General features: G+C 44.8%; 3 protein-coding genes across 3 annotated transcripts; 2 read left to right on the top strand and 1 right to left on the bottom strand.

The window, feature by feature from the left end:
• The first annotated feature begins 3,804 nt into the window (after positions 1-3,804).
• Positions 3,805-5,358, top strand: LOC114661043 (hemoglobin subunit epsilon-like). Its single transcript, XM_028814143.2, has 3 exons — positions 3,805-3,957; positions 4,350-4,572; positions 5,006-5,358. The coding sequence occupies exons 1-3, from the start codon at positions 3,866-3,868 to the stop codon at positions 5,132-5,134; spliced, it is 444 nt and encodes a 147-aa protein (XP_028669976.1). The 5' UTR covers positions 3,805-3,865; the 3' UTR covers positions 5,135-5,358.
• A 34,392-nt stretch (positions 5,359-39,750) lies between these two features.
• LOC114661044 (hemoglobin subunit epsilon-like) lies at positions 39,751-40,877 on the top strand. The gene is made up of 3 exons (XM_028814145.2): positions 39,751-39,902; positions 40,160-40,382; positions 40,598-40,877. The coding sequence occupies exons 1-3, from the start codon at positions 39,811-39,813 to the stop codon at positions 40,724-40,726; spliced, it is 444 nt and encodes a 147-aa protein (XP_028669978.1). The 5' UTR covers positions 39,751-39,810; the 3' UTR covers positions 40,727-40,877.
• Positions 40,878-53,592: 12,715 nt separating this feature from the next.
• Positions 53,593-71,922, bottom strand: LOC114661045 (cytoglobin-1-like). Its single transcript, XM_028814146.2, has 3 exons — positions 71,653-71,922; positions 67,303-67,534; positions 53,593-54,457 (listed from the first exon to the last, which is right to left on the bottom strand). Exons 1-3 carry the CDS (start codon positions 71,748-71,750, stop codon positions 54,314-54,316), a joined length of 474 nt encoding a protein of 157 aa, XP_028669979.1. The 5' UTR covers positions 71,751-71,922; the 3' UTR covers positions 53,593-54,313.
• Positions 71,923-72,089: the final 167 nt, after the last annotated feature.

A 72,089-nucleotide genomic window follows, 5' to 3' on the forward strand; every position in this document is an offset into this window, starting at 1 on the left:
CTGCCCTCAGATCTGCCCCTAGTAGATTGTTTATATGCCATACATTTCTTACAGTTGTTTTTCATTATTAGTTGTTGTTGTTATTTATTTATTATTATCCAACCCGTTATATCCTATCTACAGGGTCACGGGGGTCTGCTGGAGCCAATCCCAGCCAACACAGGGCGCAAGGCAGGAAACAAACCCCAGGAAGGGCGCCAGCCCACCACAGTTTTTCATTATTATCTCTTTCAAATTATTATTGTCGATTCACTGACCTATTATTAATTTATTTATTTAGAGTATCGTGTAGCTCTTTACTTGTCCTGCACTTGTCCTGCACTTGTGTTATTTCATGTCACTGTATGCTGCAATGCGGCGTATAGGTGATATGACATTAAAGCCACCTGACTTGATTTGACTCAAAATGGTTTCAGGCCAGTGGAGCCCACTTAAGCAGGACTTCAAGCCACTGGAGGCTAAGAAGATAAATACAACGGGGCTGAACATAAAGCTGAGTTTGTGGCTGGCATAATAAAAGACTCTGAGGTCCTGTAAATGGCTTCTGTCTGGCTAAGGCAATATAATGAAGAGTCACATTCATCATGCCAGGGGCTGTCAGTAACAGAAACGTCCAGAAGGCCATGTCCAACAAACAGATTAAATGGCATCACTGCCAGGGTACTTTGGCATAATAAGAGGCTCAACTCGAGTGGATGCCACTCAAACAAAAAATAAAAAAAATACTTGGTTAAAGGCTCAAGACAACCAGTAAAATAAAGGGCATCATGCCAACTTAATAAATAGTTCCAGACTGGTAGAAGGCAGGAGGACACTGGGGTTTCTTTGGGTCATAATAAAGTGAGAGTGCACTGATGATGCCAAGTCTGTGGGCACCAGGATTATAAATGACTTCAGACCAGTGGATAATTTCAGGCTAAGGACGACCAGTAAAACCAGTGGCTTTAAGCCAATCATGAAATAACGTCAGGCCGAGGCAATTAACAGATGGCTTCAGGCTGTGATAGTGAATGGCTGCAGGCCAGGAAAAGTCAAAAAGATCAATGGCGTCAGGCCGGTGCATCAGTTAATGGCCACTGAAATGAAAGACTTCAAGCCAGCGGAGTCCAGGAAAGGTAAAACTAACGGCTATTTGATGACTAATGGCTACCAACCAGTTAAGGGAGGGCCTCTGAACCCTTTTGGTGCCGTGACCCACTTATTCCACCAATGTATGTGACTTTTTGACCCACCAAACTGGGAGTCCCCTCTCAGCAAATCAGGTGCCATTGTCAGACTGGAGAAAGGGGGTTACCCCTTGGTGAATGGAGCGCAATCGTTTATGATGTACTTATTTATCGAAGGCGAATTACAACATTTACAATACAGTTGGTTCCATTTCTTTTGGTTTTCCAGGTGGAGCACAGGCAGGTGAAGTGACTTCCTCAGGGTCACACTGGTGTCAGTAGTGGGATTTGAACCCACAACCTCAGGGTTTGAAGTCTAAAGCCTTCACCACTACACCATACCACCTGCAGTCATTAAAGTGGAAGGGCGATCGCCATGACTCAGTACAACCCACCACCAACCAACTAACGACTTGCACAACAGCAACTCGTGGCCCACCAATGGCAGCACACGACCCAAAAGTGCGTTGTGTCCTGGTGGTTAGCAATCAAGAAGTACAGTAAACGGCGATGGGTCAGCAGAGGCCAGTGTAATAAATGACTTGGGGTCTGTAGACCCCCAATATAATATGCTGCCTTTGACCAGTTTAGGAGAGCTAAAACTACCCTGCATTCCAGAGGAGACCATAACAGTAAATGGCGTCAGGCTGATGGAGGTTTGTAAAAGAAATGGCTTCATACCAGTGGACGCCACTATAATAAATGGCCGCAGAATACTGGAGGTCAGCAGAGTTAAAGAGATTCAGGACACTAAAGGAGAACGTAACATAGAACGTCATGCCAAAGGAGACCAATAAAATGAAGGGCATCGCGCCAGGCAAAAATGTCATAAACAGCTTTAGGCCAGTGGAGGCCAGTACACTGTATGGCAGCAGGTCGGTGGGTGCCAGTGTAATAAAAGGCTTTGGGCCACTGGAGCAAATTGACACGTGGCATCGGGCCATTACTGTCAATGGCTTCAAGCTGAAGGACATTAGAAATGGCCACCGAAACAAAGACTTCAAGCCAATAATAACAAACAGAGTTAAGCCTGCGGGCACCGGTGTTCTAAACGGCCTTAGGCCAGTGGATCAGGCTAAGCTGGACCAGTAAGATCAATGGTCAACCCAGGCCAGCATAATAAAATACGTCATGCCAGTGGAAGCTGGTAAAATGAATGGCGTCAGGCACTGGAAATTATTAAGTCGGTAAAATAAATGGTTTCAAGGCAGTGGAGGCCAGTGTTATAAATACCTTGGGGTCTACAGATCCCAATACAGTACACTGCCTCTGACCAGTACTGCCCAGTTAAAATAAATATCCCACATTCCAGTGGAGGCCTTTAAAGTAAATGTCAACTTGTTAAACAAATGGCTTCATACCAGTGGACCCCAGTATGATAAATGGCTTCAGAATACTGGAGTTAAAGAGATTCAGGACACTGGAGGAGAACGTAACACAGGACGTCATGTCAAAGGAGAGCAATAAAAGAAATGGGCAAAAGTGTAACTAATAGCTTTAGGCCAGTGGAGGCCAGCAGGCTGAATGACTTCAGGTTGGCGGATGCCAGCGTAATAAAAGGATTTAAGCCAGTGGAGCACACATTGGTTGCAGAACGGAGGACATCAGAAATATTAAATGGCGTCCGGCCAGTGAGTCCATTAAGGCCAATGGAATAAAAGACTTCAAGCCACTGGAGGCTGAGAACAGTTCAATAAATGGCTTTGAGGCTCTTTGTTAATTGGTGGCTGCAAGTCAGTTGAGAACAGTACAGTAAATTGTCATGGGTCACTAAAGTCACTAAAATACGTGACTTCAAGGCAGTGGAGGCCAGGGTAATAAACGACTTGGGGGTCTGTGGACCCCATTATAATATGCTACCATTGACCAGCTTAGGACAGTTATAAAACATCCTGGAGGCCTAATGTCAGCATTTAAAAGAAATGCCTTCATACCAGTAGACACCAGTATAATAAAAGGCCTCACAACACTGGAAACCAGCATATTTAAGAGATTCACAACACCGACAGGGGAGCGTGACACAGGGTTTCATGCCAGAGGAGACCAATAACATGAAGGGTATCACTGCAGGCCAAAAAATGTAATAAACAGCTTTAGGCCAGTGGGGGGCCAGCAGGCTGAATGGCTTCAGGTGGGTGGAGGCTGGCATAATTAAAAGGCTTTGGGCAAATTAAAATACGCGGAGGCTAGTAAAATAAATAAGAAAAGGCCTCAGAGAATTGAACACCAGTATAATTAAACAATTTAGGCCACTTCTGTTCATTAATAATAATAATAATAATAATACTGCGGTGGGCTGGCGCCGTGCCCAGGGTTTGTTTCCTGCCTTGCACCCTGTGTTGGCTGAGATTGGCTCCAGCAGACCCCCATGACCCTGTAGTTAGGATATAGTAATAAATAATAATAATAATAATACAAGGCTTCAGACCTATGGATACCAGTTCAACCAGTGCATGTTCCCATTCATTGACTTTTGCCCTTCAGTAAACTCCTGATAGCTGACCACCTCTGGTGCCCATTGGTGTGTGCTGAGGCGAGGCCTCCAATGGGGGGCTGGCCGGTCTGCTGTGAAGGGTCAGCTGTGGGTGGGGTTCTCCAGCCACTGTATAAAAACCCCAGCAGCTGAGCAGTCCACACTGCAGTCTTCTGCTTGGTGCTCCTCATCTCTTGAGAACAAACAGCCTTCAGCCTCTCCAAAAATGGTGCACTGGACCAAAGCAGAACGTGAGATCATCACTTCCACCTGGGCAAAAGTGAATCAGGAGGAAGCTGGACAAGAGGCCCTGGCCAGGTTAATGTTTGCAGCTTTACTTTGATAATAAATATTATGCCAATACTTGAAGTGGATAGAAATATAATGTTATTTCCATTACTATTATGATTATTGAAATACATATCAGAAATAAAAATATAAAATTAAAAAAAAATTCCTTTTAAACGCAATGAGAAAGTCAAAGTATACATTCTTAGTTCTTTCTGTTTTGGTTGCTTCATTAAACTCATTGCTCTTCTGTGTGTGTCTGCATGCTTGTGCTTATCTGGTGCCCCTCTGGTAAAAGAGCCCAGAGGGGCTTATCAGGTGAAGTCCTGCTTGTGTGATGTCATCGGTGTTTTGAGTGACTCGTCCCTTCCCTCCATGTGTCTCTCCGGCTAACTGAAGGTGCATTTTCTCCTCTTCTTTAGGATGCTGTACGTTTACCCCTGGACCCAGAGGTACTTTGCATCTTTCGGGAACCTCTCCTCTCCTACCGCCATCGCTGGTAACCCCAAGGTCCGCGCCCACGGCAAGAAGGTGATGGCCGCCCTGGGAGAGGCAGTCCACCACATGGATGACATTAAAGCCACCTACAAGGACCTGAGCAAGCTGCACTCTGAGACGCTGCAGGTGGACCCCGAAAACTTCCAAGTAAGTGGTCGTCTCTGAGTAGCTTTGAATTTTCACCTTACAGGCAGCGACCCCCTTAAGTTTCTGGTGGTCCTTTCCAAGAATTTCATTAGCCCTACGTTGTTTGACGTAGACAACTTTTCACTTTCTAAGCTTTGGGTGCCTTGTAAATTGTGATTAGCACTTTAGGACCCCTTTTTGTTAGTCAGACCCTGCAATGTAACGAGGCTTTGTTTGGAATTTATGAGATTTGCAAAGCATCTGTTTGTCACTTGCTGCCACCTGATCAGACCTCAACTGCACTTCTGGGTTACCGGGGCGTGGAGCCTATCCTGGCAGCACTGGGTGCAAGCCTTAATTAAGGACATTTCTTATTTTGTATTCTATATAGTGACTTTCATTGTCCTGTTTTCCACGACTAATCTCCACTCTCCCCTTCTCTTTTCCTTTGCAGCTTCTCGGAGGGAGTCTGATTGTCGTCTTAGCCAAAACCTTCGGCCAGGAGTTCACCCCTGATGTCCAGGCGGCCTTCCAGAAGCTGGTCTGTGTGGTCAACGCCGCCCTCAGCAAGCAGTACTACTGATGGCTGCCTTCGTTGCAGGTGGTCCTGGGCATCCCGACCCCGCAAAACATCACCACTCCACGGGACGAGGCTTCTGACAAGTCACTTAATCAAATGATTCTGTTTTAAACACTCTGTAAATATGAAAGCCTGTCACTGGGTGTTGCCCGATGTGATCCTTCTTTTAATTTTGTATATTTTTTGTATGAATTTGAGAACTTAATAAACATCATTAAAGCACTGAATTTCTTTTGTCTTTAAATATTAAAAGGTATGTGAGGCTGTCCTGCCCCACTCTCGCTGCTGCACCTCAGGCCTTTACTTCAAAAATCGTCATTTGCCCAATAGCTTCTGTATTTATGATTACCTGCTATAAATTAAAAATATAATAAAAGCCTTACAACTGAAAAGCTAAGATTTGCTAAACTGGTTTTGCCCTCCCTCACATGCATACATAGCAAACAATAAGTCAATGTGATCAGAAATATACAACTCACAATGTGAGAAAAACGTAAAAGCTTTCTGTTTTATAGTGCCTTTCATGGGTGGCGGAGTCCCACTTGGATCCACTGTCCTGGGTTCAAATCATACACTCAGTCTTTGCCCGTGCAGAACTGGCACACACTCTCCCTGTGCCCACACAGATGTTTCTCCAGGTGCTCAAGTTGTTCCGCCCGCACCCCAAAGATGTGTGCATTACTGAACAGCTGCTTCCTGATTGGCTCCTGGATGAGTGAGTGGGCTCTGCGTTAGGACCGCTGCCCCCTCCTGGGCTGTTTCCTTCGCTGCACCCAGAAGTGAATGGAGAAAGCAGGTTAGAGAGCGTCATGTGAATGTCATGGGTCTCCAAAATAGTACTAGGGTCTTGCACCGTGTTAGCCATTATGGGTGTAATGAGACCCCAAGTAAAATGGCTAATGGCCTGAGTTGCCTCGAAAGCTTGCATATTGTAATCTTTTTAGTTAGCCAGTAAAAAGTGTCATTTTGCTTGGGGTCTTGGACGCAAAGCCACTCACTTCAAAGTCCATCCATCCATCCATTATCCATCCCGCTATATCCTAACTACAGGGTCACGGGGGTCTGCTGGAGCCAATCCCAGCCAACATAGAGAGCAAGGCAGGAAATAAACCCTGGGCAGGGTGCCAGCCCACCGCAGGGCACACACACACACCAAGCGCACACTAGGACCAATTTAGAATCGCCAATGCACCTAACCTGCACGTCTTTGGACTGTGAGAGGAAGCCCACGCAGACACAGGGAGAACATGCAAACTCCACGCTGGAAGTGTGGAAGCGAACCCGGGTCTCCTTACTGTGAGGCAGCAGCGCTACCACCGCGCCACCCATAATTAGCTTAGATTAATTTTTATGCATTTTATTAGTATGATTATTAGTATGATGAAATAAAATTATAAAGCACAGGGTAGGAATTTTTCATATGAGGACGGAACGTTTATAGTTTATCATTAACTTAACACGGGGAGAACATGCAAACTTCACGCAGGGAGGACCCGGGAAGCAAATCTGGGTCTCCTAACTGCGAGGCAGCAGCACTACCCACTGCGCCACCGTGTCTTTTTGACAATTTGACTGCAGCATTTCTTATTTTAAATCAACATTCGACACCCGGGTCTTGGATGGGCTGGCAAAGGCTGGTGAATCTTGGAAAAAGCAGAACACCAAGTAAATTGTCAAAGTCCAAGTTAGTTGTTGTGTACACATACAGCACATTTGACTCCTCGATGTTCATCCTCTTCTTGGGTCCCAGGATGGCACTGATTTTCTAATTTAGGTCCTCAGATTAAATATTTTAAGATCCCCCACCCTAATCCAAGTCTGAGTCACAAGTGGCCAAAGCCTACTTTCAGCGCATAATAACATTTGGGACAAAGAGTCCATTTCTCCTTGAGTTCCTCTTCTGTGCCACAATTCTGACATTGTGATTAAAGTGCCCATGGCAGCCTTTCATTTCAGGTGATTTGCAGACACCCCACTTTTTCTACATGGTTCCCCCCATTTCAGGGCACCATAATGTTTGGCGTCACAGGTGTTTGTGACTCCTCAGGTAGGTTTCATGGCTTCCTAAGATACCTTGGCTTGCTTTTACCTTTTGGAGTAAACAGGAGGACAACAGCTGGACAAGTAGTCATTTGGAGGCTGAAAAATGAGAGTAAAACCATTGGAGACATCAAGGAAAACCTTAGGATGACCAAAATCAACTGTCTGGAATGTCATGAAGAAGAAAGAACACACTCGTGGGCTCAGTAATTACAAAGGGACTGGCGGGCCAAGGAAGACCTCCACTGATGAGGACAGAAGAACAGTGACATAGCTGGGGGGGGGGCAAGGGGGGGACATCTGTCCCTGGGCGCAGCATCCAGGGGGCGCCAAATTGATGTTCCCCATTGCATTATGGCAAACAGGAGGGGGCGCGAAATCTTCAGTAGTCCCCAGGCGCTGAAAACCCTAACTACGCCTCTACAGAAGAATCCTCACTGTGGTCAAGAAAAAGCCCCCAATTCTGGCCTATCTGACAGATCAGAAACAGTCTTCAGGGGGCCGATGCGTGTGTCAGAGATGACTATCTGAACAAGACAGAAACACTGAGACCACACTGCAGGAGGGAAACCACAAGAACAGGACCACCAGATTACAGTTTGTGAAAAAGGACTTCAAAGAGCCTGCGGAATTCTGGGAAAAGGTCTTGTGGACAGAAGAGACAAAGATGACCCTCATCAGAGTGATGGAGAGGAGAAGGAACTGCCCGGGAGCCAAAGCAGACCACCTCATATGGCTGCCACAGTTCCTGGCACACTTGTCTTCATCGATGATGGAACTGCTGACAGCACAATGAATCCTGAGGTGTGTAGAAACATCTGATCTGCTCAAGTTCCAGTTAAGACCTCCAAACTCAGTGGACGGTGCTTCATCCTACAACAAGATAAAGACGCAAAAATGGAAAATTTCAGAATGGCCAAGCCAGTCACCCGATTTCAATCCAAGTGAGCAGGCCTTCCCGATGCTGAAGAGAAAAATGAAGGGGACGAGCCCCCCGAAACAAGCAGAAGCTGAAGATGGTTGCATTAGAGGCTTGGCAGAGCATCACCAAAGAAGACCCTCAGCACCTGCTGATGTCGATGAAGGGCAAAATTCAAGCAGTCATCTCACGAGAGGGGATATGTTACAAAGTCCTAAATATGACCTGCCATTGCTGTGTCTTTGAAATGGGGGGGACCGTGTAGACCCAAAATGTCTGCAAATCACCTTACATGAAAGTCTGCAGTGTGCACTTTAATCACGACATCTGAACTGTTTGATTTGAAACTGAAGACTGTGGAGCGGAGGAGAAAATCAAAGAGAAACTGTGTCATTCTGCCAAACATTATGGGGGGCCACTGTAACACAGTGAAGTTCTTACTGCTGGTCTCCTCAGAACAGGTGACCTTAATACAATTCCAACCAAAAGACACAAACACCACAAAATAAAGCACACTGTATACCTTATCTACTGTATATACTAGATGGACTTATTTTGCTGATGCTTTTATCCAAGCCCCCTGAGAACATCTGAGAGTGTCGTAGGGTGTTGAGCCGTGTTAGCCATTATGGATGGCAAGATGGCAAGATGTAATGATTGAGGCGCTTGTGCTAATCGCTGGAGACTTCAACCATGTGACGCTGGAGAAAACATTACCTGCCTTCTCCCAGTATGTGGACTGTAACACCCGGGGAAATAAGACTATTGACCTACTGTATGCAAACGTTAAAGACGCATACAGCGCCACCCCACTGCCTGCGCTTGGGAAAGCAGATAATAATAATAATAATAATACATTTTATTTATATAGCGCCTTTCCCATGCTCAAGGCACTTACAGAATATAATAAAGAACGGCAGAATATACAGTATATAGCATTGTACAAACCAGATAAATAAATAAAGAAGATTAAGACAGTAAATTCTGAAAAAAAAACAGACACCATAATTGATGGTCTCGCACACACACACAGGTTACATGAGCATCTTGACAGAGAAGTAAACTGAAAGAAAGGTAATAAAGTCAAGTAGAGCTAAAAGCCTTCCTGAACAGATGAGTTTTGAGTTGTTTTTTAAAAGAATTCATGGAGTCAGCTGACCTGATTAATTTTGGTAGGTCATTCCAGAGTCTGGGCGCTATACAGCTGAAGGCCCTGCTGTCACCCATAGAGTGTAGATTAGTGAGGGGCACAACAAGATTACCAGAATCAGAGGACCTTAGTGTGCGGGCAGGCATATAGTGATGGAGGAGGTCACTGATGTAGTTTGGTGCGAGGTTATTTAAAGCTTTGTAGGTTATTAGTAGGATTTTATATTCGATTCTGTAGGACACAGGGAGCCAGTGAAGACGGAGCAGGATGGGTGTGATGTGCTCACTGCTGCTGGTTCGAGTAAGGACTCTTGCAGCTGAGTTTTGAATAAGCTGGAGCTGTGATATAAGATTAGAAGGGGCACCTGCCAGTAGGGTATTACAGTAATCGATGCGGGATGTGATAAAAGCATGGACAAGTTTCTCAGCATTAGAGAAGGAGAGGAAGGAGCGAACACGGGATATGTTACGGAGGTGAAAGTAGATCATAACCTTCTCCCAATATACCCAGCAACTCTCCTCTAGACATGTCCAAACCAGCGCAATCTCGCCTCTCTGACATTTTCTCCCAACTGTCCAACTTGAGTTGACCCTCTAATGTTAGTTAAAGGACTTAAGGACCACCCACCCTGCTGCCTGCGCTTGAGAAAGCAGATCATAACCTGGTTCTGCTTCAGCCTCACTACAAACCAAGAGTGAGGGTCCTACCTACAACCACTCACTCATTCAGGAAGTGGTCCCCTGAGGCAGAGCAGGCTCTGAGAGACTGGAATAACAGACTGGGATATCCTGCAGGGGTCACATAGTGAGAACATTAAGGAGGTTGTTGACTGCACTACTGACTACATCAACTTCTGTATGGACATTGTAGTTCCAGTAAGAACAGTACGCTGCTATGCTAACAATAAGCCATGGATTACAAGTGACATCAAGGGCCTTTTGAACCAGAAGAAAAGGGATTTTAAAGGCGGTGATCAGCAGAAGGAACTCCGAGTCCAGCTCAGGGTGGCGAAGGAGCAGCACAGGAGATAGCTGGAGCAGAAGTTGCAGAATAACAGCATAAAGGAAGTGTGGGATGGGATGAAGATCATCACTGGCTGCAGTTCGAAGCGGGGTGCCACCATCGAGAGAGACGTGGAAAGAGCAAACCAGATGAACAACTTCTTTAACAGGTTTGACCACCCTAACCCACTCTCACCTCGGAGTACTGCACCCTCCACCCATCCTTCTGTTGATGCCAGCATAGGAGAGAGTTTCCCCCCACACACAATTACAGCAGCCCAGGTAAGCAGAGAGCTGAGGAGACTTCGTGCCAGCAAAGCAGTGGGTCCAGATGGAGTATCGCCACGACTGCTGAAGGTCTGTGCATCGGAGCTGGGGGGTCCTCTACAGCGCATCTTGAACCTGAGCCTGGAACAGGGGAGAGTCCCGAGGCTTTGGAAAACATCTTGTATCACCCCAGTCCCAAAGGTATCACGTCCTAGTGAGCTGAATGACGTCCGGCCTGTCGTTCTGACGTCACATATGATGAAGACTATGGAGAGGCTGCTGCTTCACCACCTGAGGCCACAGGTCCGCCACGCACTCGACCCTCTGCAGTTCGCATACCAGGAGAAGGTGGGAGTGGAGGATGCCATCGTCTACATGCTACACCGATCCCTCTCCCACTTGGACAGAGGCAGTGGTGCTGTAAGAATTATGTTTCTGGACTTCTCTAGTGCCTTCAACACCATCCAACATCTGCTCCTCAGGGACAAGCTGACAGAGATGGGAGTAGATTCATACCTGCTGGCATGGATCGTGGACTATCTTACAGACAGACCTCAGTATGTGCTTCTCGGGAACTGCAGGTCTGACATTGTGGTCAGCAGCACAGGAGTGCCGCAGGGGACTGTACTTGCTCCGGTCCTGTTCAGCCTATATACATCAGACTTCCAACACAACTCGGAGTCCTGCCAAATGCAAAAGTTCACTGATGACACTGCTATCGTGGGCTGCATCAGGAGTGGGCAGGAGGAGGAGAATAGGGAACTAATCAATGACTTTATTAAATGGTGCAACTCAAACCACCTACACCTGAACACCAGCAAAACCAAGGAGCTGGTGGTGGATTTTAGGAGGCCAAGGCCCCTCATGGACCCCGTGATCATCAGAGGTGACTGTGTGCAGAGGGTGCAGACCTATAAATACCTGGGAGTGTAGGTTAATGATAAACTGGACTGGACTGCCAATACTGATGCTGTGTGCAAGAGAGGACAGAGCCGGCTATACTTCCTTAGAAGGCTGGCGTCCTTCAACATCTGCAATAAGATGCTGCAGATGTTCTATCAGACGGTTGTGACGAGCGCCCTCTTCTACGCAGTGGTGTGCTGGGGAGGCAGCATAAATAAGAGGGACGCCTCACGCCTGGACAAACTGGTGAGGAAGGCAGGCTGTATTGTTGGCATGGAGCTGGACAGTTTGACATCTGTGGCAGAGCGACGGGCGCTGAGCAGACTCCTGTCAATCATGGAGAATCCACTGCATCCACTGAACAGGATCACCTCCAGACAGAAGAGCAGCTTCAGCGACAGACTGCCGTCACCATCCTGCTCCACTGACAGACTGAGGAGATCGTTCCTCCCTCACACTATGCGACTCTTCAATTCCTCCCGGGGGGGTAAACGTTAACATTATACAAAGTTACTGTCTGTTATACCTGCATTGTTATCACTCTTTAATTTAATATTATCAGTACGCTGCTGCTGGAGTATGGGAATTTCCCCTTGGGATTAATAAAGTATCTATCTATCTATCTATCTATCTATCTATCTATCTATCTATCTATCTATCTATCACATCTGATCATGACATCACATCATCACATCATTACATCATTACATCATTACAATTCTTGCATGAAGTGGGTGTTGGGCAGGTTGTGGGGTCCAGCGACTGTGGGGCATCGGTTGGTGACGAGTTAAGATTCACTGATCTTGACTTTGCTGACGATGCTGTGATCTTTGCAGAGTCAATGGAGGCTCTGATTGGGGCTCTCAAGAGACTGAGCGAGGAGTCTGAGGGTATGGGCTTGTGAGGGTCCTGATAAAAACCGACAATCCAGGCCTTTAATGACCTCTTAGGCATGGCCATCAGCAGTGTGTCTGTCTGCTGTGAGAGTGCCGACCTCGTCATTGAGAGGTTTACTTACCTCAGCAGTGACATTCACGTCTCTGGTGACTCTTCCTATGGAGTCAGTAGACGGATTGGGAGGGCACAGGGTGGTCATGAGGTCACTGGAAAGGGGTGTGTGGCTCTGCAAAAGGATGAAGGTTCGAGCCTTTAGAGTCCTGGGGCTTCCTGTCTTGCTATATGGCTGTGAGACATGGATGCTATCCAGTGACTTGAGACGAAGACTGGACTCCTTCATGTGTGTCACTTCAGAGAATCCTTGGGTCCCGCTGGTTTGACTTTGTGTTGCTCATGGAGTCCCGAATGAGGCACATGACCTGCATTGTGAGAGAGCTTCAGTTACGGCACTACGGCCATGTGGCGCGATTACCCGAGGGTGATCCGTCTTGCAGGACCCTCATTGTTGAGGACCTGAGTGGCAGGACCAGGCCAAGGGGATGCCACATAACATCTGGCTACGGCAGATAGAGGGTCATTTCTGGAGGGTGGGACTGGATCGCATGTCTGCCTGGGGGGAGGGAGGGGGGGGGTTTACCAACGAGGATCCTGAACTGTTCTGTTGTGTGGTGGGTGTGGTAACGTGCTGTACCAGTGCATGCTCCCCACCCTGACCTGACATGAGCTGATTACATCATTATTACATAACTTCATTATTACATCATCACATCATTATAACATCATATTACAGAACATTGTTGTATCATTATTACATCATTATTACATCATCACATCATTACATTGACTACATCTTGCCTGGAGAGGGGGTTCCTAAGCTTGCATATTGTAATCGTTTTAGTAAGCCAATACAAGGCGTCATTTTGCTTGACTTCTTATTGCAACATTTTCACTTAGACCACAAGCAGGTGACGTGACTTGCTCAGGGTCACACAGTATCAATAGTAGGATATAAACCCCCCGTCCCCGTCCCCCCCCCCACCTCAGGGTTTGCAGTCCATAACCTTAACCACCATGCCACACATCCTGTATACCATATTGTCACAGATGGCTGGGGTTCTGACCCGGCCGGGACGCCTAGAAGGACCGGAAGGTGACCTTTATGTCTTCCGGGTCATGAGGGGGCAACCGCCGTGGAGCAGGAGAGGACCACGGGAGAGGAGTTGTGGCGTAGCTACAATGGGGCAAGGGGTGCAATGCAACCGGGCCCCGGGCCTCGGGAGGGCCCATCAGGCCTTTTTTTTTTTTTTTTTTTTTTTTTTTTTTGCGAGCGCATGAAGCGCGCAGGTTTGGGGGCCCATTCAATGATGATTGCACCCGGGCCCCTGTGAACCTTGCTACGCCGTTGGAGAGGAGGAGAGACATTCCAACTCATTGGGACCCATGGCCACCGCCAGGGGGCGCCTTAAGCCTCATTGAACCCGGGAAAGCTTTACTTCCGCCGCACTCGGAAAGATGGCAGAAGAGCCTTTCAGGGACGTCCAGAATGCTTCCGGCGCAAAGGGCAGCACTTCCACCACACCAGGAAGTGCTGCCGGAAGGACGTGATCAGCCACCTGGAGCACATCCGGGCAGGAATAAAAGGGGGCGCCTTCCTACAATCGGGGAGCTTGAGTCAGGAGTGGGAGCAGGACAAAGGTCCCGGGAGGAGAAGAAAGGCGGCCAAGGACTGAGAGAGGGAAGTCTGAGCAAGGGGTGATTAGTGCTGAGTGCATTGTGTTTGTGTTTGGGACTGTGTTCCTCTGTTTATTTATGTTTAATAAACGTGTGCACTTTATAAAGATGTGGTTTCTGACTGGTGGTGTCCCGGCAAGTCTCACAGTATATAATTAATACTCATAAGGACACCCACAGCACTGTGATGTTGCCTGTCCGTTCAGTAACTCCATGACGCTGTCGCTGAGCCAGCTGGCATGAGAAAAGGCCCCATGCAGGACGGCCCGAGATCTTTGGTATTCCTACTTGCCTTTCTAAGGCAGCAATCTGTTATATGCAGTGGACTCAGGAAGTCTTCGGACCCCTTCACTTTCTGCACACTTTATCATATTGTAGATTTCATCTGAAGAGGATAAATTTGCCATTGTGTCCATAACCCAGAGCAACAAAGTGGACGTATATTTTCAGAAGGGTCTGCAAATTTACTAAAAACCAAAAACTGAATTCTCTCATTCCTAGATGTATTCAGCACCTTTGCTGTAGCCCACCAAATGGTCCTCAGGTGCCACTAGATTGAGAACATGTGCTGATTTTACAGTTTGGCTGCCACACCCACCACACAACAAACCTGTTTGCTTTAATCCTCCTTGAGATGTTTCTAGAACTTGATTGGCATCCACCTATGGAAAATGGATTTGAGTGGCCATGGTATAGAAAGGCACATAAATGTGTGACTGTGCACCGAAGGTCCCACAATTCACACTGCATGTCAGGACTAAAACCAAAACCTGAAGGCCAAGGAACTCCCTGTAGACCTCTGTGACTGAACTGCAGGCCAAGGAGATCAGATCATTACTGAGGCTTCGGATGTTCCCGGGAGCAAAGTTGCCTCAAGAATTGTGACATAGAAGAAGGTTGGAACCACCAGGACTCCTTCTAGAGTCGGCCGTCCAGCCAAACTGAGTAACCGGGCAAGAAGAGCTTGTTCAGGGAGGTGACCGAGAACCCAATGGTCACTATAACTGAGCTTCAGAAATCCATTGCTGAGATGATCATCCTGTTGGAAAGATGGCCATCTCAGCAGCACTCCATCAATCAGTGGGTGACACTGAGGCCACTTTTGCCCAATAGCATGAAAATGACTCTGAGGAGGATGGGGATTCTCTCATCTGATGAGACAAAAATTGAGCAGAACACCAAGCATTAGGTCTGGTGAAGATCAATTCCTGCTTGTCACCTGCCTATTACCATCTCTACGAGGTGGTATCATCATGCTATGGAGGTGTGGAGACGGGTCAGAATTGAGGGGAGGATGAAATTTAGCCAACTACAGAGAGGTCCTTGAAGGATACCTGCTCCAGCGTTCATGTCAACTCAGACTGGGGTGACATTCCAATGACCCAAAATATACAGCCAAGACAATGCTGGCATGGCACTGGGATGAGTCTCTGGGTTTCCTTGAGTGGCCCAGCCAAAGCTCGGACTTAAACCACATAAAACATCTGTGGAGACCTCAAGATGGCAGTTTGCAGATGTTTCCCATCCAGTCTAATGGAGATTGAGAGGATCTGCCAGGAACAATGTGAAAAACCGCTCAAAGGCAGGTGTGCAAAGCTTGTAGAGACTTACCAAGAAGACTGCTAAAGGGGCTTCTACAAAGCATCGGGTTAAAGGTCTGAGTACTTCTATTAAAGAGAGAGTTCAGTTTCTGATTATTAATAAACTTGCAAACCTTTCTGAAAACGTGTCTTCACTTTGTCAATATGGGTTATTGAGTGAAGACTGATGGATAACCCAGCCACAGGGGATGCACAAACCAGTGTGTTTCTTTGTGTTGGTCCCAAGCCCGGATAGATGGGGAGGGTTACTTCAGCAAGGGCATCCGGCGTAAAATTTTGCCAAATCAATATTCGGATAACAATACAGATTTCCATACTGGATCAGTCGAGCCCCGGATTAACAACGACCGCCACGAGTACTGTTAGTCAACAGGGTGCTGGCGAAAATTGGGCTACTGTTGGCCGAAAAAGAAGGAGAAGAAGAGGGGGGGAGACGTGTCCGGAGGCAGGAGGAGAGGAGGAAGGTAAAGAGAGTGGAACTGAGGGTAGGAACTTTGAATGTTGGCAGTGTGACTGGTAAGGGGAGAGAGTTAGCAGATATGATGGAGAGAAGGAAGGTTGATATAAATGGAAGGGGAGTAAGGTCAGGTAAAGTCAAATTGTTCTATCATGGGAGGAGAAATGGAGTAGGAGTTATTCTGAAGGGACAGCATGTCAAGAGTGTTCTGGAGGTGAAAAGAGTGTCAGGCTCAGTGATGATTATGAAGCTGGAAATTGGAGGTGTGATGATGAATGTTGTTAGTGCATATGCACCGCAAGCTGGGTGTGCAATGGATGAGAAAGAAGCCTTTTGGAGTGAGTTGGATGAAATGATGGTGTACCCAAAGGACAGAAAGTGGTGATTGGAGCGGATTTCAAAGGACATGTTGGTGAAGGGAACAGAGGAGACGAGGAGATGATGGGTAGGTATGGTGTCAAGGAGAGGAATGAAGAAGGTCAGAGGATAGTGGATTTTACCAAAAGGATGGACATGGCTGTAGTGAACACGTATTTTAAGAAGAGGTAGGAACATAGGGTGACATATAAGAGTGGAGGAAGATGCACACAAGTAGATGACATCCTATGCAGAAGAGTCGATCTGAAGGAGATTGCAGACTGCAAAGTGGTGGCAGGGGAAAGTGTAGTTAAGCAGCATAGGATGGTGGTCTGTAGGATGACGTTGGAGATCAAGAAGAGGAAGAGAGTGAGAGCAGAGCCAAGGATCAAATGGTGGAAGCTGAAAAAAGAAGACTGCAAGGTTGACTTTAGGGAGGAGGCGAGACTGGCACTGGGTGGCAGTGAAGAGTCACCAGACAGCTGGGAAACTACAGCAGATGTAGTAAGGGTGACAGCAATAAGGGTGCTTGGTGTGACATCTGGACAGAGGAAGGAGGAAAAGGAAACCTGATGGTGGAATGAGGAAATACAGGAGAGTATACTGAGGAAGAGGATGGCAAAGAAGAAGAGGGATAGTCAGAGACATGCAGAAAGTAGACAAGAGTACAAGGAGATAAGGCACAAGGTGAAGAGAGAGGTGGTGAAGGCTAAAGAAAAGGCATATGATGAGTTGTATGAGAGGTTGGACACTAAGGAGGGAGAAAAGGACCGGTGGGCTACACAGAGGGAACATGCAGCAGGTTAGGGTGATAAAGGATAAAGATGGAAACGAACTCTCAAATGAGGAGAGGGTGTGGAGCAGATGGAAAGAGGACTTTGAGAAGCTGGTGAATGAAGAGAATGAGAGAGAGAAGAGGTTGGATGATGTGGAGATAGTGAATCAGGAAGTGCTACGGATTAGCAAGGAGGAAGGACAGAGAGCGATGAAGAGGATGAAGAATGGAAAGGCCGTTGGTCCAGATGACTTAACTGTGGAAGAATGGAGGTGATTAGGAGAGATGGCAGTGGAGTTTTTAACCAGATTGTTTAATGGAATCTTGGAAAGTGAGAGGAGGCCTGAGGAGTGGAGAAGAAGTGTACTGGTAGTCCGATATTTAAGAATAAGGTGGATGTGCAGGACTGCAGTAACTACAGAGGAAAACTGATGAGCCACAGCATGAAGTTATGAGAAAGAGTAGTGGAAGCTCAGTTAAGATGTGAGGTGATGATTAGTGAGCAGCAGGATGGTTTCATGCCAAGAAAGAGCACCACAGATGAGATGTTTGCTCTGAGGATGTTGATGGAGAAGTTTAGAGAAGACCAGAAGGACTTGCATTGAGTCTTTGGGTACCTGGAGAAAGCAAATGACAGGGTGACTGAGAGGAGCTGTGGTGTTGTATGAGTAAGTCGGGAGTGGCAGAGAAGTACGTAAGAGTTATACAGGATATGTACGAGCGGAGTGTGACTGTGGTGAGGTCTGCGGTAGGAGTGATGGAGGTGGAATTACATCAGGGATCGGCTCTGAGACCTTTCTTATTTGCAATGGTGATGGACAGGTGGACAGACGAGATTAGACAGGAGTCCCCGTGGACTGTGATGTTTGCTGATGACATTGTGATCCGTAGTGAGAGTAGGGAGCAGGATGAAGAGACCCTGGAGAGGTGGAGATATGAGAGGAAAGGAATGAAGGCCAGTAGGACCACCAAGACAGAATACATGTGTGTGAATGAGAGGGAGGTCAGTGGAATGGTAAGGATGAGGGAGCAGAGGTGGCGAAGGTGGAGAAGTTTAAATACTTGGGATCAACAGTACAGAGTAATGGGGATTGTGGAAGAGAAGTGAAGAATAGAGTGCAGGCAGAGTGGAGTGGGTGGAGAAGAGTGTCAGGAGTGATTTGTGACAGACGGGTATCAGCAAGAGTGAAAGGGAAGGTCTACAGGACGGTAGTGAGACCAGCTGGAGACGGTGGCACAGGAGACAGAGCTGGAGGTGGCAGAGTTAAAGACGTTAAGATTTGCGTTGGGTGTGATGAGGATGGACAGGATTAGAAATGAGGACATTAGAGGGTCAGTTTAGGTTGGGGAGACCAAGTCAGAGAGGCGAGATGGCGTTGGTTTGGACATGTGCAGAGGAGAGATGATGGGTATATTGGGTGAAGGGTCCTAAGGATAGAGCTGACAGGGAAGAGGAGAAGAGGAAGGCCTAAGAGAAGGTTTATGGATGTGGTAAGAGAAGAAATGCGGGTGATGGCTGTGACAAAACAAGATGACGAGGACAGAAAGTTATGGAAGAAGATGATCCGCTGTGGCGACCCCTAACGGGAGCAGCCGAAAGAAGAAGAAGAAAGAAGAAGAGTGAAGACTGATGGCCGAGAATGGCAAATGTTATCCATTTAAAAAACCCTAGAGAAGGCAGTCATTATGCAGCTAAATGACCACCTCAATAAACCTGCCATTCTCGATAAGTTTCAGTCGGGTTTCAGAACAAATCACAGCACAGAAACTACACTCGTTAAAGTGGTAAATGACTTGCAGATCAATGCAGACAGAGGCCGTTTATCTGTTCTCCTCCTCTTAGATCTGAGTGCCACAATCGATACCATTGATCACAATACTCTGAGAAGTCACCTTAGTCAATGGGTGGACCTCTCTGGCAGTTTCTTAAATTGGTTTGAGTCCTACCTGGCAGGTCGAAAATTCCTTGTTAGTTGTGGTAGGTATACTTCAAAGACACCTGATATTCTATATGGTGGTGCACAAGGGTCTCTCTCTGGGGTCCGCTGCTCTTTTCGATTTACATGCTTCCGCTAGGTCAGATTATCTCAGGGCATAACGTGAGCTACCACAGCTATGCTGACGATACACAACTGTATTTATCAATAGCGCATGACGACCCCGACACTCTTTATTCACTGACCCCCAATGTCTCACTTGTGTTTCTGAATGGATGAGTAGTAATTTTCTCAAACTAAATAACGAGAAAACAGAAATTTTAGTGATATAATGAGGTTATTAGAAATAAACTTGATGCATTAGGATTAAAAGTCAAGATGGAGGTAAAGAATTTAGGGGTAACTATTGACTCGGACCTGAACTTTAAATTACATATTAATCAGATTACTAGGACAGCATTTTTTCACCTAAGAAATATAACAAAAGTTAGACCTCTTATAACATTGCAAGATGCTGAGAAATGAGTTGACGCTTTTGTTTCCAGTCGGCTAGATTACTGTAACGCACTCCTCTCAGGACCACCCAAAAAAAGACATCAATCGATTACAATGAGTGCTGAATGCAGCGACCAGAATCTTAACTGGGAAAAGAAAATCTGAGCACATCACCCCAGTCTTAGCATCACTACACTGGTTACCGGTGTCATTTAGAATTGACTTTAAAATCCTGCTTATGGTTTACAAAGCCTTCAATAATCTGCTCCATCTTATATTTCAGAATGTCTGTCACCTGACACTCCAAATTGTAACCTTAGTTCTTCAAATGAGGGTCTGCTTAGAATTCAAGAACTAAACTTAAAAGATGTGGTGAGGCGGCTTTCTGCTGTTATGCACCTCAAATCTGGAATAGCTGACTGATAGAAATTGACCAGGCTGATACAGTGGAGCACTTAAAAAAACTGCTAAACCCCATGGCTTTCCAATAGCTTCATTTAAGTTTAATCCTGATATTCTGTATATGTATTTAATTATCATTATTATTCATGGTGGCTCCGTAATCCGTACTAACCCCTACTCCCTCTGCTGTTCTTTTTCCGGTTTTCTGTGGTGCTGATCTGCGCTGCCACCACCACCTGATCAAAGCACCGTGATGTCCCTCCATTGATGGATTGAAGGCCAGAAGTCCACATGACCCTCATCATCAAGTTCTTCCATGTGAACCGAGTACTATGAGGACTGATTGAGGTCATTGATGTTAGGCAAAATGCCAAGAAGGGGCTGGGTGGTCTCGTGGCCTCGGAACCCTTGCAGATTTTATTTTTTGTTTTTGTTTTTAGTTTTTTCTGTCCTCCCTGGCCATCACACCTTCCTATTATTCTATGTTAATTAATATTGCCTAATTTTATTTTATAATATATTTTGCCTTTTTTCTCTTTCTTCATCCTGTAAAGCACTTTGAGCTCCACCATTTGTATGAAAATGTGCTCTAGAAATAAATGTTGTTGTTGTTATTTAAAATGCTATCTACAACACAATAAAGAGTGACGACAGTGAAGGGCTCTGAATACCCCCTGAATGCACACAATGCGTTTGTCCATTTGGATTTTGTCCAGCAATTCCAGCTTTTCATCCACATCTTATATTCATAAACGTTGATGGGTCTTCAATTGTCCCTCAGTCCCTAAATGCCAGTGTCCGAGTGTACCTGTGGTAAACTGCCAGTCTGTCCAGGGCTGGTTTCCAGGCTGGTGCCTCGTGACCCTTTATGGCACGGGTGTCGAACTCCGGTCCTCGAGGGCCGCAGTGGCTGCATGTTTTCATTCTAACCATATTCTTCATTAGTAAGCCGTTTTTACTGCTAATTAACTTCTTTTGCTTTAGTTTTAATTAACTTGACTCAGGCTCCTTAATTGTCTTTTTCCTTAATTAGTAGCCAAACAATGAGACATCAAACAAGCCACCATATGACCAGCTCACCTGTGCCCATCACACAATTTCTGAAAATAAAGGTGAAGGTCTCGGTAAAGTTGATCTCAGGTCTTAGAAAAAGCAGAAAAATCAACAGATTTGGAAACGTCTGCTGTGGCAGAATGAGAGCAGCAACAAGCCATTGGAATTAAATAATGGGCTAAATTAATAGCAAGAATCAGCTTCTCGTTAAGAGACTGTTTGGAGTGAAATTGGTTGGAGTTTGAAATCCCAGTTTAACTGGTCATCTGTTGGCTCGTTTCACGCCTCATTTCTGTTTGGCTGCTGAAGAAAGGAATCAATTCGAGGACTGATTCCTTAAAAACAGGGCTATTAAAATGAATGGGAAAAGGAGTTAATTAGCAGTGAAAACTGCTCGCTGATTAGGAAAAGGGTTAGAATGAAAACCTGTAGCCACTGCGGCCCTCCAAGCCTGGAGTTCGACACCCCTGCTTTATGGAATAAGTGGATTTCAGGTTTTAGAAAAGCTGGCAGTGACCCCTGGTGGTTGATTGTAACGTTGAAGAAAAGTAAAAAAAACTTTTATTATCGTCAAACATCCTATGACCTTAACACGAGCTGAATTTGGAAATCTGAGGGTGAACAGATAGCTTTCCCTTCCGTGGCCATTGCGCCTTTAAATAGTATTCCAAAGTCGATGCAAAACAGATAGGAAAACAGAGTAAGAACTCCCCGCAATGACGAGCACTGCAGATCTTGGTGGAAGACCCGAGCGTCTTAGCGCAGCCACACGCTGATGGCCACAGAGACGCGTTTTTCTGGTTTAGGAGTGCCCTCTAGAGGATTTTATGTGTACTGCTCAGAATTACGTTTTAACAATCTGTATCAGTAGATGTTGTCCCGTGTTAGTCGATGGATACAATGGGAAGTGAAGCAAAATGACACCTTTTATTGGCTAACTGGGCCAATAATTAAAGTTTTCGAGGGAGCTCAGGCCACTTGCCTGAAGCAGGGGCCTAAACTTCTCATTTGAACAATCTGCCCAGCGGCCGCCACTTTTACTTCTGCTTTAAAACAAAAGCTGGCAACAGGAATAAAAAATACAAGAGAATGCATTTTTCATTGACGCCACTCTCGCCATTTTATAGTGCCTTTCATTAAGAAAAAGGAAGAAGAAGAATGCTTAAAAAATGGCCCCGTATCTTATCTGGATATTTCGATGTGAAGGGGATTGCTGTCTTTGTGTTACAGCCGTCGATGCAATTCTGATTGTTACGCTGAATTTCTAACTTTTTACAGTTTTCCCACGACTACAGTAGTAATTCATGAACTTTGCAAACCTAAACGGAGTTCCAGACACAGGATGGAGACTTTTATCATATCCTAGACCCATAATTACAGTAATCAACGATTCAACGCTAGATGGTCGATTGATATTTAGACAATTAAATGGTATTTTTAGTATTAAAATATGAAAGCATTAAACCGTAAGTAAGCAACTTGTAAAGAGCAACAAACAGAAAAACACCCTTCCGTTAAAACTGTTCTTAATATGTATCCATCCATTATCCACCCCGCTATATCCTAACTACAGGCTCACGGGGGTCTGCTGGAGCCAATCCCAGCCAACACAGGGCGCAAGGCAGGAAACAAACCGCGGGCAGGTCGCCAGCCCACCGCAGTGTTCTTAATATGCTTACGGAAAATTGCATCCTAATTGTATCCTAAATGAGAGGTTGTTCATCCCGTCCATTTTCATATTCAGGACTGGTTGTACTGCCCATCTGAGGTGGGCTAAAATCTAAATAATCAGTGCAAACCCTGGCATTAACGTTTACAGTATGCCATCAATTGGAATGTATTTTGTAATGCAATATAATGCATTGTGTTTGTCATTCCAACACATGGCGCATCATAAACATTAGCACTGTGTTAACAAATGGAATATAAGAGACACAGTAACCAGATGGGCACAAGATACAGAGGCACACACACACACACAGAGACACACACAGACACTTATTCTTTTAACGTGTATACTGAATAAACTAGCTGAGCTATCCATTTATGACTGTTAATGTTTGCAGTGCAAATCCATGTCGTATAAAAATACCTTGCATTTGTCATTTTAACAGATGGAAGATCACAAGCATTTTCTAATAAAATGCATTACTACAAATGTTTGTGATGCACCATCTGTTGGAATAAAAAATGCAATACATTTTATTACTACAAATGTTTGAGATGTGGCACCTGCCGGAATGACAAATGCAATACATATGTCTCTGTTATATGCCATTAGGTATGGAGTTTGTAAAAGCTGCATTAATGTTTGTGATGCACTACCTGTTGGAATCTAAATGCAATGCATTTTCATACTACAAATGTTTGTGATGTGTCATCTGTTGGAATGATAAATGCACTGCATTTGTCTTTATGTGCCATTAGGTATGGGATTTGTAAAAGCAGTATTAATGTTTGTGATGCACCCTCTGTTGGAATTACAAATGCAATGCATTTTCATAATATAAATGTTTGTGACGTGCCGTCTGTGGGAACAACAAATGCAATATGTATGTCTCTGTTATATGCCATTAGGTATGGGATTCGTAAAAGCAGTGTTAATGTTTGTGATGCGCCCTCTGTTGGAATTACAAATATAATGCATTTTCATAATACAAACAACCAATGCAATGTGTATGTCTCTGTTATATGCCATTAGGTATGGGATTCGTAAAAGCAGTGTTAATGTTTGTGATGCACCCTTTGTTGGAATTACAAATGTAATGCATTTTCATAATACAAACAACCAATGCAATGTGTATGCCTCTGTTATATGCCATTAGGTATGCAATGCAACAAATGCAATGCATATGCATAGCAACTGGATGGACACACAGATACTCAGACTCTTATCTTTTTATTAAAGTAGGCAGCTGGAGCCCAGCAATCATCAAGCACAATGCAGGAACAACACCTGGGCAGGGCACCAGTCTATCACAGGGTAGACACACAGACTTGTCTGGGGGCAATTTAGCATCATCCAGCTGCCCGCAACCCTGAATTGGATTGAGTGGATATGACCATGTTAATCTATATATGCCAGCAGAAAATGTACGTGTAGGGACACCTGAGCGAAACTGTGGAGGTATGCCTGAGTGTGCCTTGCAATGGACTGGCATCCAGTCCAGGTTTTGGTGGCCATCAACTATCCACCACACAGACCAGGGGATAAAAAATGAATCCCTGGGTATCTTGTCAATTTATTTTGCGAGCTCTTCATATGGAATGGAAGGAAGTGGGCAGTTTACCCTGCAGCATTAGTTGGCATTATGGAGGACATCAGAGGCTGTAGCTCCCTGATATATTGTGCCCAGCCCCTGGTCTTTCTCTCGGTGATGTACAAGATTAATAGGGTTACGTCCTTCATCTTTATGTCTATCCCGTTTTATTCAGCAGCTGATCATTGCGCAAAAGGTGAAAGAGACACCCCCATTCCCAAATTCCCCAAAACACGCACACACACGTTCGAGTTTATGTAGACGGTAGACGATCGTCATATTTCAGTGGGGAAGTTCGATTTTTTTAGCAGAGTAATCCGGGAAAGACTGCGCGCGAGGGTTCTAAGACCCTGAACTTTAAAGACGCCCCTGGTCTTAAGGCCAGAACAAACCTTGCACGGGACGCGTTTCCAATTAATCATGGGCCTCGTTACTATAAGGCTGTCACTAAAAAGATTAAAACTAGGTACATAAAAGTGATAGATACGGATGGCTTTGAGAAATCAGCCGCTTTAATGTTTCACATTTGCTAATTCAAACCGAGACCCCTGGATTTGCCCGTCCATCTAAATGCTGAGCCCATAGTGCTTCCAGTCTAAGACGGGTCGAAATCTATAAGAAAGCAACGTTGACCTCGGAATGAACGTTTGCATCGCAAGTACCAATAAAATCCACTACCACAAATGTTTGTGATGCGCCATCTGTTGGAATGACACGAACAAGCAACCAGACGGACACACAGATACACGGAGCCACAGATGCTTGTTCGTTTATTGGGGTGAATGATGTGGAGTGAGCCCTTCTCCTGTGTCGGACGTTATTAGGCAGAAATAAACCCTGGACGGGTCGCCGAGAGAAATTAAAACGCGCTGTTAATAGTTTTCGTCACTTAAAAGACAATACATCCATCCCTCCCGCTGAATCCGAACACAGGGTCATGGGGGTCTGCCGGAGCCAATCCCAGCCAACACAGGGCACGAACCAATCCCGGGCAGGATGCCAACCCACCGCAGGACACACACAAAGGCCAATTTAGAATCGCATGTCTTTGGACCGTGGGAGGAAACCGGAGCGCCCGGAGGAAACCCACGCAGACAGGGGGAGAACATGCAAACTCCACGCAGGGAGGACCCGGGAAACGAACCCAGGTCCCCAGGTCACCCAACTGCGAGGCAGCAGCGCTACCCACTGCGCCACCGTGCCGCCAAAACACAATACACATACACAAAATGAAATGTCCTCTTTGAAAGCTTGATAACTGAAAAAACGTAAACGTGCCCGCTGCGTGTAAGTAGGGACTTGGGTATGAGTGCCAGTCCAGTTTTAGTAGCCAGTGCTACCCAGAAGGGCACCGGGCTGCCGGCCACGCTGAGGGTTAGAAAATGGATCGATTAAGATCTGTCAAAGTATTTCGTGAGCCCTTCATGGGGAGCGGAAAGATCGGTCAGCTGCACAGGTCTTAAGGCAGAAACAAACCCTGCACGGGACGCTTTTGTGGCTTAATCGCCGGCTGGTACTGCAGGCACCGGCGACGAGACATTGGGTTAGAGAGGAGGACAGACAGACAGAGGAGAGCCACCCGCGTCATCAGCTATGCACGTGTGCAGGAGACCGTTATTCACGCACGGTGTTACAATTAAAAAGATTAGTCAGAAATAAACAGGTACACAATGCAAGGACCTGAGAAGTCTGTTGTTTAAATATTAAACATTTGCTGATTATAGATTATAACTACAGTAAAGAGACGCATAAAACAGACAGCTCACACTTTTAAAAGCAAAAGTGCCAAAGTGGCCATAAGGGAACCTTTTTTATTGCCAAAATAAACCATGACGAAGGATCCTTCGAGCCTTTATTTGCAGGCTCCAGCCAGCCAAGCTGGTAACAGATTTATTTAAAACAGAAATGGGTTCGTTATTTTTAAAGGGCTCTTGCTGCATAGCATCATCCCGTGTAACTGCAGCTTTTCTTGATGTGTTGTACTTGTGCTGCTCACCCACTAGACGTTAAAGTTTTCTGTTTTGTCCACATATTACAGGAAACATTTCAAAGCCCAAATACTCATGCAAAGAATCCCTCACGGAATGAAATGCTTATTTGTCTTGCTTATTCCACGAGGAACCACACAACCCAGTAAAGTGCCATTTTAGGGCCGTCGCTTTTAAAAACGCACCAGCTGATAGCGAATATGAAGTGAAGGAGCGTTAGGCCGCAGTCGAAGAGCTGGCAGGAGCCCATCGAGGAAAGTCGGCGAACACGAAACCTGAGAGCGCATCACGCGAGTGGACAAACAAACAAACACTGGAATGAAGGCCAAGATCGGCCCTTTCTGACACTTCCAGAGTTGATTTTCGTCTTTCTTGTACTTCTTTTAAGTGAATTTATATTTAAATTGAATGTCAATGGTGGTTACTTACGGAGCAGGTACAATTATAGAAATGATCAGAAGAGGAACATCTACGTGTTTTGACATTTAAAAGTAAATATTGTTTGATAACTTCAAACTAAAGCTGACACATTTGTAAGGATATGAAAACCACTTTATTATTCACTATACAATAGACAGATATGAAAGACAATATATTGCTGCAAAGCGCTATATTATAGATAGATAACAAGATTTTAAAAGCAAAACATTTCAATGATAGCATTAAAGACATGACCAGCAGATATGAAAGTCATTTTTATTTTAAAAAGCTCTATATTATAAATAGGTAGAAAAGTAACAATTCAAGGCATCAGTTTCATGGATAGCGTTTAAGACATGAACAGCAGATATGAAAGGCGTTATATTAGTGAAAAGCGCTACATTATAATTAGATTAAAAAGATATAAGACCGAAAGTTAAACGGCATCTTATGATAGGCACTAAATTAGTGAAAAACGCTCTATTATAGGTAGACAAGAGGGTTTAAAACCAATCTTTTGCAAGTAAATACTAAATGGCATCCATTTCACGAAAAGCATTTATTTATTTATTTATATATTTAATGAGCTTCTACAAATAGCCAAATTTCCTCCTGGGGACTAATAAAGATCTAAATATCCATCTATCTATCTATCTATCTATAGGACATGAAATATAAAAGGCACTATAGTATATTAAAGTGCTATATTATAAACAGATTTAAAGGGTTTAAAACCAAACCTTTAATAATTAAATGGCATTCATGTTGTTGGTAGCTTTGAAGACATGAATAGCAGATTTGAAAGGCACTATATTATTAAAAAGCGCTACATTATAGTTAGATAAAAAAGGGTTTAAGACCAAACTTTTCATAATTTAACGGTATCTGTTTTTGCTGATGCCATTTAAGGCATGAATAGCAGATTTGAAAGGCACTATATTATTGAAAAGCGCTACATTATAGTTAGATAAAAAAGATATAAGACCGAAAGTTAAACGCCATCTTATGATAGGCACTAAATTAGTGGAAAACGCTCTATTATAGGTAGACAAGAAGGGTTTAAAAGCAATCTTTTGCAATTAAATACTAAATGGCATCCATTTTACGAAAACATTTATTTATTTATTTATTTATTGAGCTTCTATAAATAGCCAAATTTCCTCCTGGGGACTAATAAAGATCTATCTATCTATCTATCTATCTATCTATCTATCTATCTATCTATCTATCTATCTAATACATGGACATGAAATATAAAAGGCACTATAGTATATTAAAGTGCTATATTATAAACAGATTTAAAGGGTTTAAAACCAAACCTTTAATAATTAAATGGCATTCATTTTGTTGGTAGCTTTGAAGACATGAATAGCAGATTTGAAAGGCACTATATTATTAAAAAGCGCTACATTATAGTTAGATAAAAAAGGGTTTAAGACCAAACTTTTCATAATTTAACGGTATCTGTTTTGCTGATGCCATTTAAGGCATGAATAGCAGATTTGAAAGGCACTATATTATTGAAAAGCGCTACATTATAGTTAGATAACAAAGATATAAGACCGAAAGTTAAACGCCATCTTATGATAGGCACTAAAATTAGTGAAAAGCGCTCTAAGGGTTTAAAACCAATCTTTTGCAATTAAATACTAAATGGCATCCATTTTACGAAAAGCATTTATTTATTTATTTATTTAATGCGCTTCTACAAAAAGCCAAATTTCCTCCTCAGGACCAATAAAGATCTATCTATCTATCTATCTATCTATCTAATACATGGACACGAAATATAAAAGGCACTATAGTATATAAAAGTGCTATGTTATAAACAGATTTAAAGGATTTAAAACCAAACCTTTAATAATTAAATGACATCCATTTTGTTGGTAGCTTTCAAATAGCACATGTGAAAGGCACTATATTATTGAAAAGCACTATATTTTAGTTAGATAAAAAGGGTTTAAGACCAAACTTTTCATAATTTAACGGTATCTGTTTTTGCTGACGCCATTTAAGGCATGAATAGCAGATTTGAAAGGCACTATATTAGCCAAACGTTGCATTATAAATAGATTTTAAAAAGGGTTTAAAACCTGCCCTCTATAATGAAATAGTAAATGTGATCCATTTCATGACTAACGTTTAAGACATGAACAGCAGATACATATGAAAGGCACTATATTAGCCAAACGTTCAGTATTCTAAATAGATAAAAAAAAGGATTTAAAACCAAACCTTTTTATAATTAACTGGCATCCATTTCGCTGATAGCATTTACATCATGAATTGCAGATTTGAAAGGCACTATATTATTGAAAAGAGCGATATTATACAGAGGTTGGGATGCAGATAAAAAGGGGGTTAAGACCAAATGTTTTATAATTTAAATTTCATTTTATGAAAGTATTGTATTAGTGAAAGGCGCTAGATAGATCAAAAGTGTTTAAACCAGCCTTTTATAACTAAATAGTAAATGGCACCATTTCATGGCTAGCATTGAAGACACGAACAGCTGACGTGAAAGGCACTATTTTGGTGAAATGTGCTGAATTTTAAATAAATAAAAAGGGTTTAAAACCAAAGATTTTATAAATAAATAGCATCCATTTCGCTGATAGCATTTAAGACATGAACAGTAGATATGAAAGGCACGATATTATTATGTTATACATCGATTAAAAGGTTTTCAAACCAAACTTTTCATTATTAAATACTAAATGGCCTTCATTACATGGACAGCGTTTAAGAGACGAGGAGCAGCAAACATAAAATCCATTTAATAACAGCAAGGCTCCGAGCGCCGCGTGCGCTTTTTTTTTTGCGATTCTTTCTCTTTTTCTGAAGTCTTTTCAAGTCGCGCCTCTTTCATGTCTGTTGGCACAGATGATGCCAATTCTAACTCAAACCTGCCTTTTTTCATTTTAGTTAGTTCCTGCACCTGTAAGTGAGGAGATATTTTTGACTGTTAATTAAGTAAACTTGGCGCACTCTGCTGTTGACCAAGGAGGCTTTCTTACTCTTTGAAACGGCGCCATGAAAACACCGCTCTCCTATCTTGTGACACAAAGTTGTCACACCATACACAGTATGCCACGCCATGCGCGGTTTTCCTTCTCCCCTATTCTTTGCCCTATCAGTTAACTTCAAAGGCGCTATATAACCACCTTAAACACTGACCTATACACATACAACATGTGGACGTCAAATGTGCCCCCTTAGCCTTAAACTGTTCACAGTAGCCGCTATTCCCCCCAGCGCCACTCCTTCAGTACGGATTGCCCCCCTTAGCCGCCCTGTACCCGGTGCCAACTGAAATCTGTCTCGTTTAATAAATGAAATCAAGTGCAGAGTGCGGGGCGAGTCTCGAAAGCAGGCCCTCTTGGCACGCCAATATGTTTAATCGGCTGCGTTATTTAGATAAATTTGTGAATGGAAGATTCAGGGGGAGGGCGAATCAAAGTTCCGAGCAAGTCGCCTTGTTCTAATTCAGCAAATTCGCCGCCATGAGCGGGTGCCTCCTTATCGGGCTGGCCAGCCCGCCATGTCTTTAGGTCCTTGCAGATCAGGGCGGCGCAGCTGTCCGCCCTGAGGGGCTGTGTGCGTGTCCGGGGGTCGGTATCGGTCGTCCAGAGGGGTGCGCGACTCCTATCAGCCAGTGGCATTCATTGGAGGGGCCCGCCCGAAAAAAACTGAACTGCCTGTAACACGGAGGGCGCACATCTAAGGGTCTGCTTTGTACATTAAAGGCCAAAAGTCAATGAAATGAAATGAAATGAAATTAAAAATGAAGCGGAACGAAACTCCATTAGCAAATCGCGAGCGCTCCGGGTGAATGGAAGGAAAGAAGGAAGGAATCGGTCGATGGTGTTCGATTAGACCTCCAGTGAATCCAGTCTGAGGGGCACGAATCTATCACCACAACATGTGTGCCCTGCTTTGTAGACCACCGGTAAATGAATGAGGTTTTGGTGCCAATGAAAACGGGCACCGCAGAGCAAACCCTGGCAGCTTCAGCTATATAATGGCCGACGGGCGCAAGGCAGGAATCGGGCGATGGTGTTCCTTTAGACTTTCCACTTCTTGTGAGCCCAGTTTAAGTGGTACTAATCTATTAACAAAATATTTGTGCCCTGTTTTGTAGACCATCTCGGAGTTTATTGATGCCAGTGGTAGTGGGCACTTAGCGAAGCTTTAATGGCTGCCAGGCGTAAATAAAGAAACCTGTCAATGGCGGCTGTTCAGTTAGATAGCTGACTTGGAGGGGTTCTCATTGTCTACCACAAAACTCATGCCCTGCGATTTTATAATATGACGATCAATGGCAATTTCTAAAATTCACAATTGCACAAACGGGAGAAAAACCGAACACATAATCTGCCCTTGTGTGGCCGGTAATGGACGTTTCATAGGCCATTAGGTGGCTTCTACTGACTTTTAAAGTAGATCGTTGTTTCTGACTCTCAGGAGAGACTGAAGAAAGGTTACTACAGCGACTGCCATGTTCTGGATGTACACTCTTAAACATGAAGGTGCCAGTGGGACCCTTCAGAGCAATGCCAACGAACAGCAAAAGATTTGGACGAGAACGTTCGGCCCAACAAAGCTCGCCAGTCCGTGCCGTTGACATCAAGTCAAGTTTTGAAGGTCCCTGAAGTCCTGCTGTCCACCATGCTACTTGGGCAGTTATTCCATGTGTCTCTTGTCCTTTGTGTGAAGAAGAACTTCCTAATAGTAAGAGGAACCATTTTGGGTCCCTCAACAGCCTTTCACATGAAGCTTCCAGAAAGATCTTTAGCTTATTTCGATCTTTAACAGACTTTATAAGTCACCATGAATAGATTTGTTTAAAACCAAGGCCTAGCTCAGGTTCTTCTCAATCTGTTGTGTCCTGGTAGGTCGCCTGCTAGACCTTCACAAAGAACCAACTGTAAAGAGCCATTGCAGTCCAAGATGCTTCTTTGTCAAACAACAGTTCACAGTAAAGTGCCATTAAAGAACCAGTAATATGAAGAGTGGGCTAACAGCCCATGGACAACTGAAGGATTTGTTGTTGGGGGCAAGGGGGAACTGGCAGGACTCCAATACAGCCTGGCTCAAGAAGCACGGCACAATCCAAGCCAGAGATGTTAGCAGACAAAGCAGAGCCCCCTCAACAGCCAGAGACGTTAACGGACCAAATGGAGCCCTCCCTAACATCTTCTCAGTCTTCTCCTAAGTCGATGGTGTTTGCTCATCTGCAAAATAAGCTTAGGTTAAGGTAATTGTCCCCTGTGTGGGCATGAGCCCTGAAATAGGCTGGCATCCCATCCAGGCCTGACTACTGCCTGGCACTCGACACTACTGGGACAAGCTCTGGCACCCTGTCATCTGGAATTGAATTAAGTTAGTTTGATAATTCCTGGTGAATTAACAATTAGGGTAGCACAGTGACTGGAGCTTCAGCCTCACAGATCCAAAATCCTGGGTTCAAATCCTGTGCCATCTTATTGTCTATGTAGAATCTACAACTGTGTTTGTGTGGTCCGGCTTAATTAGTGGCTCAAAACTGGCCCCAGTATGGACATGAGCCCTGAAGTAGACTGGCACCCCATCTAGGGCTTAAATTCTGCTTTGCACCCAGTACTACCAGTTCAGGCACTGGCTCCCTGTGACCCTGAACTGGTCAAAGCCAGATGGATCTCGTTCCGTTTTATTATCATGGCAGCACACTGGTTAGCTCTACTGCTCCACAGATCCAGCGTCCTGATGCTGAATACCAGGCCCTGTTGGCACACATCTGGAGTTTGGACATTCCCCTCACAAAACAGGCACAAAATGGGTTAACTGGTGACTCTAAAATGGGTGCAAGTGGGCCCTGTCATCGACTGTTTCCTTCATTAGCCTGGTGCTGCACAGTATGACTCCACAACCTGACTGAACTGCATTCAAACTTGTGTGACAATTCTAGATTATTAAAGATTAAGGGTGGCTCAGTGATTAGGGCAGCTGCCTCACAGCTCCAATGCCCTGGGTTCAAATCCTGTACCCTGTTATTGCCTGGGTGGAGTTTGCCTTGTTCTCTTCTATTTGTGTGTGTTTTTCATCCCACATCTGCAACATAAACTCAGATTAAGGTAATCAGTGACTTAAAATTGTCCCCAGTGTGGGTATGAGCCCTGAAATAGGCTGGCACCTCATCTAGTGCTGACTCCTGCCTTGTGCCCAGTGCTACCAGTACAGCTTCTGGCTGCCTGTGACCCTCAACTGGATCTGTCCTGTTCTGTTTTGTTATTAAAGCACACTCACCTTTACCTGACAGGACAGCAAAGTAATAAGAGCTGTTGCCTCGCAGATCCAGCATCCCGGGTTCAGATCCTGTGCCATCTTACTGTCTATGTGGAATGTGCATCTTCTCACTGTGTGTGTGTGTGTGGTTCATATTATTTAGTGGCTCAAAACTGGCACCAGCATGGGCATGAGCCCTGAAATAGACAGGCACCCCATCTACGGCTGACTCCTGCCTTGTGCCCAGTGCTACCAGTACAGGCTCTGGCTGCCTATTACCCTGAACTGGATTAAGCCGGTAGAATCTTGTTCTTTTGTGCTCTGTTTTGTTATTTAGTGGCTCAAAATTGGCACCAGCATGGGCATGAGCCCGGAATTAGACTGGCACCCCATCAAGGGCTGACTCCTGCCTTGTGCCCAGTGCTACCAGTACAGGCTGTGGCTGCCTGTGACCTTCAACTGGTCTAAGCTGGTTGCTCTGTTCTGTTATTAAAGCGCACTTGGTTAACCTGATAGCATGCTGGTTATCTCTCGCTGCCCCACAGATCCAGCATCCCGGACCGTATCAATGTATATTTAGAGTTTTGGCATACCCCCATAAAGCAGGAACAAAATGGCTTAACTGGTGACTCTAAAGTGGGTGCGCGTGGGCCCTCTGATAGACTGCTGCCCCATCCACAGCGGTTTCCTCCATCATGTCTTGTGCTGTACGGCATGACTCCAAGACCTGCCTGCAAATTGGATTAAATGGGTGTGGCAACTCTAGATTATTAAAGGTTAAAGGGTGGCTCAGTGATTAGAGCTGCTGTCTCACCAATCCAACGCCCTGTCCTGGGTCCAAATCCTGTGCCTTTTAATTGCCTGGGTGGAGTTTGCCTCTTTCTCTTCTATTTGTGTGTGTTTTTCATCCCACATCTGCAAAATAACCTCTGATTAAGGTAATCAGTGACTTAAAATTGTCCCCAGAGCCCTGAAATAGGCTGGCACCCCATCTAGGGTTGACTCCTGCCTTGTGTCCAGTGCTGCCAGTACAGGCTCTGTCTGCCTGTGACCCTGAACTGGATTAAGCCGGTTGGATCTTCTTCTGTCCTGTTCTGTTTTGTTATTAAAGCACACTCACCTTCACCTGACAGGACAACAAAGTAATAAGAGCTGTTGCCTCGCAGATCCAGCATCCTGGGTTCAAATCCTGTGCCATCTTACTGTCTATGTGGAATGTGCATCTTCTCACTGTGTGTGTGTGTGGTTCATATTATTTAGTGGCTCAAAACTGGCACCAGCATGGGCATGAGCGCTGAAATAGACTGGCACCCCATCAACGGCTGACTCCTGCCTTGTGCCCAGTGCTGCCAGTACAGCCTCTGACTGCCTGTGACCCTGAACTGGATTAAGCCGGTAGAATCTTGTTCTTTTGTGTTCTGTTTTGTTATTAAAGCACACTCAGCTGACAGGAGAGCCCAGTAATGAGTGTTGCTGCCTCAAAGATCCAGAATCCTGGGTTCAAATCCTGTGCCATCTTATTTTCTATGTGGAGTTTGCACCTTCTCACGGTTCATATTATTTAGTGGCTCAAAACTGGCACCAGCATGGGCATGAGCCCTGAAATAGACTGACACCCCATCGAGGGCTGACTCCTGCCTTGTGCCCAGTGCTACCAGTACAGGCTCTGGCTGCCTGTGACCCTGAGCTGGATTAAGCTGGCTGGATCTTGTTCTGTCCTGTTCTGATATTAAAGCACACTCAGCTCACAGGACAGCCCAGTAATGAGTGTTACTGCCTCGCAGATCCAGCATCCTGGTTTCAGAATCTGTGCCATCTTACTGTCTGTGTGGAATATGTATCTTCTCCTGTGTTTGTGTGGTTCAAATTATTTAGTGGCTCAAAACTGGCACCAGCATGGGCATGATCCCTGAAATAGGCTGGCCGAATCCTGCCTTGGGTCCTATGCTGCTGGAACAGGATGTGGCATCCCTGAAACATTAGATTTGGATAAAGCAATTCTGAGAGTGTTAGACAATGAAAAATAACTAAGTAGCACTTCTGCCTGACAACAAAGAGATCAAGGTTCAAGTCCTGGGTGCCCCCCGTGTGGAGTCTGCGTGTTCTCCTTATGTCCGTGTGGGTTTCCCCCGACAGTCCAACGACATTCAGCTTACATGAACCGGCATTGCTCAGTTGTCCCCTGGTGTGTGTGTTTGTGAGTTTACCTTCTGAGGGACAGGATGTCCTGTCCGGGGATTGTCCCTGCCTTGTGCCCGACAGTTACTGGCATGGGCTCCTGTGCCTGATACAGTGGGCTCAGAACATGGATGGATGGTAAACTATTTTCTCAAAGTACTTTGGTTCCTTTCCTTCCACACCCCAGGGTCATACAGTTAAAGTTAAAGGACCCCTGGCACTCTGTATTTGTGGGCGTTTTGCCCCTACAGCTGGGTAGGTTAAAATATGAGTTCAGAAAATGGATGGATAGACAGAAACTGCATTTGGTTAATATTTGTTGATAATCATTTTTGAGTATTCCATGATGCTGTAATGGGATAAGAAAGAAAGAAAGAAAGAAAGAAAGAAAGAAAGAAAGAAGCTTTGCATGGCTACTTTCAGGGTGACAACATGGCACAGTGCATGGTTAGTGGTGCCACCTCACATATCCAGGGTCCTAAGACCCTTTAGTTATTTGTGTATTTATATACTGTGTGCTCTCCCGTGCAGCTTTAAGGGGCACTCTGAGCGGACATAGAAATATACAGCATGGCCACAGAAACAAGCCCAGGGCAAACAGAAATCATGCCAGTCAAAATGCATTTAGTGCACAATATTGGCACTCATACAGTATATACACCTCATGAATGCTATGAAGTATGGCACATTTTGTTCTTCACAGAATAAATGTTAACTTGTGCTAATTTTATGATTCACTCATCATGGGACTTGCTTAATCCCTTTCAGGATCACCAGGGGCAGGGGCCTCTCCTGACAACACTGGCACCAAGGCAGGACGCAACGCTGGAAAGTGTGCTAGTCTGTAGAGAGGAAAACTCGTGTGCACTGCTGGCACTCAGAGGAGCTCATTTATGGTCACCATTTCACTTACCCTGCACGTTTTTGGGATCCCAGTATAAAAATGAACCCACTCATACACAAGGAGATTCCATGCAGACAGTGCCCGCTGAATTGCCAGGATTCTGGAACTGTGGGGCAGCAGTGCTACCCATGCTGTCAGTTGCTTTTGAGCACACGTGTATATGAGATGTCAGTCACTCCGAGTGCGAGTGTTTCGTTACTGTGTGTGCACATCTCCATTATATACCGTACATTATGCCAACTCCTTATTCTAGTTTGTGCCCATTGCATACCTTAATGTCTGACACCCAGTAAGTTTATACAAGTATTTTTAATGTAGTTAAGGCTCTCCATCATTTTTATAATTTATCCTAACAAGTGTCATGTCTTGTTATTTGCCCACTAGAGTCCTGAAGAGGGTCGCGGGACTCATAGGAAGTGCCACACCACACAAGTCACACGAATTATTGGCGCTCCTCTTAACGAATTATTGGCCGCTTTCCACAACCGACCGTTTAACGGTTTAACGAAGATTACTTAAGGACTACTTAATTAAGGACAACGGGAACGGGGTGATGCGCGTTTTGTAATTTGAACTAAACGGACACCGTTTGGCATTGAAATGTGACAAGACGGAGAGGCGACATATTTGGAACACGAGGCGGGACGGCGCGCTTATCTCTCCCAGGCAAAGCAGAGGAGACGCCGCCCAGCTGCTGTGTAACACGAAATTATCTCTCAAATATTTGAATTGGATTGAATTGGCAAATCCCCAATAAATTAATTCGAGCAAAGAGGACAGAGGCTGTCACGATTTATGAGGAGCATAAAAAATCTTTTTTTCTGAACCTTTTTATTCATTTATTTATTTAACAAAGCGTACTGTGCAGGTATTCACCTCCTCAAACGCACCACTATTACACACTTAAATATCCCAATGGCACTTTACTGGGTACTGTGGTTCCAGTGCTTGGCAAAGAACCATTTAATCCGTGGGAAGGGTTCATATGAAAGTGTTTCACGGGGTTTCGAAGAAGTTCTTAATATGAGGGCAAAACACACTAAAGGCTCCCGGGCACATCAGATCAAGCAAACCTGAACTTATAGCCCTTGTCAGTGAGCGCAGCAATGGCGTTTTAAAATCGGGGACCCTTTGGGATTTCACTAATCTACTGAAATAAATGAAAGTCTATTATGGGACCTTCATGCTTCAGATAGCTCCCCTTTGGCATCGCTCTAATGAAGAGACACTCTGGCACCTTTACCGTACCACATACAGTATACACAATGTGGGCACGTCGTATGCAAAGGGCAAAAATCAATCAAAAAGATGCGATGCACAACATTCACAGCGCAGTAATGTCGCGCACTTAAAGTGCAATAAACAACTTGTGAGTTCATTGACTTCTTTGTGACCCTCGCAGCTTCTCGTCTTTCACGCCTCGTTCCCCAATTCACATTACGTGTACCCCGATGATCTGCCTTTGTTTTTTTTTCATTCCCTGTTTGTAGAATTTATTTTACATTTCAACCCAGTGATTGATGTGCTCAACATCACACTTCACACTTCACCTTTGCTTCTCTGTTCGGAAAGCAATTCTCAGTAAAAACGATTGTTTTTCACAACACAACACTAAACTGTGCCCTAAAAACCTCGACAAGAGCCAAAAGAATATCAGCAGTCACTTTTAAAAACTGGTAATGGCAGCCAAGTTGAAGGCCGACGCATTTAGAAATAAAAAACGAAAAAAAAATAATGACAGAAACTGAGCTGAACACTCGAGGTGGCCTAAAGGTGGATCTTCATTGTCCTTCTAAAGCCTTTCATTTGATGAAAATTAAATCACTAACGTGCTGTTAGAAAGAACACGTGGGCAGGACAATGCTGCTTTTGTTCCTGACATCATTCATTTTATGTTAACGCTGAATTATCTTTATTATCATTATCTTGTATTTTACAGGACCCTGAACCTGACCACAGTTGTGAAATTTATTATTATCATGAATATTATTATTTTGTATTCTCCAGGACCCTGGTGTTAAAAAATGTATTATTATTTATTATTATCCTGGATCTTAAACCTGACAAGTATCGGAAAATGTATTATTATGCAATATTAGTAGTAGTAATTATTCTCTGGGACATTGAACCTTACAAGTGTTTGAAAATTTATTGTTATTGTTTTTATTCTTCTTCTTATTATTATTATTGACCCTTGCATGTATTGAAAAATGTATTATTATTATGATGATGATGATGATGTATTCTCATCAATAATCATCATTATTATTATTCAAATTATTATTATTATTGTCTGGGACGTTGAACCAGGCATGTGTTGGAAAATTAATAATAATAATAATAATAATATCTAATATGTTGAATTTGATAAGTGTTGGAAAATGCATTATTATTATTAATATTAGTAGTAGTATTATTCTCTGAGACGTTGAACCTGACATGCATTGGAAACTTTATAAAAATAATAATAATAATAATACCTGGGATCTTGAATCTGACACGTGTTGAAAAATGTGTTATCATTATCAATATTATTATTAGCATTATTCTCTGGGACCTTGAATCTGACAAGTGTTGGAAAATGCATTATTATTATTATTATTATTATTATTATTAATAATAATCATAATAATATTAGTATTATTCTCTGGGACCTTGAACCAGACATGTGCTAGGAATGTATTATTGTTATTGTATATTCTCTGGGACCCTGAACGTAACAAGCATCGAATAATTTATTATTATTATTATTATTATTATTATTCTCTGGGACGTTGACTCTTGCATGTATTGAAAAATGTATTATTATTATTATTATCATGATGATGATGATGTATTCTCATCAATAATCATCATTATTTTTATTCTTCAAATTAGTATTATTGTCTGGGACTTTGAACCAGGCAGGTGTTGGAAAATTAATAATAATAATAATAATATTAACAATAATAATAATATCTAGGATGTTGAATTTGATAAGTGTTGAAAAATGCATTATTATTATTATTAATATTAGTAGTAGTATTATTCTCTGAGACGTTGAACCTGACATGCATTGGAAACTTTATAAAAATAATAATAATAATAATACCTGGGATCTTGAATCTGACACGTGTTGGAAAATGTGTTATCATTATCAATATTATTATTAGCATTATTCTCTGGGACCTTGAATCTGACAAGTGTTGCAAAATGCATTATTATTATTATTATTATTATTATTAATCATAATAATATTCTCTGGGACCTTGCACCAGACTTGTGCTAGAAATGTATTATTGTAATTATATATTCTCTGGGACCCTGAACGTGACAAGCATCAAATAATTTATTATTATTATTTTTATTATTATTATTCTCTGGGACGTTGAACATGACAAGTATTGGAAATGTATTATTAGGATGATGATGATAATGACGATGATGATTAAATGAGAATTCCAGCCTCATAATGACAACTAAGTCGCCATCAGCGGAGATGGGTGGACTAACTGAACTGAGGTCCTCAAGTCCCTGTGGCCCCTCGCGGAGGCCCTCGTCTTCACTCCCATTGGCTGCTCTCAGTGGGTGGAGCCGCTGCCTTGCTCATATAACCCCGGCCAGAAGGCAGCAGAGATACCGAAGTCCGCTTTCCTTTCACTTGCCGTTGCAACCGCCAACCTCCAAAAAAAAAAACCAAAATGGTGCACTGGACCCACGAAGAGCGTGCTGCTATCACCGGCGTCTGGGGCAAGGTCGACCATGACTGCGCTGGCACGGAAACCCTGGTCAGGTAAAGGGACTCTGTGTTAATATTGCAGAATTTACAAAGGCACTTTGTTCAGAATGTCTGATAAAATAATGTATTAAGAAAATGTTTAGCTGTCTTATTTATTTTTTAATTACTCTTATTAATAGAGACTGTTGATGCAGAGTTAAGCGAGGCTCGTGTTCGCTCTTTAAATCATGCCGGTTGCTCCTTGAATATTAAAGTTGCTGTTTATTTATTGTATGATGATGATTTTTTTTCTTCTTCTCATTCTTCTATAGGTTGCTGGTTGTGTACCCTTGGACCCAGAGGTATTTCAGCAGCTTCGGTAACATGTCCAGCGTGTCTGCCATCGCTGGAAACCCTAAGGTGGCTGCTCACGGCAAGAAGGTGCTCGGGGCTCTCGGCAAGGCCATCGATAACCTGGACAACATCAAGCAGACCTACACCGCCCTGAGTGAGCTGCACTCCGACAAGCTCCACGTCGACCCCGAGAACTTCAGGGTACGTGTTGATATTTCTTAGCTTTTTATATTTTACTTTTTGACCTGGGCATCATTCACGTCCTGCTCTAAGGAGCTGCAGAACGACTTAAATGGGACATTCAGGAAAGCACGTGACACCATTTGTAAATGAACGTCTGAACAGAGGAGGATGAAATAAAAAGGTCTCCGTTCCACTGATCTCTAATTTGCTCTTTCTTTTTTTTTCTGTTGCAGCTCCTGGGTGACACTCTGATTGTGGTCCTGGGCAACAAGTTGGGCGCTGCCTTCACCCCCGAAATCCACGCCGCCTGGCAGAAGTTTATGGCTGTGGTTTGCGCTGCCCTCGCCCGACAGTACCATTAAGCCCGCTGAAGACCTCGGGCCGCCACTTGCATTCCATCTCATGGCCTCAGGTCCGCCTGTGTGACGTGCTGCCCTTGATTTTCAGAACTGCCTGTGTGTTACAGTCTATACAGAGGAGATGTAATAAATAAAAGTTTATTCTTAACACAAATCTTGACTCTGGTGTTCTGTTTTCTTCTGTTGCTGCTGCTGGTAATTTATGTAATAATAAAAGTGAACTCTTGTGATTTAAATGTCTTTACGGTTCAGGGCTTACAGTAGCAGCGTATCTCCTCGGGTTTGAGGCATTTAAGTAATTAAGCAAATAAAAGGGAAACTTCACTTTCAAATTAAACTTTAGGGGTATAGAAACAAACAGCAATGGTGACCGTCATGATGCCTTGGTACCACCTTGAATTCTTGTTGGTATAAACACCTCACTTTTAATACATATAAATATTAAAGTAATGGACAATTCTGTGTGTGTGTAAATCATAAGGTCTGCATGATGACCGTGTAGATATATAGCGCCTTCAAAGTGTACTCGGACCCCTTCCCTTCGTGACGTTGCAGCCTTCTGCTAAAATTGATTACATTCTTTATTTTTTTTTAAACTTTTCCCCTCATCAAGCAACATTCAACACCCCAGAATGTCAAAGTGTGTCCCTCTATCTGTTTTATAGTGCCTTTCGTATCCATCTGTCTATGAGCAATGGACAGCTGCTCCATTCAGGTTCTCCCTTCCTGCCTTCTGCTCAATGCTCACCTACAGTGCCCTCCATAATGATTGGCACAAAGAGTCGCTGATGTACCCCCTCTGCTCTGCAGTTTCGGATAATTCCGACAATTTGATTAAAGTGCACATCGAGAGACTTTCATTTAAGGGGAGCTGCGGACATTTCAAGTCACCCAACACTGATGTTTGTGTCTTTTTGATGGAATTGTATTTATGGTCACCTGTTCTGAGGAGACCAGCAATAAGAACTGTGTTACAGGCCCCCCCCCCCCCCATAATATTTGGCACAATGACACAGTTTCTCTTTGATTTTTCCCTGCTACTCCGCAGTCTACAATTATAAATCAAACAGATGTTGTGATTAAAGTGCAGACGGCAGACTTTCATGTAAGATGATTTGCAAACATTTAGGGTCTTTGTCTTTATCTACATGGTCCCCCCCCCCCATTTCAGGGACACGGCAGGTCATATTTAGGACTTTGTCACATATCCCTTGCTTGAAGTCTGCCATTCATAGACATCAGCAGGTGTTGAGGGTCTTCTCTGGTGATGTTCTGCCAAGCCCCTAATGCAGCCATCTTCACCTCCTGCTTGTTTCGGGGGGCTCATCTCCTTCAGTTTTCTCTTCAGCAAATGGAAGGCCTGCTCAATTGGATTTAAATCAGGTGACTGGCTTGGTCAGTCCAGATTTTCCCATTTTGTAGCTCTGATAATCATCTTGTTGCAGTCTGAAGCACCAGCCAGTGAGTTTGGAGGCCTTTACTGGAACTTGAGCAGATCAGATGTTTGTACACACCTCAGAATTCATTGTGCCCTCAGCAGCTCCATCATCAGTGAAGAGAAGTGTGCCAGGACCTGTGGCACCACCTTGTTTAATTGATGAGGTGGTCTGCTTTGGATCTCAGGTAGTTCCTTTTTGTCTCCACACTTTGCTCTCACCATCACTCTGATCAGGTTCATCTTTGTCTCTTCTGTCCACAAAACCGTTTCCCAGAATTCCGCAAGTCCTTCTTCACCAACTGTAATCTGGCCGTCCTGTTTTGTGGTCTCCATCTTACAGTGTGACCTCGGGGGTATCTGTTCATGAAGTCCTCTCCTTATACTCATCTCTGACACGTCCACATTGGACCCCTGCAGTCTGTTTCTGATCTTTCAGGCAGGCGTGAGGGGCTTTCTCTTGACAGAACTGAGGATTCTTCTGTCATCAGCAGTGGAGGTCTTCCTTGGCCCACCAGTCCCTTTCTGATTACTGAGCCCACCAGTGTGTTCTTTCTTCTTCATGATATTCCAGACAGACATGATGAGAAGTGTGCCAGGAGCTGTGGCAGCCATACATGCCCAAGCCATGACACCCCCAGCACCACCTTGTTTAACAGATGAGGTGGTCTGCTTTGGATCTCAGGCAGTTCCTTTTTGTCTCCACACTTTGCTCTTACCATCAGTGGTGTAGGTGGGGGAGGGGGCAAGGGGGGACATCTGTCTCCGGGCGCAGCATCCAGGAGGCGCCAAATTTCCCTTCCCCATTGCATTTTGGCAAACAGGAGGGGGCGCGAAATCTTCACTTGTCCCCGGGCACTGAAAACCCTAGCTACGCCTCTGCTTACCATCACTCTGATCAGGTTCATCTTTGTCTCTTCTGTCCACAAAACCGTTTCCCAGAATTCCGCAAGCTCTTTGAAGTCCTTCTTCATCAACTGTAATCTGGCTGTCCTGTTTTGTGGTCTCCATCTTACAGTGTGACCTCGGGGGTATCTGTTCATGAAGTTCTCTCCTCATACTCATCTCTGAAACGTCCGCATCGGACCCCTGCAGTCTGTTTCTGATCTTTCAGGCAGACGGGGGGGGGGGGGGGGGGGGCTTTCTCTTGACAGAACTGAGGATTCTTCTGTCATCAGCAGTGGAGGTCTTCCTTGGCCCACCAGTCCCTTTCTGATTGCTGAGCCCACCAGTGTGTTCTTTCTTCTTCATGATATTCCAGACAGACATGATGAGAAGTGTGCCAGGAGCTGTGGCAGCCATACATGCCCAAGCCATGACACCCCCAGCACCACCATGTTTAACAGATGAGGTGGTCTGCTTTGGCTCCCAGGCACTTCCTTCTCCTCTCCATCACTCTGATGAGGTGCTGCCTGTCGCATCGTTCAACCTGACCGGTTTGGTGGGGGGGTTAGTAATGGTCTGGAGAAGGAGGCATAGCCACGGGGGGACACACAGACCTCTACAGGCCAGACAACGGCACCTTGACTGCCATTAGGTATCGGGATGAACTCCTTGGACCCATTGTCAGACCCTATACTGGTTCCTCCTGGTGTCCGACAATGTCCGGCCTCATGTGGCGAGAGGATGAAGGACCCTCCCCCCACCACACTCAATCGCCTGACCTCAATTCAATAGTACATCTCTGGGTGGGACATTATATTTGTGTCCATCTGACACCTCAGCCTGTCCAGGAGCTCAGTGATGCCCTGGTCCAGATCTCCCAGGACACCATCCATCGTCTCATTAGGAGCAGGACCCCCTATTGAGACATTGTCTGGCATGCATGCAAGCATGTTGGGTTGTGGGGGGCAGTGCACAAACTACTGAGTACCATTTGGAGTTGCTGCAGTGAAATTTCGGCCCAGTGGACTCCCCTGCCTGCCACACTTTGATTTTCGGGGTGTCTTTGAGTTCAGCCCCTCTCTCTCTGTTGGCTCATCATTTTCATTTCCATCCTTTCGTTCCTCACACATCACCATATCAGTCCACAGCAGTACAGATGGCCAGTGGGATTTTTGCTCCCATTGAGGTCCGATGGGTCTTCAAAGTGCACCTTTTATGTATTTGAGCAGTTTATTATGGTGCCCTGAGAAGGGGTTGACTGTGTAGAAAACGTGGGGTGTCTGCGAATCCCCTGAAATGAAGGGCTGCCATGGGCACTTTAATCACGATGTCAGAATTGTGTTATTTTAAATTGTGGCGCAGGAGGGGAACCCAAGGAGAAATGGCTCTTTGTCCCAAACATTATGGGGGGGGGGGGGTTTGAGACTTGTCTCAGACTTGGATTAGGGTGGGGATCTTAAAATTTTTAATCTGAGGACCCAAATTCAAAATTCAGTGCCATAGTGGGACCCAAGAAGAGGATGATCATCATAGTGACCACAGAGTTATGAAGAGTCAAATTAACATTCATCCATCCATTATCCAACCCGCTATATCCTAATTACAGGGTCACGGGGGGTCTACTGGAGCCAATCCCAGCCAACACAGGGTGCAAGGCAGGAAACAAACCCTGGGCAGGGCGCCAGCCCACCGCAAGCCACACACACACACCCACACACTGGGGACAATTTCGGATCGCCAATGCACATAACCTGCATGTCTTTGGACTGTGGGAGGAAACCCACGCAGACACGGGGAGAACATGCAAACTCCACGCAGGGAAGATCTGGGAAGTGAAAAATCTGTCATATCTTTTTTTTTTTTTAAATTGACTTTATTGTAATCACACAACCTTCCATACAAATAGATCCATTTTTACAAAAATAGGATTGAAAACGGGCGGCACGGTGGCGCAGTGGGTAGCGCTGCTGCCTCGCAGTTGGGAGACCTGGGGACCTGGGTTCGCTTCCCGGGTCCTCCCTGCGTGGAGTTTGCATGTTCTCCCCGTGTCTGCGTGGGTTTCCTCCCACAGTCCACAGACGTGCAGGTTAGGTGGATTGGCGATTCTAAATTGGCCCTAGTGTGTGCTTGGTGTGTGTGTGTGTGTGTCCTGCGGTGGGTTGGCACCCTGCCTGGGATTGGTTCCTGCCTTGTGCCCTGTGTTGGCTGGGATTGGCTCCAGCAGACTACCGTGACCCTGTGTTCGGATTCAGCGGGTTGGAAAATGGATGGATGGATGGATTGAAAACAAATCAACCCCCACCCCTGAGAAAGAGGCCAGCAGAGTAAAACTTAAAGCTAGTAAAAATAAGTAAATCGATGAATTAATAAGTGAATAAAGATAAATGTGCAGTGGGATGGCGCCCTGCCCGGGGTTTGTTTCCTGCCTTGTGCCCTGTGTCGTCTGGGATTGGCTCCAGCAGACCCCCATGACCCTGTAGTTAGGATATAGTGGGTTGGATAATGGATGGATGGATGGATGGATGGATAAAGGCAAATGGAGAAGAAAAAGAAATATAGAGAGAATCTGCTTCCTCTGTGCTTTAAGAGCTTATTCTAAAAGGTTATTGATCAGATCCTGCCAGGTTTTGAAAAAGTTCTGCACAGATCCTCTAAGTGAGAATTTGCTTTTTTCCAATTTCAAATAATATACAACATCAGCTCCCCACTGACTTAAAAGATTACAGTTAGGATTCTTCCAGTTGAGTGCGATAAGTCTGCATGCCAACAGTGAAGTAAAGGCCATCACAGTTTGTCCTTCTCCACCTTAAGCCCCTCTGTGAGCCCACCAAACACAGCTGTTAGTGGGTTAGGAGGGATTGGGACCCCAAGGCTGTTTGATTGGCATTTAAAGATTTTGGTCCAGAATGATGTTAATTTGGCTCACGCCCAAAACATGTGGCCCAGTCAGACTGGAGCTCGATTGCAGCGTTCACAGCTTGGCTCTTCCCCTGGAAATATTTTGGACAATTTTAAACGAGACAGATGTGCTCGATATATAATTTTGAGTTGAATAATTGTATGCTTTGCATATATGGAGCTCGAGTGAATTCCCCACATTGCTACATTCCACTCATTTTCTGAGATATTGAGTGTGAGATCCTTTTACCATTGTCCTCTTGGATTTTTGAAAGGGAGGGACTGTAAAATGGTTTTATATATTACAGAAATTAGAACACTCTAGACGAGAACAGGCCATTCAGCCCAACAAACTCGCCAGTCCTCGCCACTTTTTTCTTCCAAGAAAACATCAAGTCGAGTTTTGAAAGTCCCCAACGTCTTGCTGTCTACCATATTACTTGGTAGCTTATTCCAAGTTTCTATGGTTCTTTGTGTAAAGAAAAACTTCCTAATGTTTGTGCGAAATTTACCTTTAACAAGTTTCCAACTGTGTCCCCGTGTTCTTGATGAACTCATTTTAAAGTCACCATCTCGATCCACTGCACTAATTCCCTTCATAATTTTAAACTCTTCACTCAGGTCACCTCTTAATCTTCTTTTGCTTAAACTGTAAAGGCTCAGCTCTTTTAATCTTTCCTCATAATTCAACCCCTGTAGCCCCTGAATCAGCCTAGTCGCTCTTCTCTGGACCTTCTCTTGTGCTGTTATGTCCTTTTTGTAGCCTGGAGACCAAAACTGCACACAGTACGCCAGATGAGGCCTCACCAGTGTGTTATAAAGGTGGAGCGTCACCTCCTGTGACTTGTACTCCACACATCAAGGCGCTATATAACCTCACATTCTGTTAGCCTTCTTAATGGCTTCTGAACACTGTCGGGAAGTCGATAGCTTAGAGTCCACTATGACTCCTAAATCCTTCTCATAAGGTGGACTCTCGATTTTCCGACCGCCCATTGTGTATTCAAACCTCACATTTTTACTTCCAATGTGTAATACTTTACATTTACTGACATTCAATTTCATCTGCTCAAGCCTGTATGCTATCCAAGTCCTTCTGTGATGATATAACAGATTCCAAATTATCTGCTAATCCACCTATCTTGGTATCATCTGCAAACTTAACCAGCTTGTTACTTATATTCCTATCTAAATCATTTATATACTGTATATTAAAAATAGCAGCGGCCCTAGCACTGCCCCCTACTGGTCACCACTCTTAACATCAGCCAGTTCTGATGAGGTTCCTCGCACCATCACCCTTTGCTTCCTGTGTCTGAGCCAATTCTGCACCCATCTAAAAACATCACCCTGAACTCCCACTTCTTTTAATTTGATGCCAACCTCTCATGTGGCACCTTATCAAATGCTTTCTGAAAGTCCAGATAAATAACATCATCTGCTCCACTCTGGTCGTATCCTTTTGTTGCCTCCTCATAGAATTCCAGCCTGTTAGTAAAACACGACCTCCCTCTTCTGACCCCCATGCTGACTGGTCACTAACTCTCCTGTCCTTGCCAGGTGTTGCTCAATCTTATCCTTAATAATTCCTTCCATTAATTTTCCTCTGATGCTCCTTAAGCTTACTGGCCTGTAGTTGCTTGGATCTGCCCTGCCACCCTTTTTATATAATGGGATGATATTTGCCATTTTCCAGTCCTTTGGAATCTCTCCAGTGCGCAGTGACTTCCTAAAAATATGCGTCAAGGGTTTATATCGGCACTCGCCAGCCTCCTTAAGAACTCGAGGGTAAATATTATCTGGTCCTGGTGATTTGTTTGATTTCAGCTTATTTAATCTGAGCAGCACTTCTCCCTCTGCAATTTCCAAATCCCTCAGTACCTCCTTAGTAGTCCCTGTTACCTCTGGAAGGTTATCCACTTGCTCACTTGTGAAGACCTCAGAAACATGTAAGTTTAGGGCATCCTCTATTTCAGTATCTTTATCTTTTAATTCCCCTTTACTATTTCTGGTGCACTTGACCTCCTCCTTGACTGTTCTTTTACTACTAAAATACTGAAAGAATCTCTTAGGGTCGTCTTTCACCTTATCTGCTCTATTTCTCTCCAACTGTCTTTTAGCCTCTCTGATATCCTTCTTAATGGTTCCCCTCATGCTCTCATACGCTCTACAATTCACTTTGCAGTCATTAGTCTTATATGCCTTATAAAGCAGTTTTTTCCTTTGCAACTTCTTTTTTAAATCTTTATTAATCCACTGTGGAGTTTTTTTTTAGTTTCCTATTAATTCCAAATTTAGGTCCGTATCTGTCCTGCATTACATGTAAAAAATTTTTAACCTGTTCCACTGCTCCTCGACTGTCTCCAAACTTAAAAGCTTATCCCAGTGTATCCTACTTAGACTTTGTCGCATCTGCTCAAAATTAGCCCTACCAAAGTTCAACTTAACAATTTTAGTCTCTGCATCTGCACTCTTACAAAATACTGAGAATTGTATGACATTATGGTCACGTGACCCTAGTGGGCCAATCACCTCTACACCCTCAATTCTATCCTGATTATTACAAAATACTAAATCCAGACAGGCTTCACTCCGCTGTCCGAGTCCTTGAAACTGAGCAATATTTTTTTCCAGCATATTGACATGAGTATTCAGTACATAGTTGGGCAGTGCCATGCACCATCTGTTGGAATGATGAATGCAATGAAATTTATTACAACATATGTTTGTGATGTGCCATCTGTTAGAATGATAAATGCAATAAATGTTATTAATACAGATGTTTGTGATGCACCATCTGTTGGAATGATGAATGCAATTAATTTTATTACAACAGATGTTTATGATGCACCATCTATTGGAATGATGAATGCAATGAATTTAATTATGACAAATATTTGTGATGCGCCATCTTTTGAACTAATGAATGCAATGAATTTCATTATTACAGATGTTTATAATGCTCCATCTGTTGAAATGATTAATGCAATTACTTTTATTATGACAAATGTCTGTAATTCACCATCTGTTAAAATTGTGAATGCAATGAATTTTTATTACAACAGATGTTTGTGATGAGCCATCTGTTGGAATGATGAATGCAATGAATTTTATTATGACAGATGTTTGTGATGCGCCATCTGTTGGAATGATGAATGCAATGAATTTTATTACTACAGATGTTTGTGATGCATATCTGTTGGAATAATGAATTTTATTACTATAGATGTTTGTGATACACGAATGATGAATGCAAAGAATTTTACTACTACAGATGTTTATAATGCACCATCTGTTGAAATGATTAATGCAATTACTTTTATTATGACAAATGTTTGTAATTCACCATCTGTTAAAATTGTGAATGCAATGAATTTTTATTACAACAGATGTTTGTGATGAGCCATCTGTTGGAATGATGAATGCAATGAATTTTATTACAACAGATGTTTGTGATGCACCATCTGTTGGAATAATCAATTTTATTACTACAGATGTTTGTGATGCACCATCTGTTGGAATAACAAATGCAATGCATTTTCTTACTACATGCACTACAAAATACCTTCCAACAGATGGTGCAGTGCAAACGTTACGGCTGAGGTCTACATTGATGACATTGATTTCATTCAGTCTTCTACACTGAGCACAACTAGTTCCGCTATGTTTCTATGGCTTTATCCTTTCTGCTTTACAACATCTCAGAATTCTGGCACTTGGGTATGACAGGCTACGTGTTAACTATGTATATGCGGAGTCTGAAGAAATTTGGCAGTGGAATTTTTGTGAACTGTGGCCCTGTGTGGCAGTGCGCGACTGATCTCGCGCATCACACAGCGCCTGACAAGAGCCCAGGTGTGAACAAGGCTTTAAGGAGATGTATTCCTTGTTTTCCACCATCCAAAAACCTTTAAAACGTCCATAAATTTTTTAAATGAGATTTGAGAGTGCGAAATCACCCTCAGACACCAATGTTAGGGGTCTCTCTCACTTACCTTTAGAGTCCGCGGCATGAGACGTGTAGGTGCGAAACAACGTGCGGCTACGCGTGTCCAGTCCTTGGCGTTTCACAGTAATCCACACCGTTGCTGTATAAATCAATTACTGTATTTAGTCCTACAGTTATAAACGAAACTCATGACAGACACCGTAAGAAAGCCATGTGTGTCCACAGCCCGATCAATCCACGCACAAACTTTCAACTTCCTAGTTCGCACAACTCCCGCTACCCAGCACCCCTTCTTAAAGCAACAACACCCCATTTAAACTGAATAATTATCTGGCCCGGTGCTTCCCAAACTCGGTCCTGGGGACCCACTGTGGCTGCAACAACTGATCTCATTTAATTAGCTGGTATTTTTTTCTCTTATTGTATACATTAAAAGCACAGCAGCATAAGTTTTATATTTATAAGACATTTAGAAAAATAAGACATTTAGAAATATTTCTGCTTTTGCTACAGATTTAAATGCTTAACTCTCTTTTGTTGATTTAATTATTTTGTGACTTTTCTCTGTGCTTCGTTGTATCTTATTAATGATAATTAAAAACGAGCACCCCCGTGACCCTGTGTTCGGATTCAGCGGGTTGAAAAATGGATGGATGGATGGAAGGAAAAACGAGCAGAGCAAACACCCAGACAAACAGTGAAAAATCATATAACTGCTTGGTACATGGTGTGTATATATATATATATATATATATATATATATATATATATATATATATATATATATATATATTCATTGCATTCGTAGTCTGAGTCCCGACCTGATTGTTTGGGTGGTTACCTTAGTAACGCATGTGGTTGGTCTGCAAACATCCGCCACGCCCTCTTGCGAGAAGCAGATCATGGAACGTTGCATAGTTTACTGTCAAATTATATATATATATATATATATATATATATATATATATATATATATATATATATATATATATATATATTGTGACGTGTCTTCCCACTGGAGTCTTGGGGGGACACATTTTGTAGGGGCTGGGGGCACCTCCCTAGAGAGAGAGAATTGAGTGACAGGGATCAGGGTTAATTAACGGTGTGTGGAGGAAAGGGGACGGAGTGGTCGGAAGTGGTTGTTGCTGCTGGAGCGAAAGGAAGACAGCATCAGGTTGAGAAGGGAGTGAACAGTAAAAGACTAGGCAAGAGGCAGATAGGACAAAAGCGGGTTATTTTTGTTATTTTCGAGGTGTCCCCGTGACCCAGAGAACGGACGGCGGTAGGGCACCGTTTATATCACGGCATATCCAAGAAAAAGCCAGCTCCTGAGTGTGTTTTATTCGACGGGACGACACAATATTTTTAACCAAACTTAGTTCTCTAATTTCGATATTATTCCCAAAACACAGAACTCGGCAAATAACAGTTCACTTAATTAGCACAAGAGTCCAATTAAAAACAGAATCTGCCCAACCAGTCTACATGTGTTTTGTGGACTTGGAAAAGGCGTTCGACCGTGTCCCTCGGGGAATCCTGTGGGGGGTGCTCCGAGAGTATGGGGTACCGGACCCCCTGATAAGGGCTGTTCTGTCCCTGTATGATCGGTGTCAGAGCTTGGTCCGCATTGCCGGCAGTAAGTCGAACCCGTTTCCAGTGAGAGTTGGACTCCGCCAGGGCTGCCCTTTTCTCACTGATTCTGTTCATAACTTTTATGGACAGAATTTCTAGGCGCAGCCAGGGCGTTGAGGGGGTCCAATTTGGTGGGCTCAGGATTGGGTCACTGCTTTTTGCAGATGATGTTGTCCTGTTTGCTTCATCAGGCCGTGATCTTCAGCTCTCTCTGGATCGGTTCGCAGCTGAGTGTGAAGCGGCTGGGATGGGAATCAGCACCTCCAAATCCGAAACCATGGTCCTCAGCCGGAAAAGGGTGGAGTGCCCTCTCAGGGTTGGTAGCGAGATCCTGCCCCAAGTGGAGGAGTTCAGGTATCTCGGGGTCTTGTTCATGAGTGAGGGAAGAATGGAGCGTGAGGTCGACAGGCGGATCGGTGCGGCATCCGCAGTAATGCGGGCTCTGCTGAGCTATAAGGCAAAGCTCTCAATTTACAAGTCGATCTATGTTCCTACCCTCACCTATGGTCATGAGCTATGGGTAGTGACCGAAAGAACAAGATCGCGAATACAAGCGGCTGAAATGAGTTTCCTCCGCAGGGTGTCTGGGCTTTCCCTTAAAGATAGGGTGAGAAGCTCAGTCATCCGGGAGGGGCTCAGAGTAGAGCCGCTGCTCCTCCGCATCGAGAGGAGTCAGATGAGGTGGCTCGGGCATCTGATCAGGATGCCTCTTGGACGCCTCCCTGGTGAGGTGTTCCAGGCACGTCCAACCGGGAGGAGGCCCCGGGGAAGACCCAGGACACGCTGGAGGGACTATGTCTCCCGGCTGGGCTGGGAACGCCTCAGGATTCTCCCGGAAGAGCTAGAAGAAGTGGCCGGGGAGAGGGAAGTCTGGGCATCTCTGCTCAAGATGCTGCCCCCGCGACCCGATCTCGGATAAGCGGAAGAGGATGGGTGGATGGATGGATGGATGGATGGATCTGGTTGGAACAAAATCCTTCAGGCCTGTGCCTGAAGGATTTTGTTCCAACCAGATCCATCCATCCATCCATCCATCCATCCACCCACCCTGTGGTCCCCAGGATCGAGTTTGTAGTGATGGCTTTCTTTCTGTGCCGAAAAAGATTCGAAGCTTTGAAGCCTCAGCCCCAGTATGAACAGCGACATCTGGTGGTTAACTGAGGTCAAGGCACGCTCAAGAGCTAAGTGAAGCAGCACTCACTGTTTCAGCCTCATATCACCAGTAAAAGGTCAGAAAAGTCCGTGTTCATTTTATTGTAAGGTCCTTGTCCATTTATACTATTTAACTTTTGAACGCCGTTTTCCGCTGTTAGTCGCCAGCTATCCCCAAAGCTCTCCAAATCTCTTTCTCTCCTCACAGCACAACATTGTTGAATGAGAATGATGCATTTTATATAGGCTACCTGTTAATTTAGCGCCAACGCTGTCAAACCAATAAAGCGCGCTGTAAAGCACTGATGACGTTCGAAGCTTCAAACGTCACGAATCACGTGACAGCGGTGTTTTTGACCCAGTGACTGACACAAGCTTCGATGCTTCGGTATCATTTTCTCATCTCTACGAGTTCGGGAAGCTCTGATTTAGCCCTGTTCTTAATATATAAACTAATCTTGAACTTCAAAAATACTTTGAACATAATTTCAAAATAACAACATCCATCCATCCATTTTCCAACCCGCTGAATTCGAACACAGGGTCACGGGAGTCTACTGGAGCCAATCCCAGCCAACACAGGGCACAAGGCAGGAACCAATCCCGGGCAGGGTGCCAACCCACCAAAATAACAACATAAAACTGTTAATACAGTACATAACTTGGCACATACAAGACGTCAGCAAGAATTGAGGTGCCCAGGAGAAACCCGTGAAAAAGGTCAGTGCGGATCCAGCGTCTCGCCGGTGCGGACATTACACACATGGCGCCTCGAGCCTTGCAGCATTTAAAGTACAAAGCCACTTCACACACACACAAAGAAAAACACGCCAAACCTCAAAAGGAAAATTTTATTAAGAATAAATCGGTGTAGCAGAATTCGCTTTCAAATGACAGAGGAAATAAAAGTGCATGGGATTAAAAAAATATATACACAAATAAAAGAAAACAGATCCTTTAAATATGTAAAAAAAAGGTTTTAATACATAAAAAGTGTAAAATCTGAGTGGAGGAAATACAAAGTTTATTTTTTGTTCCTTTTCTTGAAAATGCAATAAAAGTGTAGGCCTAAGTGCTCATTATACCAAAAGTCAGGTTTACACTGGTGACGACTAGTAGTTCTATGTGACATACGCCCGTGCCTACAGAAGTATATACAGTACATTAATGCCATTTTGTTTCTTATTCTGGAAATATTTAAAGTTGGCACCCAAAACAATTAGGAAGCTGAATACATCAATGTATCTCTGGTTTTCTAACACACTATGGCTGCCCTTTAATTTTCATTCTACTACAGCGTCAACGACATGACCCACTAAACACTCGGCCGCGCTACTCTAAGCCAAGAGTTGGGCATCTTTATGTGGCGGTGCTTGACGTACCATTGCTAGAACACACAGACCACTCACAACAACACGAGGAGGGGACTGGGGGGGGGGGGAGGTTTGCTTGTGCGCTCCCCCTCTGGAAGGACTACTTGTACTAACTCTGTAAATTCCACTCTGTTTCTCCAAGGTCAGCAGAGGTGTTGGGAAAAGCCAGGATCCAAGAAAACCTCAGTGAGGCAAGTGGGACACGGCCCATGGAATCCTGTCATTCTCTGACGCCTTTCAACTAGCTCCCCCACCCCACCGCTTCATGGATCCACGTTCTTCTTGTAAAAGGCTTCCAGGAAACTGAAGATCAATTCAAAGACTTTACGCCAGGACTCACAAACCTGAGGGGTAAAGGCTGGACCCAAGGCCTCCTGGAAGACGTTCAGGATGACTTCAAAGAGAAGCTGTTAAAACATGAAAATGCAAGGAAAAAATTAAAAAAAGGAACGAAGTAAATAATGGCGCAGGCAGAAAGTGCAAGTTACATCAGAGCTGCTTCAAAGTTAATTGGCCCAATTACAAAATGTGCAGGGGACAGCAACCGTGTGCATCCCGGGACGGAAGGACATGTCAAGTCTTGAACACAGGAGGCAGCATGGAGACCTAATCCGGGTCTTCGGAATCCACTGATAAAGCAAATCCGTCAGAATTCTTTCAGCTCAGGGGCGGAGCGGCAATCGGGTGGGCGGGGCGAGCAAGTCGTGCACACCTTTTAAAATTCTCATAAATACAGTACAGGTGCGTCTCAGTAAATTAGAATATCATCAAAAAGTTAATTTAGTGCAGTAATTCAATTCAAAGAGTGAAACTCATCTATTATATAGCAGGGCGTCAAGTCATACGCTCGGCTGGAAGCCTCATAGACATATATAGATAGACGCCGCATTCACTGTGTTGTCCGTCGACACGATACGTCAGCGCGTCCGCCCTATTGCGTGTGGCAAAAGTGCCATTTAAACTAATACAGGTAGATGTGGAAACCGGGTTTTCTGATGAAAAAACAATAACGTTTAAAACAGTATCGTTTACATACAACAAATTTTGGCGAATCGTTTACATTTGGTGAGTTGAGGAAACCCACGCAGACACAGGGAGAACATGCAAACTCCACGCGGGTCTCCTAACTGCGGGGCAGCAGCGCTACCACTGCGCCACCGTGCCGCCCACGTTTACCTGATTTAGTTTAAATCGCACTTTTGCCACTCGCAATATGGCGGACTCGCTGACGTATCGTGTCGACTGGGCAACACAGTGAATGCGGCGTCTATCTATATAATTTTGCCACTCGCAATATGGCGGACTCGCTGACGTATCGTGTCGACTGGGCAACACAGTGAATGCGGCGTCTATCTGTATATGTCTATGTATGGGAAGCCTCGCCAGCTCTCACTCACAGGGGGCCTTTTCTGTTTGTGCCTTTACAGTCCTGGCGGTGGGTGAAAAAAAAAGTTCTCTGTTTAAGGGTGTGTGTCACAGTGTGCGTGTGTGTGTGTGTGTTGGTTGGGTGAGGCCCGGGCGTGGGTCCTTACTTATTAACTTCTGTAATGTGCAACGTTGCGCTTAGTGCCGTTGTGCACCTTTTGAGGACCACTGGTCTACGGCATCGCCTTTGTGGGTTTATCTGATGTTTGTTAAGAATTAAACAGGAGGTAAAACTTTAAGTTTAAAAAAAAAAAAATAGTAAACTACGTTGGCATGCTCATAACCTCCTCCTCCTCTATGAGATGGGCCACAGTATGAAAACCCGGACAAACGTGACAGTTTCGTAAAAAGCGCCCGGACACCACGATAGGTGCCTAAAAAGAGGATGTCTGGCGAACATGCTGGCGAATATACTTCATTTTGTCCACTAGATGGCGGCAGTATGCCATGCTGAGCATTATTCGGGCTTAACCTGTTAATAGTAGTCAGTGCCCCCTAAAATTCCAGAAATGCCCTTAATCTCTTACTATTTGCCCCCTGGAAAAAATTAGCCAAAAACTTTGAATTTTTTTTCCAACGATAAAAAAACACGTAAATACCAAAGCGCCAACATAAATAGGGTAGGAAAGGTCTGTCGAGTGACCTTCGTGTGACATGTTGTGAAACGGCCACCAGTGCACAGCGTGACGTCACAATCGGGGCAGCAGAAGCGTCTTTCTTTGCGCACTTTTCTTATATGACAGGGTAGCACGTCAGTGCCCGACCCGCACGATGGAAGCCCCTCGTTGCATTATGGTAGGCTGCCATAGTGACATCCACATTTCCCCCCACACCAGCATTGACAGTTGCTGCATTGTAAACAGTGCTTAGGGGGCTAACGCCTATCTTGTCCATACACTTATACCCAATCATTTTGCCTTTTTGCCACGAAGATACTGCGCCCTGCTGCAGCTTTACGCGAACGAAGTCACCAGGCGTATCGCGACAGTTCGTTCGTATGGTGCCGATGATAATTTATTTGTCATCACTTATCACTTGGTTCAACTAATGGCACCGTTTCAGTTTCTGGCTTTTGTTTACGTGCCATTGTGTGTTTTAAATGAAGGCTCCGCCCCACTTATGAATATTGATGAGTTACCTATACTTGCAAAGAAAGAATTTATAGTTATGATTTTGAATGAGGTTATGAATTCAAATGACAGCCATGACGACGTTCTCTTGGGACATGGAGGGGGTCCTATTCTGGGGTATTTTCAGGGCAATCCGTGACATGTGAAACATATTGTGCTGTGAGTGGAGAGAAACATCCATCCATCCATCCATTTTCCAACCCCCTGAATCCGAACACAGGGTCACGGGGGTCTGCTGGAGCCAATCCCAGCCAATACAGGGCTCAAGGCAGGAACCAATCCCGGGCAGGGCGCCAACCTACCGCAGGACACACACACACACACCAAGCACACACACTAGGGCCACGCAGACACGGGGAGAACATGCAAACTCCACGCAGGGAGGACCTGGGAAGCAAACCCGGGTGTCTTTACTGCGAGGCAGCAGCGCTACCCACTGCACCACCGTGCCGCCCTTGGAGAGAAACAGAAGCCTGCAATTCACAGCAAATGAAGAGGAATGTGGTCACTGCCGGTCAGAAAGAGGCACGCAACAAAATGACAAGGCACGTCTGTGATGAGTGGTCCCGTGGCGCTGCACGGGTTTTTAAATAATTAATCACATCCTGAAAGCGTGCAGGTGGGCACATAATGGCGCAGCTCCGGGGTTGATTGCGGTGCTTTGGCTGATCGCACACTCATGTGCAAATGAGAGCGGATCAGTCAGGTGCCCTATTCACACCCTAGAGTGGGCAAAGGGTCTCATCTGAATCTGATTAGGGAGCCTGCAGGGCAGAAAAGGAGAGAGAGAGAGAGAGAGAGAGAGAGAGAGAGAGAGAGAGAAAGAGAGAGAGAGAGAGAGAGAGGGGGAGCACACCCCACAAGAAGAATCACCTCAAGATCCCAAAATAGGACCGAGTGCAATGGGTGACACCTCAGTACCACACGAGTCCAAAAGGAGTGGAACAGTTTGAGTTTTTTTTTTTTTTTTTACAGTGTCTGGAGTGCCAATCCTGCCACCAACTCTCCGTGCCAGTTGGAGGACCCACTCATACCCCGGAGGGCCTTGCTCAAGGGTCCCAACAGAGTGGAAACATTTCTGGCATTTACGGGATTCGAACCGGCAGCCTTTCTCATTGAAGGCGCAAACCTTAACCACCCCCGGACCTGAGCAAAGATTTTAGGGTTGACTGCGCCATTCGGTTGGGTGAACCCCTTTGCTGGAAGATCCCGTGTGGGGTAAGCTGTGGAGTCGTCACTTTCAGAAGAAGGAAGCATTGGGGCTCATATTTATATTTATAAGGAAGAACTGCCTCTGGGTTTGGACCTCGTTTTACTGGCTTTATTTATTGGGATTTTTTGGACCCTCACCTTCACTTTGGTTTTATCGGATTCTTTATTTGTTGACGCTTTACTGACTATCATTTATGGAGCACTGTTTGTCCTTCTGGTTTTTAAATAAAAGCACTCATCACATCTGCACCACCTCCTTGCTACGTGTATGTGACCTCGTTGTTTGCTTATTGACACTCCCGGATGTGACCAGGGGGAGTGGAGCCAACCCGGACCGTCACAACGTGTCCCCCATGCAACAGCTTGTCTTCCACAATCCCCTTACGGCCCTGATGTAGCACCATGCGACTATCCCATCTTTGGCTCGTTTTGGAGTGGGGGGGGGGGGGCTCCATGTGGTCGCAGGTTCGTCTCTGATGAGGAGGTTAAGGAAGCGGTGCAGGTGTGGATTCAGGAGCAGCCGAAAAGCTTCTTCTAGCAATGGAATGAAGGAGTTAGTGGAACGACACGGGAAGTGCAGGGGGACCTGCATGGAGACCACGTGGAGTAGCGGGAGGACTGCTGTGGGGTCTGCTGCCCACAGAGTAGGTAGGGAGCCTTTCCTTTTTGCTTCCCCCTCATTGTTGATCCCTTGGCACCTGACAGAGATGTTGGCACGCAACTTGTTTTTTATACTTTTGTAGGATTTCTGGGTCTCAGTGGTCCCATCCTGGTTGCTCAAGTGTGACTGCAGCTACCCGGGAGTCCAAGCCGCATGCAAAGGTGCCCAAAAATGACAAAATATTAGGGACTGTGTTACCATGGCAACACTGGAATAGAGAGGTAAAACTCGTTAAATAAAGCGGAGCCCAAAGAGTTACATTCTGTCCAATCAAAGGAGCAATCCAGGGGGTTATGAAAGTGATTGAGTCTTCAGGGACCCCCGGCTAACTCCCACCACTTCATTTTTCTTAAAGGGAAACCTCAGGATCCCAAATTAGGACCCGAATGCAATGGCACCGTGCAGGTTTTAGAAATAAGTGATTGCGTCCCGAGAGGGTGCAGGTGGGCGTATGACGGCGCTGCTCCGGGGTCGGTTGCGGTGCTTGGCTGATCACGCCCTCGAGTACAAATACAAGCGGATTAACTCGTCAAATAAATTGCAGCCCCCAGAAGAGTCTCAATTCCGTCCAATCAAAGGAACCATCCAGGGGATTAGGAAAATGACAGAGTCTTCAAGCACCCCCGGCTAACCCCCACCACTTCATTATTCTTAAAGGGAAAGAAGAAAGTGCCTGTTAAATGAGGGAGGTCAATGGCACATTTCTTGCGGGCGGCATTATTGGCCAAAAGGCTCAGTACAATTCGTGTGTAAAAGCAGCAGGGTGTGGAAAAATATCATTTTCATCCACAAATGCTTCAAAAATCATTTTCAGACTGTCCTTCTGTGACGGCATCAGACACAGCAGTTGAAATTTATGAGGCAATCACAAAAATAAACATTACACCGATATGAATTTCTAGGTTGATAAGCAACTAATTTACAATTTATAATTTCATATCGTGGCGGCACGGTGGCGCAGTGGGTAGCGCTGCTGCCTCGCAGTTAGGAGTTTGCATGTTCTCCCCGTGTCTGCGTCGGTTTCCTCTCACATTCCAAAAACATGCAGGTTAGGTGAATTGGCGATCCTAAATTGTCCATAGTGTGTGCCTGGTGTGTGTGTGTGTGTGTGCCCTGCGGTGGGCTGGCGCCCTGCCCGGGTTTGTTTCCTGCCTTGCGCCCTGTGTTGGCTGGGATCCCCGTGACCCTGTAATTAGGATATAGCGGGTTGGATAATGGATGGAATTTCATATCGTTATCAATCCGAATGCGTTCTTGCTCATCTGCACCTGTTACTTGTACACTACACTGGTTCTGTTTTTTTATATTAAACTAATAATCAGAACACGGCTTATCAGTGCGTCTATATTATATTCTTGTCTAGTTGATGCTTATAAATAATTATATGTGGAAAATGATTGCTGTTTCTCTATATATGAATAAATCTATGCAAAATTTATCTTAATCTTTCTCTATACGTCATTTTTAATTTGCAATTTAAATAGGTTAACATATTCAGATATGTTGAAGGGCGGCAAACTGAAGCCCCGCCCCGCCCCGCGCGGCACGAATTCGAGCGACGCCGCTGCCAATACCAATGTCAGATATGGAAACTGAGCCCACCTGCTGTGCTGTGCCAGTTTCCCCGCCACACAGGAGGGTACTTCACGGGCCACACAGACACAAGAGACTCTTCTTCTGCCCGTTGACATTACAGAAAATAAGAGCCCCGTTACCCCGTTACGGCTGCACTTCATTTCGAATACAATTACAGCTAAAGGGTCCACCATAACTGTTCAAATAGCGGCTCGGCGGCTTGGGGGAGATTTCATCTCAGAGTGGAACTGATTAAATGCGACGCTCCTAAAATTAAAGAGAGATGGAACATTCGTAATTAAAGTAGACAGAAATCTCAGAAAGGTTGCCTGAGGTGGACGGCATCGGCTCAGCTCAGCCAGCCTGCAACTTCACATCAGAGGCTGCATGTCGAATCGTTTATTGGTGGGGGGTGGGGGGTCCTGTGGGTTTGGTGTTGTGAGTGGGCTGAAATCAGAGCAGGTTCATTCAGTGAAGCTTGGATGACCGCTGCTGGCAGGGGCGGATTGGCCATTATGGTATATGGGCAATGCCCAGTGGGCCGCGGACTCTGGTCTGGTCATGGGCTGGCAGTTTCATGAAATAAATTTTCTGTACTGGTTACTGTTTGACATTAAAATTAATTTTCTAAACTACTGAACATTATCTGCCCGGTACTGCGATTTCTATACAGCAGTCCTATATAATATACCGTATGACGTCATCAAGTTGTTTTAGTTGTCAGTACGTCGCAGCGAGAAATTTGCTCAAAACGGCCTTTTGCCGATTTCTGTATCGATATCGCTACATTTCGGTTAGCATATACATTTGGGGGCGGCACGGTGGCGCAGTGCTAGCGCTGCTGCCTCGCAGCTAAGGAGACCTGGGTTCGCTTCCTGCGTGGAGTTTGCATGTTCTCCCCGTGTCTGCGTGGGTTTCCTCCCACAGTCCAAAGACATGCAGGTGAGGTCGATTGGCGATTCTAAATTGGGTGTGGGTGGGTGTGTCCTGCGGTGGGTTGGCGCCCTGCCCGGGATTGGCTCCCTGTCTTGTTGGCTGGGATTGGCTCCAGCAGACCCCCGTGACCCTGTGCTCGGAGTCAGCGGGTTGGAAAATGGATGGCTGGATGGATATACATTATGGCAATTTATTTTATCTCATATCTAGTATTTAGTTTAGATTATGTATTATGCATTTTATTGTTCTCTGGTCGTCGGCGTGTGCGATAATTAGTGGTTTTCAGCTGACATTATTAGTGTGATAAAACAAAGTTATAAAGCACAGGATAGGAATTTTTCATATGAGGACGGAACATTTCTAGTTTATCATTAAGTTAATGGAACATTTCAATCACGTGAGGTTTGCATTATCATTTATTCCATTGTAAATGAGCAGCTACTAGCCGACTACGGTACTGGCACTTGGACATGACACTGACATTTGACATGTACTTTAATAACGTGTAAGCCGTGTTACTAAATATTTATTTCACATTACATTTTATTTCTAAGTATGTCGTCAAATTTTAAGTTGTGCCTAAACAACAGTGTACAGATTAAGTTGGGCAACAGTTTAGATAGAGTTCAAATAGATAGATAGATAGATAGATAGATAGATAGATAGATAGATAGATAGATAGATAGATAGATAGATAGATAGATAGATTCTTTATTAATCCCAAGGGGAAGTTCATATCATAGACGAGTCGCGTACTCATCACAAATTGTAAGAAAATGACAATGAATAACGGGCCGAGTGGGTTGACCTCGTCACCTCACTCGTTGAAGGAGGTCCGGGCCGGTTTGAAGACCCAGTCCACTCCTGGCTGCTGGGAAGAAAACAAAAGAGTTTAGAGACGCGGCTTTATGGTCCCCTCTGTGTCCCGTGAGCTTCGGCGACTCCTTCGCTTTTAATGAGGAAAGCAGCGACTGCGATGGCCACATCTGTCTGTCTGTCTGTAACAACAGCATGAAACAACTTCGCTCTGATGGATAAATGTTTTAGTACAGTCAGGTCCAGAAGTATCTGGACAGTCACACAATTTTCATCATTTTGGCTCTCTGTGCCACCACAATGGATCTGAAATGAAGAAATCGTCACACGATTGCAGTGTAGACTTTCAGCATTAATCCAAAGGGTTAAACAGAAATATCGTATGAGCCGTTTCAGGACTGACAGCCATTTTTAAACAGGGGGGTGGGGGGGGGGGGGTGGGCTGACAAGTTGTTCCATAGGGCAGCACGGTGGCGCAGTGGGTAACGCTGCTGCCTCGCAGTTGGGAGACCTGGGTTCGCTTCCTGGGTCCTCCCTGCATGGAGTTTGCATGTTCTCCCCAAGTCTGCGTGGGTTTCCTCCCACAGTCCAAAGACATGTAGGTTAGGTGGATTCTAAATTGGCCCTAGTGTGTGCTTGGTGTGTGTCCTGCGGTGGGTTGGCACCCTGCCCGGGATTGGTTCCTGCCTTGTGCCCTGTGTTGGCTGAGATTGGCTCCAGCAGATCCCTGTGTTCGGATTCAGCGGGTTGGATGATGGATGGATGGATGGAAGTTGTTCCATAGCCAGGTGGGATCAGGACCCTCATTATTTCCTTAACTGTTTCAGGGGTTTTTGTTTTTGTCCCAGGTCTGAATATTTTTCCAAAAATATTTCCTGAAAAGCACACAAAGCAACAGTTTCTCACATAAACCAACATAATAAATGTCTGTTGCTGTGTGAAGTGCCGTGTTGCCGCCTGCCAGCCATCTCTGGAAGCATTAGGGGTGGTGTTGGGGGTCTGGATGGCAGCAGTGGGTCAGCCCACACCGGCCCCTCACTTTCGTTTTAGATCTCGATCTCCAGATCACCCAGTTTGAAGTCTGACAAGTCCAATTCAAAATAATGAAATATACTCAAAATGTCGTGCACTGGGTATTTTGCTTGGCGTATTCGCTTTGCTCTCTATCTAGAAGTCGATGCCCTTCTAGACGTTGGTTACTTTATGCCACTTATGCACATGCAGGGATTCGAGGTCAAGACAACGAGTCTAATAGTCCTCCAAGCACAGAGGGTACACCTATAAAACAACGGTGGGTCTTGTCGATGTTCACAGCTCATTATCACCCTCTGCCTATGGACATCAACTTTAGTCAACATCCGGCCCCAATCTCGTGGTCGACAGACGCCGACATCCGCCCATAAAGAGTTAACTATTAAGCAGGCAGAGTCGATCCCAAGTGTGGAATTTGCATTTGGCAGCTGTCGCTGTGAACTCTCAATATGAGGTCCAAAGAGCTGTCCATGCAAGTTAAAACAGGCCACCATTAGGCAGAGAAGACAAAAGAAGCCCTTTAGAGAGACAGCAGAAACACCAGGAGTGGTCAAGTCAACCATTTGGTAGATTCTTAAAGAGAAGGAACCCACTGGTGAACTGAGCAACACCAGAAGGTTTGAAGAAACCACAGCAGACAACTGTGCTGGATGATCGCAGAATTCTGTCCTTGGTGAAGAAGAACAACCAAACCAAGACCACTCTCCGGGAGGAAGACCTATCATTGACAAAGTCTACAATCAAGAGAAGACTTCATGAAAGTAACCACAAAGTGCACACCACTGGTAAGCCTCAAGCAGAGGAAAGGACAGATTAGACTTTTCCAGAAAATATTTAAAAAAAAAACAGTCCAGTTTTGGGACAGTCTTCTTTGGACAAACAAATCTAAGATGGGTACGTGTCAGTGTGATGGAAAGAGAAGAGAAGAAACGGCACGTGATCAGATGAATAGCACATCATCGGTGAAACACGCTGGAGGCCGTGTTATGGCCTGGGCATGCATGGTTGCCAATGGGCGTCAGTCACTGGTATTTATTGATGAAGTGACTTCTGGCAGAAGTTGCAGGATGAATTCTGAAGTGTAGAGGGCGCTACACTGTCTGCTCAGATTCAGACAATTAATCCGAAACTGACAGGACGACACTTCACAGTACAGACGAGATGAACCAAAATATACTGGGACAGCAAACCAAGTGCTATTCAACACAAAGAAGTGGAATATTCTTCAACGGCCAAGTCTATCAAGTGACCTCATCCCAACTGGACGCGCATTACTGAAGGCAGAAAGTCCAGCGAACAAGCAGCACCTGAAAACAACTGAAGGAAAGGCCTGGAAAAGCATCACTGGGGTGGTCACCCAGCACTTGGAGATGGCCGTGGGTTCAGACTTCAGACAGTCATTGACTGAGTATTGAAAATGATCGTTAAATGTAAATACTGCTCAAAAAAATTAAAGTCATCAGCAGGACCCACCGGTATCTGCTCCTTTGGGCACTGAGAAGCAGGATGAGCACTGGCAGAGCCTACAAAATGACCTCCAGCGGGCAGGCAGGCAGGCCACTGGTGTGAATGTCTCTGACCAAACAAACAGAAACAGACTTCATGAGGGGGGCCTGAGGACCCGACGTCTTCTAGTGGGCACCGTGGAGCTCGATTGGCTTTTGCCATAGAATACCAGAACTGGCAGGTCAACCACTGGCACCCTGTGCTTTTCACAGATGAGAGAAGGTTCACCCTGAGCACACGTGACAGACGGGAAAGGGTCTGGAGAAGCCGTGGAGAACGTTATGCTGTCTGTGACATCGTTCAGCTTGACTAGTTTGGTGGTGGGTCAGTGATGGTCAGTCTGGGGAGGGAGGCATATCCATGGAGGAACAGACAGACATCTACGGGCTAGACAACGGTGGGTACCTTGACTGGCATTAGGTATCTGGATGAACTCCTTGGAACCATTGTCAGACCCAATGCTGGTTCCTCCTGATGCCCAACAGAAGATGAAGGACCCCCACCAACCCCCCCCGCTCACTCGCCTGACCTCAATCCAATAGAACACCTCTGGGTGGGACAGTATGTTTGGGTCCATCTGACGCCTCAGCCTGTCCAGAAGCTCAGTGATGCCCTGGTCCAGATCTGGGAGGAGATCCGTCAGGACACCATCTGTTGTCTCATTAGGATGTTGTCGTGGGGCATACAGATTACTGAGGACAATTTGGAGTTGCTGCAATGAATTTTTCGGCCTTTCTGCCCCATCATTTTTTCCCTTTGATTTTTGGGCTGTCTCTCTTGTCGGTTCATCATGTTCATTTCCATCTTTTCGTTCCTCACACGTCACCATATCAGTCCATAGCAGTAGAGATGGCCAGCAGGATTTTGTTTCTCCATTGAGGTCTGATGTGTTTTCAAAGTCTGCCTTTAATTTTTTTTTGGAGCAGTTTAATTAGGTTAGTTTGTTCAAATATTTTTGAGCCCCTGAAAATGGGGGAACCATCCATCCATTTTCAAACCCATTGAATCCAAACACAGGGTCACGGGGATCTGCTGGAGCCAATCCCAGCCAACACAGGGCACAAGGCAGGAACCAATCCTGGGCAGGGTGCCAACCCACCGCAGGACACACACAAACACACCCACACACCAAGCACACACTAGGGCCAATTTAGAATCGCCAAATGGGGGAACCATTTCAATGTTTTTGTTAAACCCCTTGAATTTCAACTGCAGGTCTACACTTCCGTCACATCTCGATTGCTTCGTTTCAAACCCCTTGTGGTGGTCCTCAGAACCATAATTACGAAAATTGTATCGCTGTCGAAATACTTTTGTGATTGAATGTGCCATAACATATATTGTACTCACTTTTCAGAAATCTGAATGAGGATGAGCCGCCATCTTTTAGAGTGTTCATTAGAAATGTGAAGATTTACTTCATGAGGTGCAAGTGCATAATACAGAAGGGCAGTCGTGTCAGAGAGTTAAAAATATGAAAGTGTGAGCTTAACTGTAAATATTCTCCATTGTAAAAGACATTTGTCATTTTTTTACCCCCTGATGGTGGTCTATGGTGGGCTAGTAAAGGATCAAAAATCAAAAGTATTTATAATAACTGACATTGAAAGAGTCGAAAACGATACCCCACATGCTTACATCTGAAATGTGTTATTTTAACGGTCTGGGTGGGCTAGGACCACCGGGTATGGCCATATTCATGATCATCAGCCTCTTATATCACAAAACAGCCCCCACCATGTGACAATTTTACTGACACACCCCCCCCCCCCCCCCCTACTGGTTCAAAATTTTGTCAAAAGGAGTAACTTTAACCCCTTGAATCCCACTAGGGGGTCAGTTCTTGGGACACACACAACCTCAGGCCCCTCTGATCCTTTTTTTTTTCTGAAGACCCCTGTTGCTTTGCACTTTATCATAAGGGTGTCATTTGCTACACAAACGTATGGTGCAAAGCAAATTTTATTTTTTGGGGGGGGGGGGTCTAGAAAATAAGAATGCACCTGAAAAAGCTCAATGTCATGCATGACTGGACATCAAGACGAGCCCAACGGTATATCAGAGGTGGGGGTCTTCTCGTCCCAGGGAGTCAGGGACAAGGGTCCAGCTGTAGACCTCCAGAGCTCCGCAATTCTGATTTCAAGTCTCTCAAGGTCAGTGATTATCAATACATTTGAACAGCCAATCGGATCGCACATTTGTGTAACCCTCCCACCACCCTCACCTTAACCGTAGTGTAACCGGACGTACCGCGTAAAATCCAGGAGCACAAAGCTTGTAGAGATTCACCAAGAAGATTCAAAGCTGCCAATTAGGGGCATCTGCAAAGTACCAAATTAAGGGTCTGAATACTTCTAGGAAACGTGTAGAAATGGCCACTTTATCCATTTCAGATTAAACCTACAGCACAACCAAGAGTGCAGACGGTGAAGGGGTCCGGAGACTTTCTCGATCCTCTGTAAACTCAACTCTCATTCATAACAGAATTCATACAGCATGACCCCCTAAGTGGCCATGGCACCCCAGGTTTGCCTCCCTGACAAGCTACATGAGGACCCTGACACTGTGGTGCTCGACTTCAGGACCTGACTTGGAAACCACATGGACTGGAAAAATAACTGGATATCTCAAGTGGCAGGGCTCAAGGGTGGACATTTAAAAAGGAGCTACAGAAGACGAAGGCTGGCAGCCTTGAGGTGGCTATTGGCAAGTCTGCCTGGGCTCTCTTTCCAAGTTTGAGGGATGGCAGGCTGGGCAGAGACTTGCAGGTATTCCAGTTCTTTGTTTCTGCCCTTACATGTTTTCTTTCTTTCTTTCTTTCTTTCTTTCTTTCTTTCTTTCTTTCTTTCTTTCTTTCTTTCTTTCTTTCTTTCTTTTTCTTTCCTTCCTATCCTTAAAAATAAAAACATCCTGTAAGCACTACAAAGGCACCAGAGAGATGGCCTCTCTACCAACATACCTTAAAATTGTGGACCCCTACTTGGTGAACATTTTTGTGCCTTGTTGCCAGTGGGGTGAGGATCCCTGGCACAGCCTCCCAGTTGTCCAGGCTTTCAATGACCTGATTGAGGGCCCCCATCACTCGCTTTCCATGAAGCCTGATGCGCACATTTTGCTCCATCTCCTCCTTGGTGTTGATGTCTTGGAAGTTGTTGAAATATTTTTTGGTTTCAGGGTGGTCTTGGAACAGCCTGTGAAAGGAAACAAATAAAAAACAAATAAATGAAAAGGTAAAAAGAGGGATATGAAAGGCACTATAAAACAGATTCAGAGACAGGCATATAAAATAGACACATAACACAGATCATGTGAAAGGCACTATATACTGTACTACATATACACAGAACTATATGATAGATAGATAGATAGATAGATAGATAGATAGATAGATAGATAGATAGATGTGAAAGGTGCTATATAGATAGATAGATAGATAGATAGATAGATAGATAGATAGATAGATAGATAGATAGATAGATAGATAGATAGATATGAAAGACACTGTGAGAAGGATACACAGAAGTACAATATAAGATATAAGATAAAACAGACACTATATTTCAAACAGACAGATAGGACACTGAAAGGCACTATATAACAGACAGATGTGAAATATTAGACACAATCGAGGTACTTTACTACGTTGTTCTGCTCAATTCTGTTACAATGCAGTCCTTTAATTCTTAATAACTGTTCTTGACAAACGCACCAAAGCGTCTTGTGAAGTAAAGCAGCAGCCCCTCGCTCAGAGGCCCAAACTCTCCATACACGTGCGTGGACTGAATGTGTGTTTGTGTTTGGGTTACGTCAAGATGGCTGGATGGGAAGCAGGGATGTGAGAGTGTAAACTAAAACAAGCAAAAAAACTAAACAGAAGAAGAAAGAAAGAAAGAAAGAAAGAAAGAAAGAAAGAAAGAAAGACCATCATTAGTAGAAGGTACTTCTGTAGATGAAAGGCAACAATATAGCGCCATGTCAGACTTCACTAACGCTTCCAGAAAGAATCACTACATGCTACAAAAAGGATCATTACAGGAAATGAATTTTTCTCATAATAATAATTGTAATTGTTAAATATTTTTTTCTTCTTTATAGACAAGGTCACGAGGTAGCTGGCTCCTATCCCAGCAGCCTTCAGGCTCAAGGCAGGAAGAAACCCTCTACAGGCTCCAGTCCATCGCAGGGTGAACGCACACACACAATTTAGCATCATCGGCTCAGCCAGCCTGCGTGTCTTTGAGCTGTGGAAGACCCCCTAACCCCACCCCCAACCCCCCATTATATCTCTTGCAACCCACAAGCGGGCAAACTGAATGAAATCCGGAGAAGAGGAGGGAGGCGTCGGGCTTCAGCAGCCGTTTGAACGAATGACAGCCTAAAATAACAACACGAAATCAAAAAGGTCAAACGTACAAACGAATGGGCGGGCGGCTGTTTTTCATCCGTCTCTACAACTACTGAGGATGGCGGCTGATTCTGACAACTCGCACGCATTTCTAAGATAAGTGGGATTCACAGCTGCAACAAGCCGCCCTCTCCGTGTCAGGCGCGCCGAAAGAAGAAGGGTTGGGAGAGGAGCGAGTCTGCGGCACGGACTTACCTCGTCACGTGGATGCCACGAGTGGAGACGCAGACCCGCGGCTTGGTGGGGAATAAACAGGGGAAACCTTAACGTGAGGGCACAAGGCGCGAACTTTTAACAAGTGGCTTAACTGTGCAGGCTGGCCGTTAGCTTTAATTGTGGCACTTAGACTGGTGCTCAGGTTTGCATTTTAACGTGCCTTGAAATGGCGCGTTCTATTAAGGGCGCTATATAACACTGGCACGGATTGATTGGTGAGTTTGTGCTGTCAGTCTACGCCAGTGAGCATACAGTTCAACTAAAAATACTTGATTGCCATAACAACGTCATCTGCGTGAAATGCAATGCTGTTCATAATAAAGTGACATTATGTAACCGCCACCATGTCACCCAGATAAAGAAATGTCCAAAGGTGCCGCCCAAGGACCAGCAACCAGAAATGACTAACAATTATTATGGGAGAGTCATCTGAGCAGGCATCAACCACTGGGCCATTAATGTTTCTTACATTATAAAGTGGCCCAGTAAACATGGGAGTGGGAGGAAGCGTACCCAGCAACGGACTGGCACACCACCTGGCACAGAAGCCCAGCAAAAATCAGGTTCCGCCACAGGATAGGCGACTCTGATACCTCTGGCCCTTAGCTGGATACGCGATAGAAAGTGGATATTAGAAAATAAAGCAGAGACCCTCTGACTGCCCCCCTCACAAAACCGCCTGGTCTTGAAGCTCTCGTAAGGGCCAATGTTGGACCAGCACGGTCAAGGAAGACCTGAAACGTTAAACGTCTTATGTGTTTCCTGTTGAGTTGGAGTTTCTGATACGTGCTGACATTTCAGGATAAAAAAATGCCAAATAGGGAAAATTCGAAAGGGCCGACAAACTCCTTATACTGGCGAAACAAGACCGACTGGCAAATGTGAAAAACACTAAATAAAAAGACAGGTGGATGTGAAAGGTGCGATAGATAGATAGATAGATAGATAGATAGATAGATAGATAGATAGATAGATAGATAGATAGATAGGCGCTATATAATAAATAGATATATGAAAGGCACTATATAATAGATAGATAGATAGATAGATAGATAGATAGATAGATAGATAGATAGATAGATAGACGCTATATAATAAATAGATATGTGAAAGGCACTATATAATAGATAGATAGATAGATAGATAGATAGATAGATAGATAGATAGATAGATAGATAGATAGATAGAAAGGCGCTATATAATAAATAGATATGTGAAAGGCACTATATAATAGATAGATAGATATATGAAAGGCCAGATAGATAGATAGATAGATAGATAGATAGATAGATAGATAGATAGATAGATAGGCGCTATATAATAAATAGATATGTGAAAGGCACTATATAATAGATAGATAGATAGATAGATAGATAGATAGATAGATAGATAGATAGATAGATAGATAACATTTGGTTAGTGGTAGCATTATTAATATTCTCCTACACGTAAGAACAATCAATAGCGAGGAATTTAAAAGGACAAACGAATAATAAATGAAATTATATGGATGCGTATGGCGTTCATTATAAAAAGCACTGTAGATATCGCGGATTAAGGTGTGCTGATCACAAATAACTAACTTCCAAGGCTGCGTTCCAAATACACACGCATTATATATATAATATATATATATATATATATATATATTACTACATTCGCTCTGACACTACTCCTTATGAAAGGCGCTATATACGTACCGACTCAATGCATCACAGCTTCAGGATTCTCGGCGGTCTCTGTGAAGTCCGCGCCTTCTTTCTTTGATTAATTAGCGACACTCCCCGTGGGTACGAAGTGTGACCTGTGACTGACTGGCATCCCGGCAGGTTTTTGCTCCTGCTCTTCCCCAGACGGTGCTAGAATAAAGTTCGGCTTAGCGCGATCTTCAGTTAAACACAGAGGTCTGAAAACTGGTGGATATTTTAAAGGTTGTGGTCTATAAACAATGGACCCCCACCACCACCCCCTGTACCCCGTAACTTCCCAGCGCACCACAATTAAGGACGGGTGCGGTTGTCACGAGATTGCGTGCCAAGGTTCAGCTGTTCGTTTTCGTTCGCCGATAAAGCCCACTCGAGGTGACACTTCGGAGGGTTAAACTCCTTTCAGTGTCTTGGCGTGTGATCGACATCTTCACCTAAAGGCCGGATTCGTTCATTAATGAGGTGAATTCGAGCGCCGCCTTCTTCCTCGGGCTTTACAATGTAGGCACTTGAAGGCAGAGAAGCGGCTCCGAGCTGAATAATGCCTGCCAGGCGCAGATGGCTCGTCACAAAGTCACGGAAAGCCGTTTCTCCTTGAACTGATTTTCCAGCTCTTCCAGCTTCAGTAACCCCTTGCGATCCTGCACTGGAAGCGTCACCGGCAACATTAGGGGGGGGTGGCATCGCGGAGGGAGAGCAAGACCCCTTGGGGCTTGCAATCGCGGCGAGGGCAAAGAAAACAGAAAACATTGCCTTACTGAAAATTAATAAAGAAAAAATAATTTTAAAAAAATCACCCGAATCCAATTAAAAGTGAAGAAATGCATGTCTGAATATTCGGGGGAAAAGAAGCAAATACGCGGCGGGTGGGCAGCACCGCGCCCCCTGGCACGCATGCCATGCTCAGAGGGCGAAAACGTGAAGGCGATCAGCAGCGATTGTCACGCGCGACCCATTCCGAAACACAAGCGCACAGCCCGACCTGATCACGACAGCTTTGCCGTTTTCCTCTGGCTCCTGGAACACCACTGCCCAGATCGTCCTGATGTTCTGCTTGTCTTCTTGTGTCAGGTTCACCATGCTGCTGCTGCTGCTGCTGGCTCTGCCGCGGGCGGCACTCGAGCTGACTCCGGAATCACGAGGCTTCGACCGCGCCGGATCGCGCGCGAGCTTTTCAGATCGCTGTCCCGGGCGCTCGAGCGGTGGCGAGGGCTCGGAGCTGACACTCCAGCGGCAGGGAGGGGACTCGAACTCCGGGGGCTGGGCTCGGGAAGGGGTGGTGGAAGGGAGGGAAGGGGGGGGGGGGGGGGGGTGGGGGGGGTTGGTGGAGCGGGAGTGGAAGGGGCGTGCTGTTCTGTTCGTGTGAATTTGAAATGCTTCGCTAGACAAGCGCATCGGAAACAACCTGAGGAGAGGAGG

This window comes from Erpetoichthys calabaricus, chromosome 11, assembly GCF_900747795.2.
Source record: "Erpetoichthys calabaricus chromosome 11, fErpCal1.3, whole genome shotgun sequence".
Classification (NCBI taxonomy): Eukaryota; Metazoa; Chordata; class Cladistia; order Polypteriformes; family Polypteridae; genus Erpetoichthys; species Erpetoichthys calabaricus.

Coding starts and splice junctions, on each gene's coding strand:
- LOC114661043 (XM_028814143.2), top strand. CDS start 3,866: ATGGTGCACTGGACCAAAGCAGAACGTGAGATCATCACTTCCACCTGG. Junction 3,958..4,349: donor GGACAAGAGGCCCTGGCCAG/GTTAATGTTTGC, acceptor CCTCTTCTTTAG/GATGCTGTACGTTTACCCCT. Junction 4,573..5,005: donor TGGACCCCGAAAACTTCCAA/GTAAGTGGTCGT, acceptor TTTCCTTTGCAG/CTTCTCGGAGGGAGTCTGAT.
- LOC114661044 (XM_028814145.2), top strand. CDS start 39,811: ATGGTGCACTGGACCCACGAAGAGCGTGCTGCTATCACCGGCGTCTGG. Junction 39,903..40,159: donor GGCACGGAAACCCTGGTCAG/GTAAAGGGACTC, acceptor ATTCTTCTATAG/GTTGCTGGTTGTGTACCCTT. Junction 40,383..40,597: donor TCGACCCCGAGAACTTCAGG/GTACGTGTTGAT, acceptor TTTCTGTTGCAG/CTCCTGGGTGACACTCTGAT.
- LOC114661045 (XM_028814146.2), bottom strand. CDS start 71,750: ATGGTGAACCTGACACAAGAAGACAAGCAGAACATCAGGACGATCTGG. Junction 67,535..71,652: donor GGCAAAGCTGTCGTGATCAG/GTCGGGCTGTGC, acceptor TTCCTTTCACAG/GCTGTTCCAAGACCACCCTG. Junction 54,458..67,302: donor TAGGGGTCCACAATTTTAAG/GTATGTTGGTAG, acceptor ATGTTTTAACAG/CTTCTCTTTGAAGTCATCCT.